Here is a 72089-nt window from a genome sequence, read left to right on the forward strand (position 1 = left end):
AGAAAAAATATAGACAAAAAAAAAAAAATGTGAGGAGCTTTGGTCATCTAAGAATAAATTTTGCTAATTACAAAGCAAGAGCTTCTTGGGGAAACTAAGGGATTCATGAAACTCTACCTGAGTGCCTATTATGTGCCAGCTACCCTACCAAGTGCTTCATAGGCATCATTTAATTTCTCACATGTGTCAGGGAGGGAAGTAGTAGTGATTTCTAGTACAGAAACTGCGGCTAATAGCTTTGGCCAAGTCTAGAAGTTTTCCTGTCTCAAATCCAAGGTTTGTTTTATTTTGTTTTTTGAGAAAGGATTTTCTCTATAGTGCTTTAAATCCAGTCCTGGAACTCACTCTGCAGACCAGGCTAGCCTCGAACTCACAGAGATCTGTCTGCCTCTGTCTCCCAAGTGCTGGGATTAAAGGCATGAGCCACCAACACCCTCAAATTCAAGTTTTTAACTACAATCTCTCCAACTTTAGTATTTTAACTTTCCATCTGGAATGTTGTCCTCCTTTACAAAAACAAACAAAAACTACCCCCCCCCCAATAATAGTGCTTTTAAAGTAGGGGAGAAAGACTGCATGGAATAAGAAAATAGCCATATTTGGGGTGACAGTGTCTGTGTCCTGCTTCATCCTCTTCCTCTTCTCTATGCCTGCTGGCCCTTGAGTGGGACCTGCCTTGTATTTCAGTCCTGAAACAAAAAGAACTAAAAGGTGACCACTATTATAATAGCATCTTGCCTTACCAGTGACTTGCAGTAGTGGCCACACCCCTTGCAGCATGGTTTCAGTTGCAAGTTCACAGGCAAGGCAAGATGCACTACAGGGCAGGGGTGCTTTCTGTCCACAGCGTGGTGGCTGACTGCTGAACTTGCACTTCTGGGTTACATACATCAATTTCAATTCTGTTGGAGGCAATCATAGTGGGTTTAAATACTGTGTCATATAGAACTTACAGTCCTGGGAATGTTGACTTATTTGAGCTGTGGCTTTGTGCTCAAACTGGGGACAACTTGGTTATGATTATGACAATGGAAGATCACATTGGTTAGCAATGAGCACAATCCCTGACTGTGCAGTAAGGCTGAGCAGTGGGGACACGGACACGGATACCACGCAAGGCTGCCAACTCTCGCAGGCCTGGGTTGTATCTTGCATTGACTTTGAATCTTCTGCTTTCCAGCATAGTAGGGGTGTTAAGGGAACTAACTGCTAAAGATTGAAAGGTTAATGGAAGGATCAGACAGGAGGCTGGGGACACTCCCTTAGGGAGCAAGCCAAAAGTTGGGAATAGGATAAAAAGCAGAAGCATTGAAAACTAGAATATTAAGAAGCAGGGCTGGAGAGATGGTTCAGGAGGTTAGGCAGAGGGCCTGGATTCAGTGCCCAGCACCCACATAGCAGTTCACACACTGCCTAAATCCCATTTCCAGGACCTAGTGCCCTCTTCTGGCCCCTGTTAGAACTGCATGCATGAGGTTCACAGGCATACAGGCAGGCACTCACACATACACAAAAAATAAAAATAAATCTTTTAAAAACCTAGTAAAGCGGAAATGGATTTAGGGTGAGAATGTTTGCGGTGCTAAAGCTACTGTGGGACATCTCTGAGGACGGCCTCTGCACAGGGTGGTAGGTATGTGGATGACTACTGATGCAGGTCTGCCTATCCCTGAGAGGCATGGTGTAGAGCTACAAGGATGTGGCTGAGTGGTGCAGGCAGCTGCCCACATAGGCTCCGTTACACTCCCCATACTCCTCCCAAATTCACTTCAGAATACATAGCCCAATTATCAGTCAGATGTCTGCCTACTATAAAAAATAGTAACAGAGATGCAGACTCCCAACACCATGCTTAAATTAAGGGTTGAGAGGACCTAGAGTTGGAGCTGTTCATATTTCCTTCTTCCTTACTGTAACGGGGAACCACAGTTCAGGGCTCCCCAGTTACACTCACATTACTAGCCAGGCAACTGTTCTCCTGCTGTAGTGGCTTACCAATCACCAAGTATTTTCAAAATGTAGGTCTCTGTGAGGCCTTGATTCCGAATTTCCTAACCCAGCATGATGCTATTCACCTGAGGACCACACTTTCAGACAATAGATGTACCAGTGACCATAAATGGCAAGTAACTGCATATCAAAATCACCTGATTGGCATGTTTTCTTTTGCCATTTGGAGGTGATGGGGTGCTAGAGATTGAGCCCAGGCCCTGAGCACAGTGTTCCGCTGATGAGTTACACTCCCAGCATGTGTGTTTCTGATTTTTTTTTGGCTATTTTTCCACTTTGCATTTCTTTTATCTTTTAAAAATATTTTATTGAATATTTATACATGCATATTTGTTTGGGTCAAGTCCATTTTCAAATCCCTTTTCTCCAATTCTTCCTCTCCTATACCTCCACTTACTTTTTCCTCCCAACTTCATGTACACTCTCTCTCTCTCTCTCTCTCTCTATATATATATATATATATATATATGCATATATGTATATACATGCACACATGCATGCATCCATACACATATACACACTGAGTACACACGGTGCTGCCTATATGTACATGGTGTAGGGCCATGTACTGGAGTATGGGTAACATTATCTCAGGGCTCCCCACACCCTGAAGAGGACTGACACACAACCCCCCCCCCACAAGTCTCAAGTGTGAACAGTACCTGGACTAGGGATGGGACTTTGTAGGCTCTCCCCCATTTTTGTCTCTGGAGCAGGGTCTTGTGTATCCACACTGGCCCAGAATTCAGAATGACTGTCTTGACTCAACCTCTTGAGTGCTGGGGTTTATACAACTGTATCACTGGGCTAAAATAAATAAATTCAATTAATTAAAATAATATTCACAGGCTCGAATGTGCAGCATTTATTAGGTGTGCCTTGGTAGCTTGGAAAAAACCATGCTGAACTTAGTCCTCTCCACAAATACTCACCTACTTTTTCCACCAACGTTTCCTTTGTTAAATGGGTAAAAATAGAAAGCTGAGGGGCCATCAGGGGGAATGATGGGTAATCTAGGAGAGCTGCCAAGAGAGCCCTGACAAGAGTGGCACCACGACCCGAAGGGATAAGCCCTGACAGAGGCCTCTTAAAAGACATCCAGTTCTAAAAGCGGGAAAGAAATGCCTGTTTGACAAATCTCAGAGGATGGCATCCTCTAACAGCTTCAAGAAACCAGACCCATCCTGCCCTCCAGCCTGAGGCGGTACCCCAACACACCCGGTGTGATGCCGGTGAGGGGAATTCCCCAGGAGGGTTACTTTTGGTCATTCATTCTTGCTCAACCTGTGAGCTGCTGCAAAGCAGCTCAACTTACTCCCTCCTTCCAGCATTTCCATAAGGACTGGAGGGAAAGGTGGAAATAAGAGCCAAATACCCTGTTGTGCCTGGAATAGATCTTCTGCCCACTTCAGAGCAGGATCAAGTGAAAGGCAGAACTGGGGGTTCTGAGGTGGGGGGCAGGGAGAGAGGGCTGCCTCACTGCAAGACACAAAGCCGGGAACAACCCTGTCTTTGCTTCATTGACAAAGGAGAATGAGGGACTAAAGCCAGGCTGGCTTGAACTGACCTTAGAAAAGCTACTTTTGTAATTCACAGCCCTCGGGGTGTACAATGGAAACGGGCAAAGCAGCTAAGCAGGCATGCACTCTCCAGGGAGCAAGAACATGAACTGTGAGATGAGTACAACCTCTGCGGTTGTGGACAGGTTGCCCAGAGCCTCAGGGACTTCCAGGATGTGGTAGAAATAAGAAGAGAGCCCTCCAACCTTTGGGGTCCCAGTGTCCATGGCATCCCTGTCAAGTATGCCTTCATCAAGCTTTCTGGCAGTGGAGGTAGTGTGGGCTTCAACAACTTCCTGGATTGGCTGTGGCCAGGCTAGCCATGACATGGTCCTCAGAAGATTCCAGAAGGTCTCAAGGGCCTCCAGGACATTGCTTTTGGCTGAGGAGAGACAGGATTTAGTGGGTGGTATGCTCACTGCTCAGCACAACTAATCCTTGGCCCCCATTGTCCTTTAACTGACACAGAATATTGAAGATCTGTCCCCACAGAAGCTGTGAGAACCTCAAAGCAAAGGTGGCATCTGTCTTGTTGGCTGATAATGGGTTTCTTATCAGCATTGGTAGGTGTGTCTCTTATATCCAAGTCATCAGAGAAAGGCCTTACTAACTAGCTAGCACCAGTCTGCTGAGGTCATGTGCTTAATTAGGTGTCAGAATACAGCTGTGCAGTATGGACACTAGGAGAACACAGGGAGAATGAGTCCTGAGAGAGGCATCATGTAGCTACCGGGAAGGTAGGATGCCTGGGCATTCCCCAGTAAGCCAAGACCATGAGGAAATACACAGATTAATAGGAATGGATTAATTATTAAGAGAGACCTAGACAGTAAGAAGCCGGAGCCATTGGCCAAACAGTTTATAATTAATATAAGCTCCTGTGTGTCTGCTTGAGACTAAAAGACTGCAGGACAGGGTGGGACAGAAACATCTGTCCACAGTGTAGACATGGAGAGATCTCTGGGGTCCATGAGTTAGCTGCTGGTATGTGGTAGGAGATGGATGAGCAGAGGAAGATGGGAATAGGTAATACAACCAGAGACTGGGGTGAGCACGGTGGTATTAGGGCTTTGGGGTGATCAGCCTGTTTGCAGCTCAGCAGGTGCTCTGGAGAGGTAACTGGGGGATAGCCTGCAGGAGGACACCATGGTGCTTGGGAGGAGGGCAAAGGTCATTGAGTCTTGAGGCTCATCCTAGGTCCTCTGAGGTTAAAAAGGTCTTCCTTCAGGGTTTCAAGTATTCTTTAGTGATTTTCAGTTATCATTCGCAGAGTCCCTATGGAATGGTACTATTGAAAACAAGAGCGACTCCTCCAAGGTACTAAAACTGTGATGCTGAGGAAACCTGTGCTCTACCCTTGCAAGAAATATGGGAATTACTCATCCCATGAGAAACATGAGTTCTGGGTCTCTTAGGCAAGAATGCAGGAGATGAAGCAGAAAGGCTTTGCCTTTGCTGGAAGTCTGCAAGATTCTCTCTGAAATGTAAGAATCCAAGATCTACTGAAAGGCAAAAGTGTTTGCTCTCACTGCCTCTGTTCCTCTTTATACAGATGTAAAAGGCAAGGAAGTCATCAAAGATGTGCAAATTAGAAGGGAAGAAGTAAAACTTTGTTTCCACATACCATGGTTTTATCTGGAGAAAAACCTAAGGAATCACCAAAAATCTACTAGAACCAGTAAGTAAGCCTAGAAGGGCACAGGATACCCCATTAATAAACAGTGGTACACCTTTAGTCCTAGCACTGGGGAGGCAGAGGCAAGCGGATCTCTGTGAGTTTGAGGCCAGCCTGCACTACATAGCAAGTTCCAGGACAGTCAGGGCTATAAAAGAGAGAGGCCCTATCTCAACAAAACTATATAATGATAATAAAAGGAAAATGAAATCAAGAAAGAAATTTCATTAATAGGAGCATAAAAGGAATAAAATAGGATCAATATTTATTTATCTGTTCTGGATGTACATGCACAGGTCAGAAGAGAGCATCAGATTTCCTAAAACTGGAGTTACAGATGGTTGTGATGTGGAAGCTGAGAACTAAACTTAAAATTTCAAAACACTGTTGCAGTGGGGGGAAAAAAGGTCTGAACAAATGGAATGAGCCACTGAGTTCATAGATTATAGGATGCAAAAATGTTAAGGTAGCAAATGTTGCCAGGCCTAGCAGAGCAGGCAAGTAATTCCAGGCTGAAGCAAGAAGACTTAAATTCAAGTCCAGGCCGACACCCTGTCTCAGGAAACAAAGTAACAACACAAAGAAAAGAGGGCTAAAGACACAGCTCAGTGGCAGAGCACCAGCTCAGTCCTCACTGATGAAGAGAGCGGTTCAAATGTTGACTAATTTGTAACTTGAATTTGTAACAACCCCCAGAAGGTGTCTGCTTGTTTGTTTGTTTTGATAAACTGGTCCTTTATGTGGATATGCAAAGGACCTAAGGGAAACAATTACAATCAAAAGTTTGGAAGATTTTTTAACAAAATTGCAGCTGTCAGAGAGGTGTGGTGTTGACCCTAATGACACTTAGATAAATGAAACACAGAACAGACTCCAGACACATTGACAGTCCACTGACTTGACAGCAATGCTAAGACAAACCATTTTAAGCCTATTTTAAAATATAACCTTATATATATATATTTTTAAATGGTCTTGTTAGTTAAGGATGCCAGGGTAACTGGATGCCAACATAAAAATACATAAATAAACTGGGTGTTGGTGGCACATGCCTTTAATCCCAGCAGAGGCAGGAGGATCTCTGTGAGTTCAAGGCCAGCCTGGTCTACAGAGCTAGTTCAATGACCACCTCCAAAGCAATATAGACAAACCCTGTCTCAAAAATAAATAAATAGGGCCAAAGAACGAGGTCTCAGCAGGAGAGCACCAGTTTCCAGTGAGATCCCACTACCCTGCAAAACCTTCTCAAGTTCCAGCCCAGCCCTCACCCTCTTCCACCGGCTATTGGCCAGAGGTGAGTCTGGGCCCAATTGGGGCTGCCTGTCCCCTACAACCTCTTTTCCCCCTCCCCCGCCTGAACTCCCTGGATTGGCCCCTGATCCTGCTGCTCCTGTCTCCGGTCCCCATCGAGAGCACCCTTGGAGCTCTGATACACCCCCACCCATCCCCACCTCCAGCCTACCCCCCCCACCCTGTGCCCTACCCCACCTACAGTCCTGCCACTCTGGTAGAGCACTGGGACAGAGGGTGGAGCCAACAGTCCACCCTACTTCGGAGACCTCTCAGAGCAACTCCGAACAAAGGAGACCTGACTATCCACGCGGGACCACCTGTAATTTCCACCGGCTTGGTCTCTGACCCCGCCTCCAGTCCTCTGCTGGAGTCCCAGGCCCCTCCCAGAGATCCGCCTATCTCTGTGGGTCCACTCGGAGTTCCTGCGGGCAAGATCCTTGACCCCCAAATCCGGGCCCCTGCCAAAGAACGAGGTCTCAGCGGGAGAGCGCCAGTTTTCAGTGAGATCCCACTACCCTGCAAAACCTTCTCAAGTTCAAGCTCAGCCCTCATCCTCTTCTGCCGGTTATTGGCCAGAGCTATTGGCCAGAGGACCACTGTGAGTACCTGTTGGCATCTTCTTCTGGATCCTCATCCTTGACCCCATCCCTGGATCCCTGTCTGCAGAGAAACCTCCTAGAGAGCTTGGACCACACAGAGCTACAGATATTGAATCTCAGATCCACATAAGCCCATCGGGGAAGGACCATAGAGAGAGGGAAGAGACACCACCAACACCTACTGGAAGAAACTATGGGAAGAAGGCAATACAAGAGAACACCTAAAAACAGAAAGACAAACATGACACCACCAGAATCTAGGGAATCTACACCAACTAGAATGGAACACAATGACAAAGCAGAGGAAACAGAAGGGTACGACTTAAAAATCACCATCATAAAAATGATAGAGGCCCTCAAAGAAGATGTGAGAAAATCCCTTAAAGAAATGGAGGAAAAAACAAACACAAAAGTGGAAGAAATGAACAAATTCCTTAAGGAAAGTTCAGAAAGCCAAGAAAAAACAATTAACCAGCTGAAGGAAACGGTTCAAGACTTGAAAACTGAAATTGAGAAAATAAAGGCAACACAAACAGAAGGAAGGCTGGAAATTGAAAAGCTGGGCAAAAAATCGGAAACCACGGACACAAGCATAACCAATAGAATTCAAGAGATGGAAGAGAGAATCTCAGGCGCAGAAGATAAACTAGAAGAAATAGATTCATCGACCAAAGAAAATCATAAATCCAACAAATCCTTAACACAAAACATCCAGGAAATGTGGGACACCATGAAAAGGCCAAACCTAAGAATAATAGGCATAGACGAAGGTGAGGAAGCCCAGCTCAAAGGTGCCGAAAACATATTCAACAAAATCATCGAGGAAAACTTTCCAAATCTGAAGAAGGACATGCCCATGAAAGTACAAGAAGCATACCGAACCCCAAATAGGCTGGACCAAAGAAAAAAGACCCCTCGACATATAATAATCAAAACACCTAGCATACAGAATAAAGAAAGAATATTAAGAGCAGCGAAGGAAAAAGGACAGGTAACATAAAAAGGCAGACCTATCAAAATTACACCTGACTTCTCCAAGGAAACCCTCAAGGCCAGAAGGTCCTGGATAGATGTTCTAAAAGTATTAAGAGAACACGGATGCCAGCCTAGGCTACTATATCCAGCAAAACTCTCAGTCAATATAGATGGAGAAAACCAGATTTTCCCAATATGTATCTACAAATCCAGCCCTACAGAAAGTATTGGAAGGAAAATTCCAACCCAAGGAAGGTAACTACGCCCACAAAAATGTAGGCAACAGATAATCCAACTACACCAGAAACCTAGGGTGAAGCAGAACAAATATATTCACAATACCACTGCCAACAACAAACCTAAATCAAACAAGCATCAACAATCAATGCTCCTTACTCACCCTCAACATTAATGGTCTTAACTCACCTATAAAAAGACACAGGCTAACAGAATGGATACGAAGACAGAATCCATCCTTCTGCTGCATACAAGAAACACATCTTAGCTCCAAAGATAGACATTACCTCAGGGTAAAGGGTTGGGAAAAGATTTTCCAATCAAATGGAAATAAGAAGCAAGCAGGTGTAGCTATCCTAATATCTAACAAGTTAGACTTCAAACCAAAACTAGTCAAAAGAGATGAAGACGGTCATTTCATATTCATCTCAGGAGAAATCCATCAACACAAAGTCTCAATTCTGAACATCTATGCCCCTAATACAAAGTCACCCACATTCGTAAAAGAAACACTACTAAAACTCAAAGCTCATATAAAACCTCACACACTTATAGTGGGAGACTTCAATACACCACTCTCAACACTAGACAGGACCACAAATCAGAAACTCAACAAAGAAACAAAAGAATTAACAGAAGTTTGTCTCAACTGGGGCTAACAGACATCTATAGAACATTCCATCCAAAGACAAAAGAATATACCTTCTTCTCTGCTCCACATGGAACCTTCTCTAAAATCGACCACATACTAGGAGACATAACAAACCTCAACAGATACAAGAGAATAGGAATAGTCCCCTGTATCTTATCGGACCACCATGCTTTAAAATTGGAATTCAACAACAACACAAATAGCAGAAAACCTGCAAACTCATGGAAACTGAACAATGTGCAATTGCACCACTCCTGGGTCAAAGAAGAAATAAAGAAAGAAATTAAAGACTTTCTAATGTTCAACGAGAATGAGGATACAACATACCCGAACTTATGGGACACCTTGAAAGCAGTGCTACGAGGGAAGTTCATTGCACTAAGTGCCCATATGAAGAAAACAGAGGATAGTCACATAAAAGAATTAAGAGCCCAACTGAAAACCTTAGAACAGAGAGAAGCGAATTCACCCCGCAGGAGTAGACGCCAGGAAATAATCAACTTGAGGGCTGAAATCAACAAAATAGAAACCAGGAAAACAATACAAAAAATCAATGCAACAAAGAGTTGGTTTTTTAAGAAAATCAACAAGATAGACAAACCTTTATCCAAATTAACGAAAAAGCAGAGACAGAACATGCAAATTAACAAAATCAGAAACGAAATGGGGAACATAACAACAGACACAGAGGAAATCCAGACAATTTTCAGGTCATACTTTGAAAATCTGTATTCCACAAAAATTGAAAATTCAAAGGAAATGGACAAGTTTCTGGATAACTATCACTTACCAAAATTAAATCAAGAACAGACAAACAACTTAAATAGACCTATAACCCGCAATGAAATAGAAGCAGTCATCAAAAGCCTTCCAACGAAAAAAAGTCCAGGGCCAGATGGCTTCAGTGCAGAATTCTACCAGAAATTCAAGGAAGAGCTGATACCAATACTCCTCAAATTGTTCCACACAATAGAAACAGAAGGTTCGTTACCAAACTCTTTCTACGAGGCCACAATAACTTTGGTACCCAAACCTCACAAAGACACAACTAAGAAAGAAAACTACAGACCAATATCCCTGATGAACATCGATGCAAAAATACTCAATAAAATACTGGCAAACCGAATTCAAGAATACATCAGAGAAATCATCCACCATGATCAAGTAGGCTTCATACCTGGATTGCAGGGATGGTTTAACATACGAAAATCTATCAACGTGATCCACCATATAAACAAACTGAAAAAGAAAAACCATATGATTATCTCCCTAGATGCGGAAAAAGCCTTCGACAAAATTCAACACCCTTTCATGATAAAGGTATTAGAGAGGTCAGGGATAACAGGAACATACCTAAACATAATAAGAGCAATATACAGCAAACCAACTGCCAACATCAAACTGAATGGAGAGAAACTTAAGCCAATTCCTCTAAAATCAGGAACAAGACAAGGATGTTCTCTCTCTCCATATCTCTTCAATATCGTACTAGAAGTTCTAGCTAATGCTATAAGACAACAAAAGGAGATCAAGGGCATCCAAATTGGAAAGGAAGAAGTCAAACTGTCTCTATTTGCAGATGATATGATAGTTTACATAAGCGACCCAATAAACTCTACCAGGGAACTCCTACAGCTGATAAACACCTTCAGCAAACTAGCAGGATACAAGATAAACTCAAAAAAATCAGTAGCCCTATTTTTTTTCAGACGACAAAGAGGCAGAGAAAGAAATCAGAGAAACATCACCCTTTACAATAGCCACAAGCAACATAAAGTATCTTGGTGTAACGCTTACCAAAGAAGTAAAACACCTATATAATAAGAACTTTGTGACTCTAAAGAAAGAAATTAAAGAAGATACCAGAAAATGGAAAGATCTCCCATTCTCTTGGTTAGGTAGGATAAACATAGTAAAAATGGCAATCTTACCAAAAGCAATCTACAGATTCAATGCAATCCCCATTAAAATCCCACCACAATTCTTCACCGACCTTGAAAGGATAATAATCAACTTTATATGGAAAAACAAAAGACCCAGGATAGCCAAAACAGCCCTATACAATAAAAGAACTTCAGGAGGCATCACCATTCCTGACTTTAAGCTCTACTACAGAGCTATAGTTCTGAAAACAGCCTGGTATTGGCATAAAAATAGACAGGTAGACCAATGGAATCGAATTGAAAATCCTGATATTAATCCACGCACCTATGAACACCTGATTTTAGACAAAACAGCTAAAATTATACAATGGGGCAAAGACAGCATCTTCAACAAATGGTGCTGGCACAATTGGATGAGGGTGTGTAGAAGACTGCAGATAGACCCATGTCTGTCGCCATGCACAAAACTCAAGTCCAAATGGATCAAAGACCTCAACATCGATCCAGCCACATTGAACCTCTTAGAAGAGAAAGTAGGAGGTACCCTTGAACAAATTGGTATAGGAGATCGCTTCTTGAACATAACTCCAGGGGCACAGACACTGAAAGAAACAATTAATAAATGGGACCTCTTCAAACTTAGAAGCTTCTGTAAGGCAGCTTACAGTTGACAAGACCAAACGGCAGCCCACTGACTGGGAAAAGATTTTCACTAATCCTATATCCGACAAAGGGCTGATCTCCAAAATATACAAAGAACTCAAGAAACTAGTCAACAAAACACCAAATAACCCTATTAAAAAATGGGGTACAGAACTGAAGAAAGAATTCTCAATGGAGGAAATCAAAAAGGCTGAAAGACACTTAAGAAAATGCTCCACATCCTTAGCTATCAGGGAAATGCAAATCAAAACAACTTTGAGATACCATCTTACCCCTGCCAGAATGGCTAAAATTAGAAACACCAGTGATGGCTTATGTTGGAGAGGATGTGGAGAAAGGGGAACACTCCTCCACTGCTGGTGGGAGTGCAAACTCATACAGCCATTTTGGAGATCAGTATGGCGGTTCCTCAGGAAAATGGGAATTAGTTTACCACAGGACCCAGCAATCCCCCTCTTAGGCATATACCCAAAGGATTCACATCAATGCAACAAAGACATCTGTTCAACTATGTTCATAGCAGCACTATTTGTAATAGCAAGAACCTGGAAGCAACCTAGATGCCCCTCAATTTAAGAATGGTTAATGAAGATGTGGCACATCTACACAATGGAATACTACTCTGCAGAAAAAAATAATGGTATCTTGAAATTCGCAGGCAAGTGGATGGCAATTGAAGAAACCATCCTGAATGAGGTAACCCAGTCACAAAAAGAGAAACACAGTTTGTACTCACTCATATATGGATTTTAGAACTAGATCAAATGATCAGCAGCCTATAATTCACATCACCAGAGGAACTAGGATACAAGTTGTATTCTAAGAGATTCATATAAAGTCCCTCACAGAACTGGGAAGGGACAAGTCCCCCAGAGCTCAGGTAAAGTGGGGGAGGACAGCGAATGGAGAGAGAAGTAGGAGAAAATGAGGGGGAGGAGAGGAAGGCATGTGCGACCAGGAGGATTGAGCCTGGTTAGGAATGGAAAATAGGAAAGAGAGAGAGAGAGACAGAGAGAGAGACAGAGACAGAGAGAGAGAACATAAAAGAGGGAGCCAATATTGGTTTGAAGATAAAGTTGAACACAAAGAAAGGTCGAGGGAACTACAAGACTGCTCCCAACTAACAATCTCAGCTTCAGTGGAAAGGCTATCATAAATGCCCTTCCCGGAGAGTGAGATCAACAACTAACTTCTCCATGGAGCCCTCAACTAATGCCTGTTGAAAATAGGAGCAAACACCCATACATAAACACTGAGTCGAACTAGAACCCAGAAGCAGATGGAAAGGACAAGACCATGCAGTAGAAGTACATATAGACAGCATACCTGAACAAGGAGGAGCTAAGGGCCACTAGACTGATAGCTGGGAAGCCAGCAGGGGACTGACTCGGACCCCCCTGAATATGGGTCTCAGCCAGAAGGTCTGAGCAGTCTAAGAGACCTCAGACAGTGGAGCCAGGATGTATCCCTGGTGCACAAAAGGACTTTGCAAACATATCCCCCATGGAGGGATAACTGCCTTAATCTAGAGACAGGAGAGAAGCCCTAGTCCCTACTTCACAGGACCTGTCAGATCTACATGACCCCAACTGGATGGCATTCCCCTACATATGGTATTGTGGTGGGGGGTTGGGAGGGAAGGGTGTTTAGAGTGCATGTGAAAGGGCAGAGAGGGTAAAAGGGAGGGAAGGAGGGAGGGAGGGTTGGAGGGGAGGGAGGGAGGTAGGGAGAGGAAACTGGGATCGACATGTAAAATAATAAATTAAAAAAAAAAAAAAAAAAAAAAAAAACGCTTTGACTCCAAAATTTAAGTTGAAGGACAAGTTACTGGGGAAAAGGATTTCTATTTTTGTTTCCACAGAAAATGAAAAGATGTAGATTCCTTCCAGACTAATGTGGTTTGATCACACCAGACTGCCTGAAACAGAGTACAAGCTGATCCTACATTCCAAACAGCTGGACAAAACAGCCCTACAGACTACAGCTAGGATATCTGAATCTTCTTCCAATCCCCCAAGACAGCGCCCCTTACCAGCAGGAAGTAGTTTGGAAAGTACGACGCCCAAATTCCCAAATATTGTGTATAAATGTTTGTTTTCATTTAATTGGACTTTGTTATATAAAATTAAATAAAAAATTATATAAAAAAAACAAGAAAAAAGAAAAGAAAAAGAAAATAGAAAAGGAAATAGCCACAATAACTCTTTAGTGCACACCAAGCTTTATTGTATAAGGGTAGCATTAAAAAGTGCCCCAGTGTCACAAACACAGAGAGAGAGACAAGGGTAGACCAGGGAGAAGCAGAAAAAATTGGAACCTGAATATACAGTGTGTGCTCTATAGGGCAGCAGAAGATGTGAGCATTTATTTTGTATAGAATTTGTCACAACCTGCTTATTTTTCTTTCATATTGAATAATTAGATTTGTTAATATTTTTGAATATAAATGTTTTTGTAAAAAAAAAGAAAATAAATAAATAGGATTTTTTTCCACCTCATATAAATCCAATGCAAGAATTAAAAGTGAATCATTGATCTAGATATATGAACTAAACCATAAAAATCTAGAAGAAAACACAGAAGAATATGTTTGTTAATCTTTGCCTAAAATTTTTTTAAACATGAGACCCAAAACCATGGTCCTTTAGAAAAAAATATTGGCAAATTCAATGTCATCAATGTTAAAAGCTTTGCTTTTTAGAAAGAGACCACTGGGGGGGGGGGGAAAGAAAGAAAAAGTAAGCCAAAATCTGAGAAAGTACATGAAGGTCATAGAGCTGGTAAAAGACTTATAACTACAATATATAACATGAAAAATGAAACTATAACATTTTGGGGAAAATGAATGTAACCGGAGATCATTATGTTAAATGAAAAAAAAAAAAAAAAAAAAGACTCAGAAAAAACAAATACTGGATGTTTTATCTCAATAGGAGAAACTAGATTTTAAATTTTGTGTGTGTGTGTGCATAAAAGGAAGTGTAAGAATTCAACTTGAGAAATTGATAAGAACAAAGATGACCAGCAGGATTTGAATGGCTACTGCAACAAAGCATATATGAAAAGATGATCAGCATTATTATTTACCTAGGAAGTGCAAATTAATACCACTACCATCCACTACTAGAATCCCAAGAGCCAGAGGTCGATGTTTTTGAATTTGGGCAAGAGTTTGAAAAAACTGGAACCATAAAATAATACAGTTAATCTAAGGAATACTTTGGCAACTTCTTAAGATGTTAAACATATTTGCCATATTACCCGGGAATTCCACTCCTAAGTATCTACATAGGTATATGAAGTCATATAATTACATAGAGGATTAATGTGCAAAAGTTCATAACTATACAATTGTTGGTGGAAGTTTCCTCAGCTGCTCTCAAAAAGCACACTGAGGTTTATATTAATTATAAATGCTCAGCCAATAGCTCAGGCTTACTACTAACTAGCTCTTATTTTTTAAAGTAATGCATATCCCTTATTTATTAACATGGGAAGTCCATCTCCTGCTCTCTCTGCAGATGCCAGTGACTCCTCTGACTCCACCCTTCCTCATCCCATCATTCTCAGTTTGGCTTTCACACCTAACTGTATCCTGTCCAGCCATTGGCCCGTCAGCTTGTTTACTAAACCAATTACAGAGACGCATATTCACACAGTGTGCAGAAGGATCACAATGTAATAGTTCACACTGTAAATTATTTAAATGATTTATCAATCTGTATATATACAGGGGTAGCCATTCACCAATAAAAGTGGAATGAACCACTGATACAGGCAACAACATGAATAAACTTCATGTCACAAGGTCAAGTTTTTATTTTATTGATTTGCCATCTCTGGAATGTCAAAAGGATAGAAGGATTATCAGCAGTGATTGACTGCATAGGGTAGGGGAATCTTTGTGGATGGTAAGTTTTCTAAACCTAAATATTACTATTATACTGACTGTACAACTGTATAAATTTACTTAAGTTCAAGTATATCCTTCCTTATATGGGTGAACTTGATAAATTAATTTGTAAGACCCTCAGAATGAAGAGTCTCCCAGTTTCAGTCGGTACCCCCAAGAACTCAATGTCCAGTCCAGTTGCTGCAACACACAAGAGGCTTTAATGAACAGGAAATGTTTGCACAAATGGGCTCCCTCAGCACACAGGCTAGAGAGAAGCCCCATCCCCCAGGCCCAGGTGTTTTTAAAGGCAAAACCCACAAGCTTAGGGTGGGAGTATGTGACCCTTTGAGGCTGGATGGTCTCGCTGTTAGGGTCAACAGACCTTAGGGCCTCAGGGTATACTAGTTAATCTTGTCTGGGCAAACTGAAGATGCAGCTATCGCTTTGTTTCCTAAGGACCCTATTTAGCACCTGTTGACTCGCAGAAAGGAGGGGCAATGTGAATTCTTGGTATCCTGCCATCTCAGGGCCTTGTGAGGGAAAGTTAGCAAATTCCAGGTCAGACTGTCCTTTATTTCAAGTGTGTGTGTGTGGGGGGGGGTTTCTTTAACTTTACTTTTTTGTCTTTCAAATTATACTTCAGTAAAGGTAATGAAACAGCAGAAAAATCCTAGAGGCCTTTGGGAGACACACACACACACACACACACACACACACACACACACACACTCCAAGGAGAGAAAACACAGGTGTGGGAGATGGGTTTGAACCTGAGTGTAGTGGGACAACATAGACAATTTGCTGGGTCTGAATTTGGTTCTACCATATGCTAACTGTATGAACTTGAGATAAATATCAGAACTTCTCAAGACTGTTTTGCCTTTTGTGTATACTCTATAATAGTAGTGAGCATTGATGGCAACATGTGTAAAATGCTAATCCCAGAGCCTGGTACCATAGAAGGTGCTTGCTAAGGAGAAATTCTGAACTCATTTCTTCTACAATAAACAAAACAGAACAAAAACACCAAAAACTCAAGGCTTTGTTGTAACCACAGACCTGTGAGCTCTTTGAGTACATTGTAGCTGATTTAGAAGTCTTATTAATAACAGTAGGCTGACACTACTGTCCATAGACCAAACCTTGGTTCCCAGTACTGGTTCTGCCAGGATGGCATGCATAGTTCCTTACCCTCCCTGGTTTCCCAAGATAGACCCTTCCTTCACAGTGAAGTTATTAAAAGAAGCCAGAAGTGTCCTTTGTAAGGTGACAATGGCACAGAACACAGGGTAGGGACTGGGGACCAGCACAAAAGGGACAAAATCTAGCTGAGTGCTGTGTTTGTGGGCTGGAATATATGAAGAATAGCTTAGCAGGAGGCCATGGAAATTTTCACAAACCAAAATTGGCATTTGGAGCTGAGCTGGAAAGTTGTGAGCACAGGATGTTGCTGAAAGGGTGCTGGGCAGGGCAAGGCTGCTACCTGAGGTGTTGGCAGGCTTCAACCCCTGCCAGTTGATTGCAGGAGGATGTTGGGTCATCGGGGAAATAGGGATTTGAAATAATCCCACAGGAAGGTGTGAGCAACAGAAGTGACTGGGGGGCAGGGACGCCCAGCAGGGATTCAAAGATGGCATTGTGGTGGGTTCTTCCACTAACACATCCTGGAATGTGGGGGGGGGTAGCTTTTGGGAGGGCAACGAATTCCTGGCTCAGGATACTGGTGGCCAGCCTTCTTGTAGTGGACACTTGCTATTTATTTTGGATCCCCAGCATACACTTGTACTTTGTAACCTCTCTTGAATTGTTTTGGGGGGATTTCCTCTTCCCCTATTACATACACAGTCTTACTCAATGCAGGAATGCTGCCCTCCTCTGGTCAACTAAATTCTCTCTTGGAACTCCGAATAAGGCTGAATCATGGGCAAGAACTGAAGAAAAGGCCTGACTTCACTTTATTTCTAATGTTCTTGTATCCCGCGGCCTCTTGACACTGGTCTATGAAGTTGTTCATCTAAAGGGGACTGTGCTTCATTCTGTTACAAGGAGCAGACGTGTAATGGAGCTGTGACATTGGCTTGGTGCAGTTTCCAGGGGTATGCAAAGGCAAAGAGCAGCTCTAGCTACCTGCCTTTGAGTTTGAGTTTCAGATTCCTAATGTGAATGCAGGCGAGTCACTAAATCCTTCTGAGTGTCAACTTCTCTTTTAAAATGGAAATCCTATTACTTTTCAGCATTGTCAAGATGAAATGTATTTTATGGGTCATGTATGTGCTACGGGCCCAGTGGCCTGGAAACCTGGGAAGAACCAAGAGTGAGACATGAACAGGATGGACCTCGTCTTCATGGATCATATGCTCTCTGAATTGAAGAGAGACAGTGGAAGTATGTTTATGGAGAAGTTCAAGGTACCCTGGAAGTCATTAACAAGAGGACTCCAGGTACCTGGGAGAAGAGGGTCCCGAGGCCCTTTTCCTCTTCTCTTTCTTTTGTCCTTTTTTCATCATGGAAATCTACATCTTGCAAGCATGTTTTTCCTTCATCAACCACTCATGCCCACATATTTGAGTCCATGAATCCCGGTTTGACTCTGGCAGATAAGCAGCTGCCTGCTTGCTATACTTGAATCCTAGAGTCAAACCCACTCCTTTTAACAGGTGAGCCAGTTGGTGGGAAGGGTGGCCCTTGATCTGAGCTGAAGGGGAAGCCAAGGTTCACAGAAGGGGAAAAGCACAGGAAGCACTAACATCTTTAGAACCGACTGCTTCTCATTAACATAGTCAAGATGGAGTTTTCCCTAGAATTGACATTGCCTGCAGCAGCCTTCCTTCTGGAACACTGACTGGCATTCTACTGAGAGCATTGGCTGTTGCCAATAGGCCTCCACCTGGGAAAATGAGTTTACATTTTCCTCTCCAACCTGCAGCTGAGGAATCATCGAGCTTGGCGGGAGGTGTGTGCTGTGAGATGTTCCCCTCTGTCAGAGAGCTGTAAGAAGAGACACCAACTCTGCCACATGGGGCTGAACTCTCCTTAGACTTCCTACCATGGTGAAAGCTCTTCTGACAAACTTGGCCCTGACGATCTGTCTCTGTGTCCTCTTAAGCCCTGTACCCTTTAAAACACAAGCATAGGTAACCACTTTGATCCAGTAGACCAGTGGTTCTCAACCTGTGGGTCTCAAGCCCTTTGTGGGTCAAACAAGCTTTTCATAGAGGTCACAAACCAGATAATCCTGCATATCAGATATTCATTAGAATTCTTTCTTTTTTCTTTTTTTCTTTTTCTTTCTTTCTTTTTTTTTTTTTTTTTCTTTTTATCCATGACAGGGTTTCTCTGTATAGCCCTGGCTGTCCTGAAACTACCTCTTGTAGACCAGGCTGGCCTCGAACTCACAGAGATCCACCTGCCTCTGCCTCTGGAGTTCTGGGATTAAAGGTGTGTGCCACCACTGCCTGGTTTATATTAGAATTCTTAACAGTAGCAAAATTACAGTTATGAAGTAGCAACAAAAAAATAATTGTATGGTTGGGGTCAGCACAATGTGAGGAACCATATTAAATGTCACAGCATTAGAAAGGTTGGAAATCACTGGTCTAGGTATTTCTCTAGCATCACATCTCAAAAGTGATTAACAAAATGTCAGCACACCAGTAAATGTTCTCTGATGATCCAGAAGACCCACTTTTTACCATGAGGCGATCATGGCTCACTGGAGTTGAGGCTCCAATCCGTGACCTGAATGTGTAATCTCAGGACACCTTTAGACCTCTGCAAAAACCAGACTATTCCTGTAATGGGATCCCAGGGAATGTGCCCCAGAACCACAAGAACCTCAAGAATGAAATTCTGTGCTAAGATATCTAGCACTAGAGAATTCCTGGGCCTTGGAGCAAGTTTTGCACCCATTTCTTCCTCTCTGCTCACCCTTTCTCATGCCCATCTCTTCTACTGTAATGTATCAGATTTAAGGTCCTGAAGGAAAACTGGATAGTGGGTGAAAGGATGAAGAAATACAGCCTAGCTCTCCCATGACCACAAAAAAACTAGCAGTCCAAAAAAAAAAAAAAAAAAGCTCTAAATACCAAACCCTGTCCCCTGGCGGCAACTAGGCAAAAGGTCACATTCTTTGCCATTTAGGACAGGACCTGTGAATATGTGAGCTTTGTCACCCCACCCAGCACCCAGGAGCTGTGAAAATGCAGACCTCCAGGGTTATAGAAAACTGATTGGTCTATAAAGCGCTGTCTTGGATGGTTTGAATTGATTGGTCTGCACCGCACAGGCTCTGGATGCTATGAGATGATTGGTTTAAGATGCGCGGGCTTTGTTGTAATCCTATAAAAGCTATCTTACTTCTGCTCTCGTGGTCTTCAGTCCTCTAGCCCTGTGTGGCGTATGACTGTGGACCCCAGTGCACTTGGAATATAAAAGGCTTCATGCTTTTACATCAAGACCGCTTCTCGTGAGTGATTTGGGGGGGCACCTTTCCTGAGTGGGAGCGTGAAGGTCCGTGCTCTGTGGGTCTTTCATTGGAAGCTTGCATAAAACAGCTCCAAAGCAAAGCAAGTTTTTCAGCAACAAATAGTCACTGAATGTCAGTTCTAGGGAAAAACAAACAAACAAACAAAAAACATGCTAGATGAGCAAAGGGAGGAACCTGAGATCTGAAAATTAACACTACCTGTCAATGGCTCAAGGATGACAGGCATGTGAACCATGTCATTGCTTCGAGGAAAGACAAAGAAAGCTATGTTTCTAAAGGGTACAAAGACCTGAGGCTTTCTAGCACACGAAAATGAAGCTGGGAATGGTGTAGCATGCCTGGAACCTCAGTGGGTAAAAGGCTGGGGAAATAGCTCAGTCAATAGCAGAGGCACGAGTCTAATCCCCAGAACCCACAGAAGAAAAGTTGAGTGCAAACCAGGAGTGGTAGCACAGACCTTTAATCCCAGCGTTTTAGGAGGAGACAGAAACACACAGATCTCTGTGAGTCTGAAGCCAGCTGGTCTACATAGTGAATTTTAGCCCAGAACTACACAGTAAAACCCTGTTCTCCTTCCCCCAAATCAATAAATATATTTGAACTTGCCAGGTGTGGTGGTGCATGTCATTACTCCCAGCACTTGGGGAACTGAGGCAGGTGGACCTCGGTGTTCAAGACCAGTCTGGTTTATAGAGTGAGTTCCAGGACAATTAACACTCCATTTCGAGACACTGTCTCCAAAGTAATAAATTAAGCAAAGAAAGTAGTGAATGCCTTGTAATCTTAGTTGCAGATTCTTGTCAATCACCCTAGCCTACTTATCCAGTTCCAGAACAATGAAAGACCATACTTCAAAGGTGGAGGTGGGGGGGTGGGTCACCTGAGACCCAACATTGTTCTGGCTTCTCCACACACATGTACACATGTACATGCACAAAGAAATAATGGGGGAAAGGAAATTCTCTAAAGTTTATACCCAGAGAAACTAAAAAGCTAAAGGCCATACTTTTCTCCTTATTTCAATTTCATCATAAGTGTGTGTGTGTGTGTGTGTGTGTGTGTATGCTTGCACATGGAAAGGAACATAGTGTTCTCATTTCTACCTACTGCAAGCTTCCCAGCTGCCAATTCTAACATCTGCCATCCCTTAAATGTGCAACAAAGCATCAGGCTTGAGGGCTCACACAGAATTACTAAGCCCCTACTTGGACTGACTGTATAAATACAGTCTCTGGGGAGAAAAATCACCCGAGGAGCCTTACATCACATATATTCTTATGAATATTACAGATGTCCATTAGATAGGATCTTCTGCAACTCTGTGTGCACGAGGAGAACGTACTCCAGATTTCTCAATGGCAGGGTTAAGGCTAGAGTTCGTGGTTGATAACATTGCTATACAAGGAGAGTTTGCTGCATCGTTTCATAACTCTAGAGTGCCGGCCTGAGGCCACGCTCTTACAACATAGTTGGATTCGTCTCATATTGTGGTGATGAGAGAGTGGGAGGAATTTAAACATTCTTAGCTTTGTTTGGATTATCAAAACAATTCCTCTTTATTGAGTGCACCAAGGTGTAGCTCATGATTTATTGAGGGTGAAAGACAGGTTAGGATCTGATGTGGAGGTAGAGAAATGCATGCAGTGTTTTCTTCCCTAACTATATGGAGGCTTGACAGAGGTAGGGGCAAAGATGCCCAGAAAGGGGGCAGGGGCTGAAAATGAAATCAGGAAGAAGGCAGCTGGGAAGAAGGGAAGACCCAGGGGTGCTTTGCATGTCCTTGCTGGAGTTTAGCATGCCCTGTGACCATGAGCAGAAAGGTGAGGGGAAAGTGAACCCACCAACTTTCCAGAGCAGCTTTCTTCTAGCTGTGAAGGTAGCACAGGGAAGCCACCAGCATTTGTGTTCATGCCCAAGGACTTAAAAAGATATGCCAGGCATCTCACACATGTAACAGCTTTGTGTCTAGATGTCAGCTTTCTTTTAGCTAGTGTTTGGACTTCACTGCTGGGTTAGAGAGCTTAGCACTCTATTTAGAGGCTTGCACACACACAGGCACACAGGAACACATGATGTCCTTCATCTTGAGGCTATTGCAGCACTGGAGTCAGGGTGGACTGTTGTGTAATATTTGTTTAACTAAGCAAAGATGTGTTGAGTTTGTTTATGTAAAGTTGTATCTGTTTATGTAAAGATGTGTTGCATTTGTTTAACTACATAAAGATGTGTTGCTGTTTTTACCTTGTCTGCCTAAGGCACCTGGTTCATCAAAAAGGTGAATGGCCAATAACAAGGGAGGAGTATAGGTGGGACTTGCAGGCAGGGAGAGTAAGTAGGAGGAGTAATTTAGGCTGGAAAAAGAAAGGGAGACACCAGGGGCCAGCCAGCCAGGAAGCAGGATGTAGGGCATACAGAATGAAAATAAGGTAAAAAGCCCTGAGGCAAAGTATAGATGAATAGAAACATATTGAAGTAAGTTAAAAGAGCTAGTGAGACAATAAGCTAAGGCCTAGCATTCATTATTATTATTATTTTTAATTTTACATATCGACCCCAGTTTCCTTTCCCTCCTTCTCTCCTATACCCCCCCCCCTCCACAGGGTGATGCCTTCCAGGAGGGATCAACAAAATCTGTCAAGTCATTTGGAATAGGGACTAGGCCCTCCCTCCTGCCTCTAGGTTAAGGGATCATCCCCCCCCCCCCATGGAAAATGTGCTCCTAAAGTCTAGTCTTTTCGTGCACCAGGAATACATCCTGGTTCCACTATCAGAGGTCCCTTAGACTGCCCAGGTCTTCTGAGACCCATGTTCAGGGGGTCTGAGTCGGTCCAATGCTGGTTTCCCAGCTGTCAGTCTGGGGGCCCATTAGCTCTCCTTTGTTCAGGTCAGCTGTCTCTATGTGTTTCTGTAGCCTGGTCTTGTCCTCCCTCTCTGCATCTGGATTCCAGTTCGGCTCAGTGTTTAGCTGTGAGTGTCTGCTTCTGTTTCCATCAGCTACTAGATGAGGGCTCTATGATGGCACATAATTTAGTTATCAGAGAAGGACATTTAAGGTAGCCTTTCCACTGTTGCTCAGCTTGTTAGTTTGGGTTATCCTTGTAGGTTTCTGGACATTTCTCTAGAGTCAGTTTTCTCTTCAAATTTATAACGGCTCCCTCTATTATGGTATCTCTCTTTTGCTCTCATCTATTCCTCCCCTGACTCACATGCTCTCTTCTCCTCCCCTTCTTTCTCCTAGCTCCCTCTCCACTCACTGCCCCACCCCACCCCCCAATATGCTCAGGAAATTTTGTTCCTTTCCCCTTCTCTGAGGTTCCTTGTATGAATCTTAGATTCCTCTTTGTATCCTAGTTTCTCTGGCAGTGTGAATTGTAGGCTGGTGATCCTTTGCTCTATGTCTAAAATCCATATCTCTTTTTGTGACTGGGTTACCTCATTCAGGATGGTTTCTTCAAGTTCCATCCATTTGCCTGCGAATTTCAAGATTCCATCCCTCCCCCCAACTTAGTATTTCATTGTGTAGATGTGCCACATCTTCTTTATCCATTCTTTAGTTGAGGGGCATCTACGTTGCTTTCAGGTTCTTACTATTACAAATAATGCTGCTATGAACATAGCAGAACAGATGTCTTTGCTGCATGGATGTGGATCATTTGGCTATAAGAGTGGGATTGCTGGGTCCTGTGGTAAACTGATTCCCATTTTCTTGAAGAACCACCTTACGGATCTCTAAAATGGCTGCACAAGTTTGCACTCCCACCAGCAGTGGAGGAGTGTTTCCCTTTCTCCACATCCTCTCCAGTGTAAGTTGTCATTGGAGTTTCTAATTTTAGCCATTCTGACAGGGTAAGATGGTATCTCAGAGTTGTTTTGATTCTGAGCATTCATTATTAATAATGTCTCTGTCTTTATTTGGGACCTGGTTGGTGGCCCAAAGAAAATGCCAACTACAGTGGACAGGGCTCACTTGGCCAGGTCTTTACCATCACTAAGAGCAGGGCACCAAATATACTTATGTTCATCTCTAAATGGACTGCATTGATTGAAGAGCTATTGGGAGCATTACTGGCTGCTTAAGATGTAGTTTTGAAGGGTTTTTCAGGGCCAAGTCTGTTTCTTTCTAAGTGTTGCACACAGCGTTATTTCTCATAGCTGTCTAGTTCAACATGCGTTCTAGTGCTTATTTTTATCTCACCCACAAACTGCTTTCAATGGCCTTCATAAATTCATGCTTTGCAAGCAATGTTTAACTTCCTACAAAATCTTGTGATGAATCCTTTGTTTAGTCACTGAAAATATAAGCCAGCATAAAAGCTATTTAGACAACTGCTATAGTATCTGACTGAGCATGAAGGCTGTGGTAGCTAAGAAAGGCTGCTGCAGGTTTCTGAATCATTTCTTCTCTGCTTCACTGACCTCAAAGAATAAACCACAAAACATACCTCATTGCAGCCATGCCATGTGCCGACATAGAACTACATAGCTTATGTGCGCTCATTCGTCAACAAGTATTTACTGAGGCCTGATTACTTCAAGCATTAGATACAGAGGTACATGAGTAAGATGACACAGCCTTGTTTTGGGGCCTGTCTCAGATCACAGGCCGAATGGACTGGTAGAACAGTCCTGTAAGTGTAGCTGGAGGCTACCCTGTACTGTGGGAACAAAGCCATTCCTTACCATGGGGTTCTGCTTACTTGTGCCAAAGGAGAGATGTTAAGTAAGTAAACCAAGATGTTTGAGAAGACAACATCTGAACAGGGCATTGAATGACCAGTAGTGTGTTCACAAGCAGGAAAGGAGTGGAGGACTGGGCAGGAAAAGGTCAAGAAAGTCTTCTGTCACTACGGGTGATGCCTGAAGGATGAGTCAGGGGCAGAGCTTGAAACTGGAACAAATGAGAAGCTGTGGACAGAAAGCAGTTAAACCATCACTAGTTGTTTGCCTGAAAACTTAGTTTTGTGTGACAGTCTGTGTTTCGTGTTTATGTCTTCAAAGTCTTACTGATAAATCTGTCCTAATGTCTGGATAGCTGCCTCACAGAACATGCCAAAGACATTCCTGCCATCTGGTGGACAGAGACAACGTCACAGCGTCCAGGATTACATTACTCAGTGAGTTGGATGCAGCTGGTTGCAGTGGCCCACAACTATAACCTCAGCGCCTGGGAGGCAGAGGATCAGGAGTTCAAGGACACCTTTGGTTACATGAGATCTTGTCTAAATGAAAAACAAACAAGAAGGGGGCAGAGAGAGGATGAGCAGTTCAGAACACTTGCAGAGGTCCCAGGTTTTATTCTCAGCAACTGCATGGCAGCTCAAGCACCCTTAATTCAAGTTCCAGGTAGGAACCAGGCACAACATGTGGCATACAAGCATACTGTCAAAAATATTTGTATACATAAAGTTTAAAAATCTAACAGGAAAATAGCCCAATGTTCTTTGTTCTCCTTATCCTTGTTGTTAAAACATTTATTTGTAATTGTGTGGGTGTGTGCATATGATTTTGGGTGTACACAGAGGTGCCCAACATGGGTGCTCAGAACAGAACTTGGGTCCTCTACAAAAGCAGTAATTTTGCTCCCAACTACCCCTCTACCCCTTCAGATATACTTACAATGTTAAGGAAAATGCTCTCCTGCGTGAAAGAAAGCATGAAGGAAGGAAAGGACAGGGACTCGCTACACAGTTATGCTAATGCTGTACACATCCTGTACTGCTCTGAATTATAGGCAGGTGACCCCCGCTGTGTACTCGATACTGACTTCAGCCTTGGCTGACTCACATTTCATGCTCCTCTTGTCAGGGTTTCTTTGCCAATCAATAAAGTATAAGCGAGGAGGCATCCTCAGTTGTGCTGCTTACACTTTTAAATGTGATTGTGAAATTAGAATACTCGAGGCCCCACTCTGAAGACACCCAGGGACACACATCCATCAATCCCCTGCACAGACAGCTCAGATGCCCATATTCTAAGGGGCATACTCTCAAAGTCACAAGGTTGAAATGCCATTTCTAACAACTTTTTATTACTCCCAGTTGAGGGAGACAGCAACTTGGACAAAGAAAATATTGGATTTCTCAGAACAAGTTTAGAATTGAAGCTACCTTAGAAAAATTCCAGAACAAGCAGGGTCCTGCATGTATGAATTATATTAGCAAGGCATAATCAAGTGTGGACATTATGCTTTCCCATGGTATTTTATACACACTTGATTTCTTTTTATTGTTGTGGCATTTGACACAGGCAAGACTTAAAAATGGGACTCTACCAGAGTTATGAAACTCTTGCTCAGTGGTCTCTAATATGAGGTTGTGAAGGGTTACTGTAGATAAAATGTCTACCAGCTGTTTCTCCTCCACTGAGGTCAATGTTCTGGGAACAAAGTACCAGCAACTTGGAGAGGGGAGGAATTAATATCAAGACGGATGGACCATGGGGGAGCTGGGAAGCCACAGGATAGACAGTTCATCACCAGAAAACAGTATAACCCTTTAGATGTCTAAGAATTAAAAAGGGGCCATCTTTAGACCGGGGTGTTCTATGATGGGGCTTCAAATACTCTCATGGGGTTAAGTTCCCAGGCAACCCTAAAGTTTAGACCGACCACTCGAGTCTCTCTAGCAGCAGGAAATATGAAGGAATGCTGAAAGTGGTTTCTACCTTCAAGGGGCTCGTGCTCACTACAGGTCTTCATGGAAACCGCTGTTTGGGCCGGAGTGGCCACAGTAGGCTTTATATGGAGACGGGTAGGCTGCTGATGGCTGATATGAACAAATGCATTTGGGACACACAGACTGGGACAGAAGGGAAGACATTTCAGGCAATGGCAACTACAAAGTCCAAAGTCCCCTTTGGTTTGTTCTTAACTGGAATACTGCCTTGATCATAGTCACACTTTCGTGAGGAAGTAGAAAAATAAGCAGGAGCAAGCTATTCCATTTTTCTCTCCTTCTAGTTTCTTGTCTATCTTAGTCATATGCCAATTTTCAGAAAAGCTACCAAGAGGATGCACACAAAGAATAAAGACATCCATTAAAAGCAGGCACTCTGAGTATGGTGGCACATGGCTACCACCAGCCCTTGGAAAGAGGAGGCAGATCAAGGGCATCCATGGTTACAAAGAAGACTACAGGACAACCTGGGCTACATGACACCTGTTTAAAAAAAAAAAAAAAATCCAAACAGGAAACATAGACACCCTTGTTGAGAGAGGCTTTGACAGACAAGAGCAGGCTATAGTTACGTATTTAGGAGAATATATGGACAGCTTAGAGGAAAAGGAAGGGGTAAATGATAAAATTATAATATAATCTCAAAAAGTAAAAGACATAAATTTAAAAAAAATAAAAAGATAAGTTCCTAGTCTGGAATTATGGCCAAGAAAGAAAATTAATTAACAAAAGGATTATTTCAAGTAGTGTCTGTCAAGAACCTAACTCTACATGCGGCTGTTTTCCGTGTCTGGGATGAATGACACAGAAGGAGGTGTACAATGCTAGAGCACTTTTGTTTTAATTTAAAGAAGCATTAGGTATGAATATTTACTGACAGGATTGTAAAGTAAATGGAGGTGAAAGGGGCTAGAGGGCCAGTGAAGTGTCTCAGGGGTTAAGGCTGCCAAGCCAGGTATACAATCCCCAAAACCCAGCTAACCAAGACAGTCCTCATGTATCATTTAAATAAATAAACAAAGTAATTATTTTTAAAGGTATGCATCAAAGAAACTGTTCAGCCAGTAAGAGCATGTATTGTTCTTCCAAAAGACTTGAGTTCAGTTCCCAGTGCCCATGTCAGGTGGGCTTATAACTTCTATGGTTCCAGATCCAGGAGTTCCAATGACCTCAACTCACCCAAACTCAGGACACATGGAGACATGGAGAGGTTGGTTATGATGGCACACACCTTAATTCCAGCTCCGAGGAGGAAGAGGAAGGGGAAAATCTCTGAGTTTGAGGCCAGTCGGGTAAAAATCTGTCTCAAACAGACATGCATATACATAACTTTTAAAATCTCTCTCTCTCACACACACACTCACACACACACTCACACACACACACACACACAAGACATTTACCTCACCACCTTAGAGAAAAGTGTATTTTAAGGAAACATTGGTAATACTTTCAAAAAGACACTCACAGGTTTTGGGTGTCCTGCCTTTTTTGGTTCCCTGTTGGTAGCACTACATTGTCTGAATCTAGCACTAGAGATGAAGTTATTAATTTTCAATCACTTTTTATGTGTTGGGATTAAGTTTTCTAATGTGAAACCTATTACTTCTCTTTAAAAATTTTTTTTTTTTTTTTTTTTTTTTTAGATTTATTTTCATGCTTGAGGGTTTGCCTGCCTGTATGTGCTTCTGATGTCCCCAAAGTCAGAGGAGGGTATTAGATCCCCTGGGACTGGAGTTAGGGATGGCTGTACACCATGTAGGTGTTGGGAACTGATCCTGGGTCCTCTGTAAGAACAAGAAATGTTTTTAACTGCTGAGCCACATCTCTCTAGTCCTATTTACTTTTTTTTTAAAAAGCATTGCTTCAGTTGGGTCCAAGGCAGAATTTTCTCACTGGTGTTACCTTCCAAAAGGGTTATTCTGCTCACGGGATATGCTTAAAAAGAAATGCAAAACCATTCACATGTCTCTTAGTCATCGCTCTTACCTTACAAAGGTTAGGAAAATACAATATTCTTCAAAAAGGTTTGAATGTTACTCACCCTTTTGAATTCTTTTCCATCAAGTGTCAATTTCTAAAGCACTAAAAACAAAGTTCAAGGACTATTTTATCTTTTTAGTTAATTTTCTTCCACTGAGAAAACCAGCTGGTCACACTGAGCTCATGCTCCACTCACAGGGCTTGCGGCTTCTGTCTCCACCTTCACTCTTGTATCGTTCTCACCCAATCTGCTGCTGCTCAGAGACCACGGTTTTTAACTTGAAATATCCAGAGCGCCATTGAAGGCGGAAGCCTTACCTTATCGGTGACTCTGGTTATTCTGTGAAAACCTCATGTGTAATGGGGGACATCAATTACTTCTGACTGCTTATCTGGAACTTGAGTGACAGGCTACCCTTCAAAGAAAGATGGCAGTTCAGACAGACAAAGACACACACAGACACACAGTCTCTCTCACAAAATTCAGGGAAGAGCAGCTTCAATTTTAAGAAGATGGGGAAAATTTTTGAAGCAAAATGACACGACCTTGGAGACAGCGTTCTCTAAAGACTGGATGACATGCACTCATGTGGGAGGAAACAGGACATCTGCAGACGCTGGCAGGCAGTATTACTTGACAAATATGGCCTTTTTTTTTTTTTTTTTTAAGATAAATAACTTTACAGTGACGTATTGGGCTGAAATTACATAAACAATAGAAAGCTCTAGGACCTAGGACTACACATTTTATGGGTTTCAAGACTTTATGCAATCAATATTCTAACATCTGTAACACAAATTTGTTCCTACAATGCTGATGCCAGAAACTAAGGGATTAACATTACTTGATGAGTTTTGTTCAGATTCTGAAACAAATTCAGTTGGATTCATTAGGGTCACAATCCTTGTTCCACTTTTTATTTATTTTTCTTAATTTGGGTCATTAAAGAAAGCAAAATCATCTCCTTATTAGGGAAAGTTTCTTTAAAAATGCTTGGGGTACAGCCTGTTTCAAAACCCAATACTTGTAGCTTATGTTAATAGTTCTAAATGTCTAAAGGCCTGCTAAACAAAAATAACCTTAACAACCTGAAGTTCAAGCAACAAGAATTTTTAAAAAGCTGGCCATGAAGAGTAGTAGTCAAATATTCCAGGAACTAGGAAAACATTTAGTCACTTTGAGACAGTCTTGCTTACCAAGCCGAGGCTAACCTTGAGCTCAGCCCTGTGCCACCATGCCTAACACAACCTTCTTAATCTTTCCTTAGAAATGACTATTTTAGGGAAGTATTTAGATGGCGTTAACCACAAAGGAGCTGGGGGGAGATGACTCAGTCAGTAAAGTGGTTTCCACTTAAGCACAAAGACCTGAGTTTGAATCCCCAGGACCCACATAGAAAGCTGGGGTCAATGGTGAGCACCTGTAATCCTAGCCCTGAAAGGGTAGAGGCAGGCAGGTCCCTGGGGCTTGCTGACCAGCTACTACCCTCACTGTATTGGTGAGCTCAAGATTCAATGAGAGCCCCTGTCTCTAAACATAAGGTGAAGCTGAGGAAGACACCTGACGGCAATCCCCTGCCCCCAACTCTCATTTACACACATCAACATACATACAGGTTCCTTACTAATTATGATTAACATAGTAGGGATGTTTCTTCAAAACTGATACATCTACCAGATTTCCTGAAAACTAATTTGTCATACTGGCTATCTTTGTGGTAATATATTATATATGACTTATTAAGGTTTGCCCGAAGATTCAGAAAAGCAAAGTCAGCCACAAGTCATAGAAACCAGGCACACACCTTTATTCCTAGGCCTCAGGATTAAGAGGGAGATGGATCTCTGTGAGTCCAAGGACACCCAGATCTACACAAGAATAAATCAATCTAAAAGAGAATCAGAGCTCACACCTTTGATCCCAGGACCACTGAGAGGTATTTAAAGAACAGATTCATTCTCCAGCCATGACGAGAGCTTGTGGATCAGCCCTTTCAGCCTGAGGTAGCAGTAAGAAGCTAGTTAGTGGCTGGCTACTTCATACTTCTGATATTCAGCTCAAAGTTTGAACTCCATTATTATTTGCTGGGTTATTTTTTTTTTTCTGAGTTACATATATTTATTAACGTATCTTGCATGCCAATCAAATCCTGTCCTAAAAGAAGTTAAAACAACAGCTCTGAGTTCTAAGTGTTCTGAGACAGTTGCTGCCTCTCTTGGTAAATTCTTTTACACTGAGAGTCACCTTGTGAATCAAAGTTGATTACTGAGACTGTGCTTTTGAAAAAGCTGGTAATTAGGTCAAAGAGAACATTGCTACAGACTCTTCCATCTTCTTTAGTTTCACTCAGCTAGGCCAGTATTTGTACATCTACTACCCTCTATATAGTGGAGAAGGATTGCGCATTAATCTCAGAAGGAATAAAAATAATTCTATTTTAATTTATTTTTTGACAGCCCTCATTGGCCTGGAATTCATTATCCAGACCAGGCTGGCTTGGAACTCAAGAGATCTGTCTGCCTTTGCCTGCTGAGTCCTGAGATTGAAGGTGTGCCCCATCATGTCTTGCTGGAAAGAAATATGTAAAAGTTGTTTTGTTTTTCTCCTCACCACTCTTGTTTAGCCCTCTCCATGGCTCAAGCAACCTGGGCAGACGATAGACACATACCATGTGTGCCTGAATAAGTTGCCATTCTTTAAAGGAGTAGTCTGACATAAGAATCTAAAAGGAAGCATTTATTATTAAATACATATCCCCACAACATTCAAGCTTTTAAAAAAAATATAGCATAAGACAAAGTGTTTATACACATTGATCTACCAGGGTTCAAAACAGCAAAATGAGTATACTGATGACCTATGATTATAGGAAGGGAACTCTTCAGCAAGTCTACCCTCCTGACCCCTGGGAAGCCTGGCATGCTATCATAGACACGGGGCAGTTTAGAATGTAAAAAATGCACATTTGTCTACATCATTATCTTTCCTCCCAATCCACCTAAGCAAGGTCAACTTAGGTCAGAAATGCAGGAGTCTGGATGCTCCTAGCAGACAAAACCCCGTAGTGTTCCCAGCTGTACTCTTACCTTTCCTTGTAGCAGTTACCTAATTAATAAACTAGATAGTGTGAAAAAACAGTTGTAGAGCAAAAGCAGCACGTTTGCCTCATCAACAATATGCACATTATTAGGTTTCCAATATAAATAAATGCACCTAATGAAGAACCAGAAACTGCAGTACACACTGTGTAACTTACAAGACATGACTGTATGAAGTGGTATCATTTCTCCTATATCCCGGCAGTAATTATTTGTTTATATGCACACTAATAGGAAAGATCACTGTCTCTCCTGTACACCACCAAGAGCCAGTTCCCCATGCACACACAGCGTAGACCATACACACTCCCTTATTTTCACTCCCTTATTATTCCCTGTCATATCTGTGAACTTTATGACCTGTTCCTTGAACCTGTGCATCAGGCTAAGGCTGCTCTGGAAGCAGAGAAAATCAGGGAACTAAAGATCTGACTCTACTTGGTGGTTTAATTCCAAGATCATGTAGAGGTTTCCCCCTGGATCTTGAAAAGGTCCCCATCTGCTTACAATATGACATCAGAGCAAGTACTGTAACTTTAAAATAAGTTATTCATGCTTCCCTGGACTTGGATGCAAACAAGAACCTGTGATCACCCCACCTCACAACACATGGCAGTGACAGTGAATGGAAAACTGCATCAGGAACTCATATCTTTAAAGAATGGATGCAATAAGGCCGCCTCTGCTGTTATCCTGGAAGCTGGGTTTAGATCCAGAAGTTTGTCAAGCAGGTCATAGGCTTCATCAGGTACTGCATCCCAGCCTTCCAAGTTGGTAGTACACTCCCTGGGACGACTCCCACAACCATCACTGTCCCCTTTACACAAGGAATCCTCTGAATGTTGTCCTGGAGGTGTCTGTCCTCGGGAAGAAGTTTTACGGGCATTGTTCTCTAGACAGACATACTCTGGTGGATCAACTGCTATCTTGGGAGTGGTGGGGTCTAGACTCCTTAGTCTCTCACAGAGTTTCCTCAAGTCTTGTGCTGGGACTTCTTTGCTACACAAAACTGATTTGCCTAAAAAAAAAAAAGAAAGAAAGAAAGAATTATCTGCATATATCAAAAGTAACCCTTGAAGAACATGTAAGTTTAGTCATGTGCCTCATGAATGTGTTCAACCTTCATAAAAGCCAGTCTACGAAGTAGGGGGCAGAAGGCAGAAAGCAGGGATTCCCTGAGCTATGCCAGGGATTCGCCTGACAGCCAACTTCTCTAAAGAGCCGGAGTTCCTACCTTTCTCTCCTTCCAAACCTCCATGTTTTGGGCATAGCTCCCTGTGTTAGGATATGCCTGTGTACATAACCTCTGCTTAGCTCAAGAATCATATTTGTGAGGTCTGTATTCAGAAAGTCCTTGTTACGTTTCTGTTAATCAGTGGAGGGCTAAATTATTACCTTTACTGTGACAACTAATGAAACTTGTCTGTGTCACCCACAGGACTGTGAGTGCCCTGAAGATTAAGATGTTTCTGAACTCCTCAAACCTGTTGATTCCTGGCACACACAGATGCTCAGTTTCTGTCTGTTTTACTAGAGACTGTATTTACTTGGATATTCTAGATCAACCTATCCTAAGAGTAGCCGAATCCTCTGCATACTCTTCCTTTCTCCTCAACTATCCATCTGTAATAGTAAATGCTTCCTGGGACCAGGACTTAAGCTCTATTACTGTCAGCTCACAATGGGTAGCACCAGATACCCAGGCCAGGCAAGGTCATGAACAAAATCAATCAATAAACTAGATTATCAGAATGGGCAAAAATAAGGACAGACACAGATAATCATGAACTATATACTTCTTCATTAAACAGAAATGCAGCTTTAAATAATGAGATGCACATGTAAATTCCTTGATAGAGTACGAAGCTTGCCAATAAAGCAATCCTGGTTATAAAAGCCTCCTTTTTATTTTCTAATATAGTTACTAGACAGGAAAAAGGATGAGAAGTTTAGGGATGGAGAAAGCTAAGAAAGCAAATTAACACAAACTAAGCTTAGTGAGAATACAACATGTGAGTCCATTTCTACTTTTAAAACTCACTTCTACTTTTGCTAGGAAATTCTAGCCAGAGGAAGACACCATTACAGTTTTATCCCTAAATTTATTAGCTTGCTCTGACATCCTAAGATAAAGTTCAGCAAATCCTATACTATATATGTACGCACAAATTTTAGCACACGTGTTAGTAGTGAGGGAAACAACCTAATGAACACATTCAGTCAGGATATATTGTGTCAGGCTTTTGTTTCAGCTCAAAGTTTTCTTTTAATTTACTCAATACAATTCAACAAGTATTTAACGACCACCTACAATACAACAGGCTCTGCACAACACTGGCAAGTCAGCACTCTGTACAAAACAGCAAGTCTGTGGGCACTGAGTCTTCCACACCCTGCTCAAGTTTGTAAGACCTGTTTGAAGTAATTCCATTACTGGCCCTCATTATAACTGAGGGAAAGAAATTCAAGCTTTTCAACAAGATGTTTTGGTACTGGCTGACAAACTCCAGATGCCCAACCTTCTGGTGAAGCCGTTTAATGGGAGGTGGATAGTTTTAAGTAGTTGAGAGCAAACGTAAGTATGTCCTGTTCTTTGTACTATAATCCTAATGTCAGGACAGTAGTGTCACTCCTCCCTTGTGTGCACTAGTTTAGCTTGCTAACGCTGAAAAATAACAGGTAGACAGGCACAAACTGCAGAGTAGGGGCTACTACTTTTTGGCAAGTCTATTTTGAGACTCTTCTTAAGACACAGTTTTTCTGGCACATTAGACCTTGGCAACTGGTGCTCCAAAGCAAAGGCAGCATTCTAAACAGAAGTAACCCTTCCCAATATAGTACTCCATTTTTCTAATTTGTATTTTCCATATAGGCAGGGTCGTGGCACAAGTATATAGTTCTCTACTGTCAGTCAGTTCTGACATGTCGTTCCACTTGAGAACCACTGGTTCTGGGGCTTAGTTACTCTTGAGGTAGGCCAACTGAGAGACTGACCTTATCACCCACTGACTGAAGCACACCCATGCTGGGAAGTAGCAACTGGAAGACTACTTGGAGAACAGACACAGGGTGCGATTTGCGTTTGGGCTACTAGAGCGAGGCTGAAGTAATTCTCAAGCACCCCATAGAATGCATTGTCTTAGTCTTGACTTGTGTCACTAATATTTAAGCTCATGAGCTGGATGTGGTATCACACTAACCCAAGCACTCAGGAGGCAAAGGCAGGAGGATCTCTGTGAGCTCCAAGCTGGTCTGGTATGCAGTCAGTTCCAGGCTAGCCAGAGGTATACAATGAGACCCCTGTCTCAAAAAGTAATTACATCATATACTAATTGTTTTACCTTTTTGCCACCCTAACCAAAGAAACTGAGGACTAGTAAGTAAACATTCCTATTACCTTCCCTTACTGTAGTCCTCACTTCAGTGCCAAGTACCCGATGTTCAATATACAGAAGATTAAAATTTACTATTACAAACATTTATATAATAAAAGTCAAATTACAATGGAAGAGTTAAGATTACAAAGCCGATTTCTTCTAGCTAGTTGACAAAGAAATGTAAAGTTCTGCTTTTAATACTAGAGTCACTAGTACTCTGTGTATGATAATGGCAAATGATTTTTATATTTTAAAGAAAATGACTTTTTTCAAGCAAATGAATAATTTCTGAAGACTAGATGACTTTATGAATATAGAACAAGTTTATTTACAAGGAGAATTTTGTAACAAATTATTTAGGAATTTATAGGTGATAATCAAAAGCATCTGTGTTTTTCTAGGATATAAAACTTACCAAAAGCTTTAGCAGCCTGGATAGTTTCCCTGGATCCTCGAATTGTCATGATTTGAGCCAGAGCAGTTAAATCATCGCTGGCCTTGTAAAATGGGTACCGCCCACTGAGCAGGGAGAGGAGTATGACACCTGCAGACCACATGTCAATGGCTGTGACAGAAAAAAAAAAAAAAAAAACTGTGAATGTATGACCGTCTAAACTGGTAGCTGTGGACCTTTACTTCAAACATTATCTTAGAAGCCTTAAAAGTCAGGAAACACAGGCTTGACTTAACAGAATTCCCATCAAGTAGTTCTGGAATAGACATTTAAGTTTCTTGGGAGATTTTAATGTAAAACCACAACTCTAATTCAACATTCTTTCTGCGAAACAGCTTTCTCTCTTGAACACACCGGTGAATCAGAAGGTTGTAAGTAATTGCACATTTTATAGGACCAAAGGAAATTCAACGGCAGCTACATGGGAAGACTCCGGATGCCTTTCAAGATGGTAGGTTGGTACTGTTGGTGTTCTTTTGAGTGAGAGAGCACCACAACAAAACCAGAATCAGCCTGACTTGAGTTCTTCCTAACCGATTGCTCTGTTCCCCTGGCCACTCACCACTGTTCTTCCTTAGTTTCATTTTACCACTGTCTGCTCCTTCAATGTCCTCTCCTCTACCCTGTGCTGAGTTCCTCAGAATTCCCATTTCTTCCCTGCATATTTTCCCTCATAGTTCCATCTACTTTCCAGCTGCAACTATCATTTATATACTGATGCTCAACCAAGTCTCAATTCCAGCTCCTTCCCCAAGATTCAGACATAACTTTTACTCTGCAAGACATTCTATTTGGATGAGCCATAAATCTCAACCAGCTATGCTCAGTCCAATTTTACCTTCCCAGGCTCTTCTTCGTTCTCTATCTTGTTTCTGGGTCCACATCCATGTCCCTCAGGCTAGTGATTTAAACACCCTGGATGCCTTTATCCCTCAGTACCCCATGCACATTTTGATAACACCTACTAAGCCATGCTTGCCAGTTCCTTAGTTGTTTCTCTTTTCATTCCCGTCAGCACTGCGATCACTCATATATTCCTTACCTTTCACCTGGACTACCTGGGTACTGACCTAAAGAATCTGCTCTTTGCACACCTGCAATGACCTCGAATACAACCCTTACTGTCTATCCCTGCATGGCATCTATGGTCCATAGTCCAAGCGGTTGAACAAGTGTAACCTGTATCTTCCCAGCATACTTTCAATCTTCTCTTGATCTCCATTTACATTAAGCAACACTAAACTTATGGTTTCCTCTACAGCTAGATTATGCTGTTTCCTGAGTTTCTTAGGTTGTGATCAATGCCAATCTCCAACTCTATAATATTTCCTTAAGGCCATCTTCTTTATGAACTTCCTTTCATAACCCCTTTGGGTAAGAACAGATGTCCCTGGATACCCTATAAAGTTTTATCACCATATTCACAAGTCATTTTGTAATGAAGATCATGTGTATCTTAACTATGATGGGAACAGGTAGTCGTACTTCTTGTGCTACGTACCTGTGGTTTGGTTAGGACACTTTGTCAGGACCTCTGGTGCTCTGAATCCTGGTGTGCCTGCCCGAGGGGCAACCTGCTGCCGCCTTATGAGGAAGACATAAGACATCTAGTTACATTAAAACTGAACTATTGGCGGGGTATGGTGGTGTATGCCTTTAACCCATCCTAGCTTGGGAGATAGAAGCTAGAGTGGTCTACACAGAGAGCTCCAGGACAGCAAGGGCTACCTAGAGAGACACTGTCTCAACAACTAACCAAAAACAAAGCAAAAAAAAAAAAAAAAAAAAAAAACCCCAAACCAAAACAGAACAAAAAAATAACCCACAAAAATGTTGAACTATGTTAAGTCCAAAAAAAATAAGCAATCAATTTAGTTCACATAAAAATCTGTCCTGGTGTCAATATAAATAAATTTGTTATAGGTACTGAAAACTGATTGTGATATTTTCTATTTACTTTCATTTTTCCCCACTAACCCCAACACCCTGGCCTTATCCCAGACAGATTTTTAACACAATTTCCAAGTATAAAAACAGATGGCAGATAATAAAAATTGTAATAGAAAAACAGAACACAACAGGAATTTATACAAAAATTCTTTTAGTTGGGGATCTTGAGTTACTGATATACTCACTTGTGTAGATTTAAGTTAATCAGGAAGAATCTATAAAAACCAAATCTAAAGGAAAAACTTCCAAGGTAGAGAAGAGTAGGAAGCATTATTTGGCCCTTGTTATTCAACACAGGCAGAAGTAGAAGAAACAATGGCTTGTACAAGAAATGTCTCCAAGGGTTCCCTCCACCCACCCTTAGTTGCATGAGAGAGCAAATGTGTTTTTCAGAGAAAGTTTCATCAAAGGAATATATGACAACTGTTAATTGGCCAATGTGTCGCTGTGTGCCTGGCCTATGTTTACTTCCTTTCACTCACAAAACCAATATTCCACCAGTTGCTTCCTATTCTAATCATGTCTGGTGGCATGCGGTGACTCTTGGAAACACCTCACCTTGACAGGCAAATGCTGCAGACTCTATCTGTTCCATAACAGTCGCAGGTCAGAACAACCGGGCAGGGACTGGTGGTTTTCCTCATCACACTAGCCACAGCTTTTGTAGATACAGTTGTCTTTTTTGTTGCTGGCTTTCTTGAGATTATGTCCACAGTCCTTGATTGCTTTATGAGCTACAAAAAAAGAAAAAAAAAAGTTGTACTTTCTATTTTTGTGTCATTTACCATAATGCCTTCAAATGCTGGCAAAAGCAGTTTCAGAATTAGAAACTTCATTCAAAACTGCTGAAGGAGATACTACAGACTACAATTCAATAGTTGTCTAGTAAAATGTTTTAAGGGTACTAGGCACAGTCAGACATGTTAGTAATTGCTGAACTAGGGGAGGTTGAGGCAGGAGGATTCCAAGTTCGATGCCAACCTGTCTCCACAAAAAAGTTTGGCTTTCTGTCTAATACCATTAAAATTTACTAATTAGCTTGGCAGATATTTGACTTTATCAGGATTTCCCTGACACTAGAGAAGCACTCTAACAGTACTAAGCATTACTGATTACTAAAGCCTAACTCCATTTCACAACTGTAACCCTCAGTTATACTAGGTCAGTCTGTAATTCGAGCCCTTGCTGGCACAATTTAAAACCATCTAACCTGAAGGAACTTTACAGGTATATTTACTCTACCATGTGGGGAGAATTTAGGAGAAATCTAGCCCTGTTCTGAACGGTCCAGAAAAGCAACAACTAATCAGAATTAAAAACTCCACAAAAAAAGTTCAGGAAAAAAAAAAATATATAGATGATTGAATATTGAGTAAAACTACCTTCTGCCAAAGCTAAACTCTACCCCATGCTCTAGCACTAATTCCAGAGGATTCCCTGAGCTTGTCAGCATGAGGCTGATGGACGGGTGAGCTACAAAGCTACATTACTTACTTTCTCTGCAGGGCTCTCATGTGAAATGGAGCTGTGTATATTGAAATTTCTTTCTCCAAAAACAGAGCGCTGGACAGAAAGGCCTACAGATCCCTCCTACAATACCAACAAAAACAAGGAAAATAAGGGTTACATCTGTAACACTTTCTGCCAGCTGTACTCTGCTATAGTTTTGAAAGAGTTAAGTGACATAAAACAAAAACAGCTGCACCCAAGACATTCTCAGGAACCAAAACACTATGTGAAAGGAGAAAATAGTCTAGGCAACTTGTAACATTGCAACACCCACACAGTCCACACAGTGTGACCATAATCCGGTGTGACCACCATCCACACGCAGTGTCACAACTGCCCAGTGTGACCACAGTTCATACAGTGTGACCACTGTCCACAGTGACCACAGTCTATAGTGTGACCACTGTCCACACGCAGTGTGACCACAGTTCAGTGTGACCATAGTCCACACAGTGTCATCAGTCCACACAATGTTACCACAGTCCAGTGTCACCACAGTCCACACAATGTTACCACAGTCCACAGTGTGACCACCGTCCACACAATGTTACCACAGTCCAGTGTCACCAGTCTACAGTGTTATCACCGTCCACACGCAGTGTGACTACAGTTCAGTGTGACCATAGTCCAGTGTCACCACAATCCATACAGTGTCACCACAGTCCACACAATGTTACCACAATCCACACAGTGTCACCAGTCCAGTGTCACCACAGTCCACACAGTGTTACCAAAGTCCAGTGTCACCATAGTCCAGTGTTACCACAGTCCATCCATGCACAGTGTTACCACAGTCCACACAATGTTCCCGCAGTCCACAGTATGACCACAGTTCACACAATGTTACCACAGTTCAGTGTCACCACAGTCCATCCATGCAGTGTTACCACAGTCCACACAATGTTACCGCAGTCCACAGTATGACCACAGTTCAGTGTCACCACAGTCCACACAATGTTACCACAGTCCACAGTATGACCACAGTTCATACAATGTTACCACAGTTCAGTGTCACCAGTCCATCCATGCACAGCGTTACCACAGTCCATGCATAACGGTTGCCACAATCCATATAGTATCACCAGTCCATACAATGTTGCCACAGTTCACACACACACACACACACACACACACACACACACAACACCCAAGTCTCTAAAGCCTATGCAGCTAAAATGGAGACAAACACTTCAGAATTTTCCCTATAATGCTTTTTAAATAGAAGGACATCTTAATTTTGTAATATATAGGGAATTTTCCTGTTTTGTCATACAATACTATTATCACATAATAATTTATCAAGTCTTTTAGGCACAAGTACTACCCTAGCATTCTATTTCCCCCTGTTGGTTGATGGAAAACATGCCTAAACGTTTGAAACTGAAAATATATAAGGCAGAACCTTTCCATCTTTTCCTTGCTTAATGTGAACTTGTGCATTGGCGTAGGATCTTTTGACAGACGTTTTTGCAGCATACTGCTGATCCAGTGTTTTGGGTGCTGGGCGACTTAGTGAGCCTTTTTGTCCAGTGACTCCGTGGTGCTTGCTTCGTGGGCAATCTTCCTGATGAGCCTCAGACTGGACAAACTTGAGAAGTTCTATTTTTGTGTCAGGGGTTCCCTGGGCCAAACCAAAGTCCACCAAGGCATACCTAAGAAGCAAGATTAAGTACTATCAGGCTCCTATAACACTTAAATCTGAGTAATGGTGTAATGCTCTCAAACCACACTCAGAAACTGTAATTCATTCCAGAATAATTAAGAATTTATAATGGAAGCCAGGTCGTTGGTGGTGCACACCTTTAACCCCAGTACTTGGGAGGCAGAGGCAGGTGGATCTCTCTGTGAGTTCAAGGCCAGCCTGGTCTACAGAGCTAGTTCTAGGACATACAGAGAAACTCTGTCTGGAGGAAAAAACAAAACAAACAAACAAACAAAAAAACCAAAGAATTTATAATGGGCTAGAAAGATGGCTCAGCAGTTAGGAGCACTGGCTGCTCTTTCAGAAGACCTGGGTTCAATTCCCAGCACCCACATAGCAGTTCACAACTGTCTAATTCCAGTTCCAGAGGATATGACACATTCACACCAATGTACATAAAATAAAGGTGAATAAATAATTCTTAAAAGATTTATAAAACCTAGAAAAAAAGGGAGAAAGAAAAGAACTTAATAACTAAGACTGAAAATCAGAGAAAGATGAATCCTTAAACTGATGGGTCAATTAGGCACTCTCTTTCTACTTATGGCCTGTGTAGAGACAAGGAAGAAGGGGGATGAAGAGAAACAGAATGCAAAATCCTTGGCCATTCAGTAGTGGGAAGGGGACATCACAATAGCTAATTTCTAATGAAACAAGTATAAAGAAACCAAAGAAAAACAAGGGCTACAGAATTAGTCTTAATTTTCTTATACTAAGTATGATATATAATTTTCAGCTTGTAACATCTCTTCATCGTGTAACTTTGGTGTTAAAAAAGAAAGCTATGTTGTCCAGTGTTCCTGCTTACTAAGATGAAAATATGAAGCACAGAAACAAGGGCTTTATGGTCAAAATGGGCTAGATTCTAAGTTTCTTTCATCTAAGTGCACAGCTCATGATGTACATTGTGCATTTTCCTCATCTCTCCCCAGTCACTATAAAAACTTGAATAGAAACCATGTGAACATCGTGGTTTACAATGCAAATTCAACTGTAAATGTTTTCTGGGATTCTTCCTACTTACTTTTTCAGGCGTCTGTTGTATAAAAAATTGCTGGGCTTCACATCACGGTGAACAATACCAAACTGATGAATCCGTTTCAAAGCTATGAAGAGATTAAACATATACTCCCGTACTTCTTGGAAGGAAAGAGAATTCAAAATGTCCTAAAATAAAGTTATGAATGAAGTCACAAAGCTATTTCAACTAAACATTCAGCTAAAGCTATAAAACTATTTAAAAACCTACCAAAAACGACTCATGTTCCAGATATGGCATGGCAATAACCACATGATCATTCTTCCGGAAGCAGTACTTAACTCCCATGACATTGTCTTGGCCCCTGGTGGGAAATACACAGTGAACTAACTTTAGAGGGAAGGTCAGATGCACTGTCACTTTATGCCTTTAAGAAATGAATTATTGCTAAGAGGTGGTGGCACATGCCTTTAGTCCCAGCACTTGGGAGGCAGAGACAGGAGGATCTCTGTGATTTTGAGGCCAGCCTGGTCTACAAGAGCTAGTTCCAGGACAGTCTTCAAAGCTAAGGAAGCCCTGTCTTGAAAAACAAACAAACAAACAAACAAAAATAATTATTATTTGGCAAAACATATGTACTAGAACATTAGTGAATATAAGTATTTAACTGACATTAAAAAAAAGATAAAATTTTCAAACAAAAATCAGTGTCAGTTACAGAAGGTTACAATCTAAACCTGATATATCTACAGTTTTAACTGGGTTAGTGGCAAATGACAGATTATTAGCAGATATTACTAGCAATAGGTTTTAAAAATAAGTAACATTCATTGACTCCAAAGCTCTGACCTATAATAAACTCAGTCTTAAGAGATTCTGAAACGCTCAGTCCCAGTGGGATGCCTTCATCAAACCTTTCCTGCCAGGGCCCAGGGAACCAGACACAAGAGGAAGCAAAAAGACCTCAAGAGCCAGAGGGGATGGATGACCCCAAGGCAGTGTCTTCCAGACACAACAGACTGAAGCATGTGTAAACTCACAGAACTGGCTGCACACACAAGGCCTGCACAGGTTCAAGCCAGACGGGTCCCAGAGCTGTGGGGGACAAGGAGGTAAGACACAGGTTCTCACCCCAACCAAGAAGCTATCTGCAATTGATAACCCCTTTGCAAGGAAAACTTAACCATGCTTAAAGGAAGGTTCCATGCCCAGCAGATGGCCAACAGAAAAGAAAAAATACATTTTTGTAGATGTTTTGTCTCATGTTGTTTTGTTTGGGCCTTTTCTTTTGGGGAGTCTTACTGGTCTTTTGCCTATATATTATGGTTTCTGAGTTTGTGTTTTTGTGGTTTTGTTGGGTTATGCGTGTTTCTTGTGTTTTTTCTTTTCTTTCTCATTTCATTTCATCCATTCATTCAGAGATCCTCCTGCCTCTGCCTCCCACCTTCTGAATTAAAGGTGTACACCACCACACCTGGCCTTAGTCTATTCTTTGTTTATTTGCTTTCTGTAGAGAGAAAGGGTGTGGAGTTGGGTAGATGGGGAGGTTCTAGAAGGAATTGGGGGAAGAGGAAACATGCTCAGAATACACTGTATGAAAAATTTTGAGTTAAAAAACAAAACACCAAACCTCAGCCTCACAATACCCTCATGGAAAAGGTTATCCTCCCTTTTTACAAACGAGGGAACGAGGTAAGGAGAACATCCCCAAAGTCACAAAAGGAGTTAAATCATTTTCTCCAGATATATACTCCTATTCACTATGCTAGACTTCTTTGTACAAGATGGGGCTTTAGAGGGAAGGTGAGAACAGTTATTGATGAAGCAGGAAAACTGAAGGAGGTAGCATCTAAAACCAATGACCACACACTAACCACCCCATCTTTCACAGCGGGAAGCCAAACAAGGGACCGAGGAACACACTTGCAGAAGAGACTTTTTTGGGGGCCCCAGATCTCACATTGTAGTTTGGTCTGGCTAGAAACTCAGAGATCCTCTGCCTTGGCACTGTTGGAAATATAGGCACACCAGATTTGGATGACATTAGTTAGGAGTAACAAGAAGATGAGGATGGTATCTACATGTCTGGCTTGAACAACTGAGAAGATGAGCAACTGAGGCAGTTGAGAATATTTGTTAAGACTGATTATTTTCTGGCTAGGCAAGACAGGTTAAAATTTAGGGGTATATGTGCATATCTAGGTATGGGTGCAACACACAGGAAGACATATTATCACATTATCTTATTCATATATGGAAGCCAATAAAGTGGATCTCATAGAGTAGGAAATAAAATAGGATCACTAGAGGGTAAGGTTAGTGGGCAGGCATACAACGAGGTTGGATAACGGTTACCAAAATACATCTGGCTAACAGTAATAGGCCTAGTGTTCTGCTGTACAGTAGGGTCACTATAGTTTAGAGCAATTTACACATTTCATCTGAAGGCTTGAAACACACACACAAAAAAGATAAATCTTTAAGGAAATAGACATATTATTGGGCCTGATTTGATCATTATACATTATTTGCATGTATACACCATTACATCATATTCTATAGATGTGCAATTATTTTACGTCTATTAAAAAAGGCAATTATGTTCAACAAAGAGAGCAACAACTAAGTGTGTAGTCAAAGAGAAGTGTGCAGTTAAAAATGGCACATGTAATTAAGAACAAGCCCACTAAGAACAAGCCCAGACCATAAGCAAAGGCTGACTAGGTTACAAATAGATAAGAAATAAGAACAGAAGCCATGCTGTACCTCAAGAGAAATCTCCTCTGAAGGGATTAATGGAAATTTAACCATCGCAAGGTATGGGACAAAGCACTAGCCAAGAGCAAGCAGGTGACTGCAAACTTTTAATTCAGGTATAACTTCATCATTCCTATTAGACTACTGCATAAATTATAAACCACACGTAGCCAGTTCAGCTGCAAGCTGCTTACCCCGCAACTGTCAGGCACTGGAGCTCTGCTGCGATTCTTACAGGGTGGCTTGCTGGGATTAAGTGTTTCAGTGCAATCTTCTCTTCATGTCCTACTTGTAGCTGTGCCGTGGCCAAATAAACAGAGCTGAAGGTGCCTAAGAAGCAATTTAGTACACTTTTCAGTATAGGCTTTAAAAGCGTCAGATAAACAGTGCTTTAAGACATTAGTAAATGTCTTAATGGGATATTAGGTTAAGTTATGACTGTTGGTTTTATTCTAAATATTTATTACTTTTCATTCTTCCCAAGAGGGGCAAAAAAAAAAATCTGTTACCATAGTTACTAACATTACCATCAGTTTAACAATAGTAAAACATACCCTTAAATTACCTTCTCCAATTTTGTCCTTAATTTTGAACACATTGACAAGCTGAGGTACAGCTTCACAAAGCTTCTCAATGTCTCTTTTAATGCCTATGAAAGAATTAAGAATTTACAGTTAGAATCAAAGAGAGGTACTTAAGGTTTTTGTTGTTATTCACATTTGTTTGGGACAGGGCAGTCCCCCTTAATCCCCAAGACAGGGTTTCTCTGTGTAACAACTCTAGCTGGCCTGGAACTTAGAGTACTGGGATTAAAGGCATGCACCACCACCACCAGGCTTGGACAGGGTTTTATTACAGCCCAAGCTCTGGCCAAGGCTTGTGTTTTCCCACCACTGTCTCTCAGGTACCATTACGGGAATTTCCCATCATTGCTCAGCTTATAATTTCTTAGGTTAAAAGATAAATCACTGTGTCCAGAACCCCCCACACACAAACAGATAAATCAGTGAAATACATTTTAAACCAAGAAATTCACAACAAAATGATAAACATTGAAACCCCACAGAGTTTCCAAAAAGTTGCAAGTTGTAAAATGTTAACTAGCAGGAAAAATAAAAAGATAGTCCCAAAATTAAAGCAAAGCAAAGTTCTACTGTATTGGGGCTACACACTAGGAGACACGCTGCCAGTATGAAAATGCTAAGTTTACAGCAAAATAAGACCTGAAGCTGGGCAAGAGATGAACACAGTAGTCCAGCTACTAAGGACACTAAGGCAGGAAGATCACCTGAGCCCCAGGAGAGGGGTGTGCTAGTACATGCTGTTACTTCCAGAGCCTAGGGCATGGAAAAAGAGGGTTAAGATTTCAAGGACAGACTGTCTCAAAACTAAAAAATCAATACACGATATGTGATGTGATCACTAGATGGCATAACAGGGGCACAATGCAATAATCTAGAAAACGATTTCCTTTATCAGACACAAAATCTTACAGGCTGGGAAAGTGTTAAGACACAGAAGGATTTGTTGGTCCTTAGAAAGACAGTCTTCTAAGGGTCTCTAATAGGGGAGTGGGGTGGAGGATGAACTCATTTAATGTGTACCCGAAGTTAACAGCATCCTGTTTTTGACCCCAGAAAAACTGCTAATTTTAACTAAATACAACAGTATACACAGCTAAAGCAGGTAGAAGCAGTGACATAATCTAATAAACTACTGACACAAAAGAGATACAAGTAAGAATCTAAAATTATATTCTGTTGTAGAATTGAAGCCAAGCACGGGCTGGTTTCTCATAATTATGCTCCAAGAGCTCTCACGTGCACTACTTTCGAGGATGGTTTTCTCCCTGCAGTGGTGTGGCCAGAACTCAGGGCTCACACAAGCAAGTGGTGCTGTCCTGTAGCACTTGGTTTCTGACAGTCTTGCTATGCATGCAGGTTAGGCTGGTCTCAAGCCTGCAATCCTCCTCCTTTTTTCCTGAATGCTGGTACTCCAGGCACATGCCATTGCTTGGCCCTCAAATCTACGTAAAAGCCCTATGATGCTGGCACAATAAGAACGAATATCATGCCAGGCATGGTGGCATACATCATTAATCCCAGCACTCGGGAGGCAGAGGAGAGACAGGCATCTCCATGAGTTCAAGGGCAGTCTGGTCTACATAGCAAGTTTGAGGCAGCTGGCTAGGCTGTAAAGAGTGAGACCCTGTGTAAAATCAAATATAGAAACCTAGTCAGCTAGGTTATATCACTTTCTCAGCGTCAGAGATTACCACCGATGCTTACAAAGACTCACTCATAATCACACCCTTTAAAAATGTTTGGCAATGAGTAAACTTTTAAAACGAACAAACTGGTACAGCTGGGCACCTCCAAGAATTTTAGTCTTGTAGAAGAGACAGCATTATTATTCTTTTTTTGTGCCCCGACCTGCGGGGCGAAGGGTAAGGGACAAGAAGAATGACAGCAAGTCCATATTCTGATCAAGCTGTCAAACTTTATTTTCTCAGGGGAGGCTTATAATAGGACCATGGGAAGGACGTGAGTGGGGGTTTGCAAGTGGGCAGGATGAAAGGGTCAGTAGAAGGAATGCCCTGAACTACTGTTTAACTGGTTGTAAAACAACAAGCCTGTATCTAGGAATGCTCTGCTAAACATTCTGCTTACTTCTTAAGAGGCAGTAATTTTCTATCTCAGAGGCCTGAGGTAGTGAGGATAGGGATGGTCCCCAACATCTTTGTTTGTTTCCCAAGACCGGGTTTCTCTGTGTAGCCCTGACTGTCCTGGAACTCGCTCTGTAGACCAGGCTGGCCTCGAACTCACAGAGATCCACCTGCCCTTGCCTCCTGAGTGCTGGGATCAAAGGCATGTGCCACCACTGCCTGGCCTAGATAGGTTGTGTTCTAATGTGGAAAAATGAGAAAGGATGTTTTAGGAAGAAGGAATTATGTGGTCGGAAATGCTATAGAAAGTTAAAGAAAAAAAATGAAAGTAGAAGACAGATCAGAAGAGGAGGGGTGCCAAGAGTCAGAGATGAAAGAGTCCAAGAAGACCCAGTGCAGTGCTTTCTCCTACAATGAGCCACTTAAAAGCAACAACTTACTTAAGCTGCCCTCACTTTCTCCTCTGTATCGCAAGCGTGGAGATCCCACACAATTTCAATACAAGAGGCGACATAACATGACATTGGAGATGGGGAACCTAGAGTGGGACCTTGGATCCACTGAATACCATCCTGTCATGTCTGTCTGGAGCAGAGTTCATCTCCATCTACATCTCTATTATCATCATTATAACTGCAGTGTTTAGGACCAAACCTTTTGCACACTAGTAAAGTGCTCTACCACTGAACTACATCATCAGCTGTTGTTTTATCATCTACAGAAGAAAATCAAGGTTGTAATAGTGTTCATGTCATTTGGGTATTTAGAGGATTAAAATAAATGCGTATACACACTTCATACAAAGCTTGTCACACAGTAAATGCTCAATGCATGACTATGATCATTCTTACTATTATAGTTACATTGCGGGGAGGGAGTGTTGACACAGGGTCTCTGCGGTTCTGACTGTTCCAGAGTTTGTTATGTAGACAAGGCTGGCCTCAAACACAGACATCCTCCTGACTCTGCATCCCAAGTACATGAAAGGCTGCACCCACACTTCTAGCTATAGTTAGCTTGAGAACATTAATTAGTGTTTTAATCACTGACTTATCTCTAACATCTACAAAAGTGCCTGCATATAACGGATACTGAGTAAGCATCCATCACTCAGGTATGTTTTCAATCTTACCATGGAGTAACAGTATAGAGTATGTCATTTGGGATTTTGTATACTGACTTAACTTCCCATATTAGGGGATCATATAATTTCATACAAGCTGGAAATCTTTGAAGAATAAAAAGAAGACATTAGTAATGATTTTGTGACAAGAAATGTCAACTGTGTCACGGTAACTGTAACCATTGTAAAAGCATGCACTTCGGTGTCCTGTACCCACTGTAGAGCATGGAAACATTGTACTTTGGTTTTCTAATTTCCCTAAATTTTCTTTAATAAGCAAGAATAATTTGTTGTATTACAAAAATTCAAAAATACTACTAAACAAAGTGCTGTTCATTTGCTGCACTGAATACTTAGCTATTTCATACTATCAAGCCCCTCCTGTGTGCTGGATCCTTTGGTTCTCCATATGCAAAGACAGACAAGAAGGTCCTAAAACCCCCACCAAACAAAAAGGAGTTAAAGTAAGGCCCAGGCACATGACTTCATCAACTTATATCTGGACCCCATCAGTATTTACTAAAATGGTTTTTCTGATAGTTTGGCTTTTATTAAAGAACCCCATGAATAAATGTTTTATAAGTTATCAAGGGTATTACTTGTAATGTCCTATGTTGGGGTACATAACAGCTACAACTTTTGAGTCAGGAAATAAAAATCACCCCCGCTTAATTCATCAGATTTTCAAGATATTAGCAATGGAACATTCCTCGGAAAATAATTCCAGAACCAGATGAATGAACAATGTGGACGAAAGGTCACACTGAATACTGAGTGCTAAATTATACAAGAATATGACTATGTTGCTGCATTGTATCTGTACTTATTAATTAAAAAAAACAAAACAAAAAAAAAAACAGACTGAAAAACAGGTTATTTTGAAAATAAATACAGGACAGGGGAAACTAGGTAACAGTGTTTTAAGATTAATGTAAAGCCTATAAAATGGATGGGAAATCTAAAGAGAAAGCAGACAGCTTAGTTTAAGGAAGTTCATGGTACTTCAACAGGAATGGAAGATGCATCTCAAATTTTGCCATAAAGAGGAACACTGAGGAAGGTACTCATTGTGACAATAAAGAAGTTTACTTTTAGTCAAGAAACCAAAAATATGTGATGTTAAAGCTTCTGGGAATATACAAATTGTAGAGGAAAAATTAGTAGAGTCACTGTATCTGGGATAAACGGCAGAATGAACTGTACTTAGACCTTGAAGAAATCATTATGGGAAACAGTTGATTGTTTTCTGTTATCCATAGAGTGTTTTTCTGAGGGAACTTTTACGGTCTTTTCATGACTTTGGTCACAGTGTGGTCCCAGTACACCAGGAGCATCCTGTATTGTTGAGTACTATGAACAGTACAAAGCAAGGACTAAAGTTGCAAGGGTGTGATGTTTTCCTTCAGAAAACATATAGATTAGATCAGGTTTTTGGTGTGAGTCACTTGCCCCCTCCCCCCAACAACGAAAAAACCTTTTCCCTAACAATCAGTAAATATGACTTTGTGCCTTTGCAAAGCTGTTCAGGGGTTCAGTTCATAGAAACTGTTCCTGCTTTGACAGAGCCTGAAATTCATCTGGAGTGACCTTCTTTCTTTGATCATTCCAAAACAAACAAACAAACAAAAAAACCAGAACACTTAGACAACAAATAAAGTGCACCTCACAAATTAAAATCAAAATTAGTATCTTTTTGGACAAGCCTAAATTTTCTCAAGACAAAGATGATGGCTAGCTTTTAGGAAAGAATAGGCAACTTTTGTTTAAAAACACATATGTTAAATGAACACTAACACACTGGCACTGGGCACAAAGTTTCTGGGGGAGGGGTTGAGACAGGGTCTCAAGTAGGCCAGGCAGGCTTGATCTGTAGGAGCCCACCTCCACCTGAGTTTATGGATGTGAACCACCACACCCAGCTGAAGGGGCACATTTTAGTTTGTAAGATCCCATATTTTCAATCTGCATTTTGAATAGTGGGAAGTGGTTGTTACAATACCAGCGCTACAAATCATCCCATTCATTTCTGTCTGTGCTCTGCTTCTGAACACTTAAGATCCCTCCCTACCCTGTCAATTTCTAAGACCTAGCTTTCTGAGGGAAGAAAACAGCGGGGTTTGTACAGTTTAGGCATCAACAAACATGTTTCCCACGGGCGGTGGTGGTACATGCCTTTAATCCCAGCACTCAGGAAGCATCTCTGTGAGTTCGAGGTCAGTCTGTTCTACTGAGCTAGTTCTAGGACAGCCTCCAAAGCTACAAAGAAACTGTTCAGAAAAACAAAAAACATGTTTTCCTAGAAAGCCACTAATATCTGGACCTAATCAACTTCATCTAAAAGGACAAAGTTGGATCCCAATCCTCTTAAAATGTAACCCAATACTGTCTAGATTTTATGGCTCTACATGGTCACGCGAAATCCAACGTAAACATACAACTCAGGATGAGTCAGGTGTCTGTGGGTTTTCTTTCTTTCTTTTATTCCTGAGATTGTAATTTAATCACAGTTCTCCCTTCTCTTTCATCCTACTTTTTTGCGGTGTAGCAGCAGGCTGCCCGGGCATCTTCGCAACTGTAGGAGTGGGGTATCAGACACACACACATACCTGAAAGTTTAACACTCTGCTCATATTTTTTTAACGAGTCGTCGGCGGGACCCCTGTCACCGCCACGCAGGGGGGAAAGTTCCATTGGCTCCTCCATGTGAGCACCCAGTGAGGCTACGGAGTCATGTCCACAGGGGAGGGCTGCACTGTGAAGACCAGAACAGTGAGAAAAGGAGAAGCCACTCAGTGACCACCACCTGCCCTCGCGGGAACCAGCATTAAAAACCACACGTAGGTGCAAACACCAGCCAAGGAGCATGCCTAGCAGGGGGCTGAGCGGGGACTCCTGCGCGCTGGGGTGCGAGCTTGGGGACCCGCCCGCCCGTGGCTGTGGGGGAGGGATGGCGGTTTGACCCCAGAAGACCCGGGAGGAAACCGCTCACCGGGAGGCTGGCCCACGGCCCCGCACAAACCGACGGGCGAAGGGCGGCTGCGAGCCAACCGAGCAGGCCCGGCGGAGCGCATCCGCCCCCAGCGAGCGCCGAGGGCGAGCAGCCCACACCAACGGGAAGCTCAGTGCGCAAGCGCACCCCTTCCCGCCGCGGGGCCCCCACGTTAAAGCCCAGACGCGGGATGCTCGCAGGGCCACCACGCTCCCGACCCCTCACAGGCCAGAGCTGTGCAGGAGCAAACTGTCAGAAACTCACGGTTGACGAAGGTTAGGGCCCCCACACAGGCAGCCGCAGGGAGGGAGCGCCCGCCCAGCCAAGACACCAATCGCGCCTGCGCGAGGCTTCCCGCGCTGCTTTGAATTGCTCATGCGCACGGCCCGGCCGAGGGCCTCTGGCGGAAGAGGTGTGGTCTGTGCCCACGGCAGGCGGTTCTGCAGGGCGGCCTCCCTTAGTCCCTTTGCACTTTTCTCCGCTTGTGGCTTTGGTAGTGGTCATTGTGCGTCGAGCTATTTAGCAGTGACGGAAGCCACAGTCTTTTTAGGGTGCTGAGCTGATAACAGCGGCGAGCACGCCGGGCAGAAAAAAAAAGAAAGAAGCCACCCCAGTTTGGCCTCTTTTTAAAAAATAACCAAGTGTGTACGTGCATGGGCGTGGGACGAGCATGCGTGAGACTGCTACTACTGGTCGCATCTGCAGGGGTTGTTCCTGACCACCGCCTAGAGCTCGGCAAGGGGTGGGGCCTAGAAAGCACCCACCCACTCCAGGCTGGTACATGCTGGACCAACTCCCACTGAATCCTATCCCCATCCTGATACGGGTTTTACACTTTGATACTTGGCCTTGTTAAATTACCCAGACTGCTACTGAGCCTCACAAGCAGCAGAGTTTGCCAGGCTCTTGTGTGCACAGCCATAATGTTTACAATTTTCAAGGAGTTTGTGACTTTTGTTGTTGTTGCTGACTGCCTGTGTTTCTGGTGTGCAGGAAATCATGGCCGTGTGTGTGTGTGTGTGTGTGTGTGTGTGTGTGTGTGTGTGTGTGTTCTGCCAGAACTTCATACTTTTAGCTCGCATGTGTAGTTCTTTAGTCCATTTTGAGTAATGTTTAAAGGTGTGGGGGGGTGCACAAGCAAATTAATTATTTTTTTTTATTGCCATGAAGAGACCATGACACTGGCGATGGCAGCCCTTATAAGGAAAACATTTAATTGGGCCTGGCTTACAGGTTCAGAGGTTCAGTCCATTATCATCATGGCTGGAATCATGGCGGCATGCAGGTAGACGGGCTGGAGAAGGAGCTGAGAGTTCTACATGCAGATCATTAGGAAACAAGAAAAAAGAAGAGACACTGTACCTGACTTGAGCATTTGAAACCTCAAAACCCACTCCCAGTGACATACTCTGTCCAGCAAGGCCACACCTCCTAATAGTGTCACTCCCTGCAGACTAAGCATTCAGACACCCGAGTCTATGGAAATCATTGTTCCTATTCAGACCACCACAGTTTGTATGTACACTGCTTTCAGGACACACAGGCCCAGATGAGGTGGTCCCTTCTGCCTCCACCCTGATCATCACAGGCCACCAAGAGACCAAAACAGAAAGACATTAAACACAGTGGAAATAGCACTTTTAATAAGAATTTCAGCATTGCCCAACAGATGCAGCACTGGTTTTCAGCCAGAGAACTTTCCAGAACTATGAAGGAGATACTGGGTACTCCTGCACAGTTTTCAGGCAATGGTGTGGTGGCCACCACCCTCATGAAATCCCATATGACAACAACAGTGTTACAGTGGGTTGTCCATCTAGTTTAGAAGAAACAAAAAAGCTCAATTAAAAAAAAAAATCATCTCACAGCAGAAATGACTTACTTTTTAGTTTATATGTGAGGGTTTGCATGAGTGTGTGTGTGTGTGTGTGTGTGTATATACACACACATCATGTGCATAGAAGTGCCCAGGGTGGTCAGAAAGGGCCTCTGATCCCTACAGCCAGAGTTAGAAGCAGCTGTGAGCCTCTGTGTAGGTGCTGGGGACCAAACTTTAGTCCTTTGCAAGAGCAGCAAATATTAACAACTGAGCCATTCCACAGCTCCTGAGTAAATTTTTACAAGTGGTGTTAGATAAAGATCTCATCCTGTTCTTTAAAAAAAAAAAATGCTATTTTTATATTTGTACATATTCAGTCTTACTAGGACACTCACCATTATTTTTAAGTTTTTAAAAATATAGTTAGGTATCTAAGAAAAAGCTTAGCTTAAATTCCATTTAAGTATACCAGTAACTTCATCCTCTGTGGTTAAAAGATATTCATTTTTGTCTTATTATTTTATAGCATAGTTGAAAGAGATACAAATCTCAGGATTAAGTTTAAAACAACTTCTTAGAGGGAAGTCTGCTTATAATAAAAATTATCTGTCTGTGTTGTTTGTTTATCTGTCCTTTTATATGACATCTATGGGTAAATGTGACCCAGTTTCAAAAATTAAAAACATGAAGACTGTGAAGTTCTGAGAGGAGCATCTAGAAATCTAGAAATGCAGAGAAAAAGAAAAAGAAGAAAACAATACTGTGACTGCATTGAAGGTGAGGGTAGTTCACAAACTAAAAATAGAACACTCACCCCCAAAACAAATAAATACCTCAAACACTGGAAAAATGATGTTATCATTTCTAAAGTTTAGAGATGTGATCGGATTCATATTTAAATACTCAAATGTAACCTTGAAGATGGAGGCTGGGCTCCAGAATGTTCATAGGGCTGAGAGGTCAAGCATTACGAGCTGGAATGGCAGGCCTGGTTCCCACGGATTAAAGCTGTTCCTCTGGCCAGTTCCGACAAAGGCTGATAGTTTCAGTTCATTAGTGTGTGAAGACAAATACCCACTGCAGCAGTGAAGTATGATGGCGTCCCTTCCGAAGCGCCTGTCGCCTTTAAAGGGATTGTTTAAAGTTTTGAAATGTGCCTAAAAGCTCCAAGGTGAGGTGCCCCTTCTGCCGGAAGAAATATGCTTTAAGGTCACATCTTTTTTTAAACGTATCAAATATTGTATTAAACTTTTAATATTCTTACATGTTTTCAAATTCTAGCTAACTTTAACTTATAAATAGGATACTTATTTATTAAGGCAACTTACTGAAACACTGCTTTATACAACAATATTAACTGAGGTGTATAGCTAGTGTTTCCCAGAAATAGGTTTTGGCTTTTAAAAATGAAAATTTCCCCCAAAGAAATGAGTCTGTACTTTATTAGCCATGCTGTTTCCCCAGTCCTACTGTCTGGCCTTTCATAGAAAATATTTGCTAGCTCCTGGAATATCACAATTGCAGTTTCATGCTACAGTCCATGTGTACGTGATGTGTAGGTGTGTATGTGTATGTAAAGCCAATAAACGACACCAATAGAAATGATTATAAACCTTAACTATTCAAATCCTACATTGTTGCTTTTCTTTCCTGAATGTTTACTTAATGTGAGTGTTTTACCTGAATGTATGTGTCTTTGTCCCACATGATCAGTGCCCATGGGGCCAGAAGAGGGAGTCAAAACCCCTGAAACTGGAGTTGCAGATGTTTGTGGGGATCAAACCTAGGTCCTCTGTAAGAACAGATGCTATTAACCATTGAGCTGTCTCTCTAGCCCTGTCACTGAAACCTTTTAATACATCCTAATCCCCTTGGAATTTCATATGACCTGAAAATTGGAGCTAAATTGTGGTACCCCTTTACAAAACCAGAAGCTGTTTTGTATACCGCAGAGCTACAATTATACTTTCACTGCTAGAAATGCCTCCAAAACAGTGACTTTGAGCTCAGAGAAATGGCTATATATAAGGGAGCCAGTAGGGATCAAGATCTCTTCAAAGATCTTGACTTATGTACTTTGCATGTGAGTGTCTGCATATATGTGTGTGGGAGGGTGCACAATGTGGGCATATGGGTGGAGGCTAGAGGACATCCTTGGGTTTCGTCCTTTCACTGGGGCAATCTACACTTTGTTTTGGTCAGACACAGCCTTTCACTGGCCTCAAACTCACCAACTAGGCCAGGCTGGCAGGATCCATCTATCTGTGCTTCCTAGTAACGGGATTACAAACTCATGACACAAGCGCCCAATTTTTAAATATGGGTTCTTGGGATCCAGTTCAGATTCTCCCTCTTGTGGGACAAGGACTTTACCAATTGAGCCATCTCTCCAGCCCAAGCCACACACTTCAAGAATACAGAGCTACTACCTTGTGTAGTCATTACATGGCTAAGAAAGTAGATTCATGTGGGGACCAAAGTCAGAGGAGGAAATAGCCCCACAAGTGAGAGTTATTACTGCTTCCTTAGAGAGAGTGTATAAAGCAGGACACCTCAAATATCGGCCTTAAAATTAAAATTAGAAACCAAAATACATTCTGGTTTTCAGTCTAGAAAGAAGATGATCGTCTAAGCACTCTCTGCTCTTGCAGATCACATCTCTGGGACGGTGTTGGGCTTCACGGTCTCAGAATTTCTGGTCTTGTGCATCACATCTGGAACTTGTCAAAGCAAGTTAACTTTACAAGATAGCTCCTTGTAGCAGCACCTCTGGCCAGGGTCCCCCTTCTGTCACATTTCCACTGTTACTTCCCCTTGAATAGTCACCATGAATATTAAAAATGAAGGCCAAGTTTCTTTAAACCTCAGGTTGTGCTTGGAAAAGAAGTGGGGAATAAGATTCTGACAATCATCATCACACATTTTTGTCTTTGTTTCTTTTAGCAAATGTGTCCTCTTCCATGCCGTTTTTTTTTTTTTTTTCTGGTTATCATTTTATATTTGCTCTTTTACTGTATGAGATTAGGAAATCCTTTGAACAAAAGTAATAGAAGGGACTATTCAGCTGTAGAAGGCCTGCAAAACTTGCATTCTATAAGAATACAGAATCCCTTAAACAAGCTTGTTAAAAAAAAAAAAAAAAAAAAAAAAAAAAGAATCCAGAATCCCAGACTGTTTTCACTAGACCCCTAAGTCCCAGTATGGATGCATCCATAACTCAGAATGTTAACTCTGCCTGCCATGAGTCAAGCAGTGTGCTTTAGTTCACTCTTGTTCCTGCAATACTGTAGCAAGCAGACAGGACAGTGAAGTGTAGGGCAAGGATCTGTGAGGTAGGTCTGGTAAGATAGGAGGGTCCACCCCATGCATCCCAAGAAACCACTTTGCAACGTGAGAGGGGAACAAAGTATAACCAGAGACCTCCATCTGTTCTGTTCATGTCTATTCGCTAGTACCAAAGACCTCAAGACGATATGGATCCTAATTTGACATGGAGGCCCTGAGGTAAAGGGGTAGGTAGGTGATCCTGCATGGAATCCCTTTTCTCCTAATCCCTGTAGTCTTTCAACAAGTGCTATTGGTGATAATAGAGCCAAGAAATAGGATGCCCTGGACTTGTGGCATCCAAGGAGGTAAACTTAGTCCTCGTTATGTAATTTAATCATCATTTAGCATCTTGCTCTTTTTTAAACAGATGTTTTTATTTATTTTATGAATGTGAGCACCCTATCTGCATGCATGCCTTTATGCCAGATGAGGGTATCAGGTCCCACTTTAGATGGTTGTGAGCCACTATGTGTGTTGCTACTGGGAACTGAACTCAGGACCTCTGGAAGAACAGCCAGTGCTCCTAACTTCTGAGCAGTCTCTCAAGCTCTTAATTGGTTTCTTAAGATCTCTGGGCCTCAACTTCATTAGTCTTCAAAATTAAGGGTCAGCTTGATCAATGATTTATAAACATAGGACCTTGCCATTTAATATTTTTGACCCCTCCCTCCCACCCTATCCATGTTGCACCCACTGTTCCAAAGGTAAATCTAAGCTACAGGGCAATAGCCTACTTGTAAAGATGCTCCTTTGTGTGTAGATGCACATGTGGTAACATCTGGCCTTGGCTTCTATGTGCATATGGACACTGAAAGACCCAGCCTCCCATCCCACCCTTGGACAGCAGCCCATGTAAGAGCCAGATGAGCCATTATTCTTCATGGTTCAAGACAGGAACCCCAACAAAGGCCTCTGTAGGCCTCCTTTGCTCCCCATGACTATTTTGTTATATTTTTAGTCAGACTCCTCTGACACCTCAAAGAGCAGGCATACCCAGCAATCTTATTAGTTTAAACACTATTCAGCCAATTCTGCTCCTCCCATGCCCCAGAGGTATTTTGGGGAAGCCATAACATACCTCACTACTGATTTGTGAACCAGTTTGCATCTGGTTTTTCTTGCTGCCTCCCACCTTCCTGTTTCTAGGCTTAAGAGAAACGATTGTTGGAACCCCTTTCCAAATTTATTTTGCATTTATAACTGTTTTGATATCCCTTCCCCTCTTCCTGACCCCAGAGCAATCTTTCTCCCTAGTCACCCTTCTTAATTTCTTGATTCTTGCATCAGAGGCATACAATTAGTGGACAAGCACCCAGGGTCTGGACACCTGTACCTGGCCTCTGTGTAACTAGGTGTCTGACCCCAGGAAACATAGACAGTCACTTGTGCTTCAGCTTTACTTTATGTAAAATAACATGATAAACAGTCCACACACACTGGTTTTCTACTACTGTGAGACTAACATATCATAAACAGTGATTTAAACAAATCAGATCTATTACCTTACAGTCCTAGAAGTCAGAGTCCTAAGAGGGTGATAGAATCTGCTCCCCCCCCCCAATAGTCTACACTTACTCTTAGCTAAGGGGCTAAGAAATTATACCTTTTTTCTTTTCTAGAGACTGCCTGCATTCAGTAGGAACTCTGCTCTTCATCCAAGGGCATGCGGCCTTCTGTGTGTCCACGTGCTGTGCTTCTCTATTCGTTTACATGTCTCCCTCTCTACCCTGCCACTCTCAGTGGATTCTAACCTCGATAATCTAGGCTGATTTCCTCATTTAAAACTTCTCAGCTCAATCATATCTTCGTGCTTTCTTTGTGATCCACAAGATCAGAAACGTATCTGCTACAGTTTGGGGTGGATCATGAGATGGACATATTGGTGTGAGGCATTACTCTGTCTCCTCTACCATTTAACGTGATACTATGAGGAATGAGGTAAAAGAACACATGCTAGCTCTCTCTTAATTATTAACCCATAACTATAGTCTATGTATTTCTACATGGCCTCGTCTTACCAGAGAACTCTGTGCATCCTATCTTCCCGGTCACTACATGGTGTCTCCCTGGTGGCTTTTCTTCTCTCTTCCCTCTCCCAAGAATTCCCCTCAGCTGGTTGCTCATCTATACTTCCTGCCTGGCTACTAGCCAATCAGTGTTTTATTCATCAACCAGTAAGCGAAACATGCAAACAGAAGGACATCCCCATCAATTGTTATTTACATCAGTAGCAAAATTGCAGTTATGAGGTAGCATGGAAATAATTTTATGGTGGGGGGTTACCACAACACAAGGAATTATACTAAAGGGTTACAGCATTGGGAAGGTTAAGAGCCATCGCTCTATACCTGGTTTTCCAAGAATTGGCTTGTCTGGGGTCTAGCTAAGTATGGTGGGGAGTGGCATCCCACCAAGAGAGGGTTGCTTTAGATGCCCCCACCTTAGAGAGCATAAGGAGTTAGGCGGCGCTGAGAGAGGCTAGCACTTGACATCAAGCTGAGGGAGAGAATCTTGCTTGGTTCATCTGAAAAGCACCACCTGGTCTTCCATAGTCCCCAAGAGCTGTGCTAGCTTGACCTGGTTAAGGCAAGTTGGCAAACCATCAACTCCCAAAGGACAAAAAGTGGGCATGGATGTCTGAAGGCTAGAAGGAAATTCCTTTCAAATGATGGGGGAAATGTAAGAATGCATATTTTCTCAAATAGGATCAGGAAGTCCCCAGAGGGAAGCTCTGTCTTGTTTTGTGAAAAGTCCTCTAGGAGTTAGAGGCATGGACTTCAAGGGAGCCCAGAAGTTGCTGCAAGGGTTAGAGTGAACACGAAATGAAGGAACTGTGATTGCTGGGGAGAAAGAAAATCCATTCATGTACACCTCAGAGCAGCTGCAAGTGTGTGTATCTGGGCTGCCAGAGATGTCTGGCAGGAGACACCAGTAACCCCCAGCATGAGCCACTGGCCACTAAAGATCACCAGTTACTGGAACTAAATCCAGGTCCTCTGCAATGCCAATGAATGCTTCTAACTGCTGATCAACTTTTCCAGTCCCTAGGTTTTTATTTTAGTTATTTAAGACAAAGTCTCAGATTTGAACTTCAGTTGTAGCCAGGAAGCCTTGTATCACAGGAAGGCCGTGTGATCTTTCTACCTCAGGTTCTCCAATAGTGGAAGTTATAAGCATGTGCCACCAGGCCTGGTTCACCATTCCCTTTAAAGAAAAGAAGGGAAGGGAAGGGAGGGAAAGGAGAGGAGGGAAAAAGGAAGGAATGAGGGAGATTAAGGAAGATATTTGTAGAAGTCGGCTAACCTTTTCAGTATAAACAAATAAAGGTATGACATTGTCATTGCCATTCAGCTCTTTCTCTTTTACATAACATGATTTTTTTTTTTTGAAGCAGGGTCCCTGGCTGACCTAGAACTTTCTACATAGTAGAAACTGATCTCAAACTCCCAAAGATCTTCCTGCCTCTGTCCTCTGTCCTCTGCCTCCTGAGTGTGGTTTTAAAAGTGTGTGCTGCGAACCCCAGCCATTATTCACATTTTGTGTTTTTGCTGTGGTTTAAAAATCCTTCATTTACTGCTCTAGCTTGACAGTGAGTGGAGAGGGAGCTAGGAGAAAGAGAAGGGGAGGAGAGGAAAGCACGTGAGACTAGGAAGATTGAGTCAGGGGAGGAATAGATGAGAGAGAGAGAGAGAGAGAGAGAGAGAGAGAGAGAGAGAGAGAGAGAGAGAGAGAGAGAGAGCACAGAAAAGAGGGAGCCATTATAGGTTTGAAGAGAAAACTGACTCTAGAGAAATGTTCAGAGACCTACAAGACTGACCCCAACTAACAATTTGAGCAACAGTGGAAAGGCCACCATAAATGCCCTTCCCTGATAATGAGATTGATGACTAAGTTATCCACCATCATAGAGCCCTCATCTGGTAGCTGATGGAAACAGAAGCAGACACCCACAGCTAAACACTAAGCCGAACTGGAATCAGATGCAGAGAGGGAAGACAAGACCGGGCTATAGAAACCCACAAAGACAGCTAACCTGAACAAGAAGGAGCTAATGGGCCCCAGACTGATAGCTGGGAATCCAGCATTGGACTGGCTCAGACCCTCTGAACATGGGTCTAAGTTAGAAGGCCTGGGCAGTCTAAGGGACCTCAGACAGTGGAACCAGGATGTATTCCTGGTGCACAAAAGAACTTTGGGAGCACATTCCCCATGGAGGGATACTCCCTTAGCCTAGAGGCAGGAGGGAGGGCCTAGTCCCTACTCCAGATGACCCCTCCTGGAAGGCATCACCCTACATGTGGAGGGGGGAATGGGAGGGGAGGGTGGCCAGGGGGTATGGGAGGGTGGGAAAGAGGGAAGGAGGGAGGGAGAGGGAACTGGAATCGATATGTAAAATAAGAAAAATAAATAAAAAAAATCATTCATTATTGCTCTAGCTTTTAGTGATAATGATAATCTCAGTTGTCTCCTGCTACATGTTTCATTCTTTCATTTTGGAATTCTTACCATCTGTGGTAAAGTGAAAACACACACTTCCTTGATAACAATTGCCCCTTTCCACCATTGATGTGATCTTTCACTAACATAGTTTCTAGCAACATGATCAAATTTATATATGGCCAGTCTTAGGTTTGTATATGTACATGCATGTACACTGCAAGTTCTGTGTCTGTAGGTCCAACTCCCTGACTCTGAAACATACCTTATGGCTGTATTTGGTGGGGGGGGGGGACGACATAAGATGAATGCTGTATCCTCACAGATGATAAGGATCTTAGTCTCATCCCTGAGAGAGGGTCCCTCATGATTTAATCTTCTAAAGGCACCAGCTCTTAATGTTGTTACATTTGAGATTAAGTTTCAGCATTAATTTTGGCAGATTCTATTGGCTGATCTTGTTTAAAAAAAAAATCATTGGTTTTTGTATAGAAAATGTTGTTTTTAGTGGTATTGTTAGGATGTGATTCTTTTTCTCTTTTAAACATTCTATTACAGAATTGAGTCATTACACTCTGCATGCTAGAGAGTGGATGGGGCCAGGCTTGCTCCTCTTATCACAGCCCTTTCCCAGAAGCATCAAAGGTGTCACCTGAGAATTGCCTAACTCCCCCATTCCCATGGTCTGAACTCTTAAAGGTGCTGCCACCTTCAACAGTGCCATCACCAGAACCAAGTCTTCAGCCACAGTGGACCTTGAGGGCCCAGCCTGTATTCACGTCAGTCCATCAGATGAGAGAAGCCTGGCCTTTTGCTTGGGAAATTGAGAGAAATTTCGTGAAGACAATGAAAGGGTAAGACTTATGAAGGCATCCTGGAAGCAGGTTCTGCTTCCTTGGGCATTGAGTAGCTGAGTCTGCCTCTTTTGGAACATATACTCCAAATTCTCTGTCAGATTGATTTTCTGTTTTTTAAGTTTATTTTTATTGATTGATTGATTGATTGACTTTTGCATGGTTGCATGTGGCCCACACCAGCTTTGAACTCCCGACATAGCTGAGGCCTCTGATCTTGCATCACCATGACTGACTATGATCATTCTTTTGCTTTCACCAGCTCCATCTTTCTTTACAATGTGTGCTCACTCCTATTTCTAAATTAACGTCTCCAGTGGTCTCTTAACAAATGTTTATTGTGTTCTTATTATATGCAGACACGATGTTAAGTAATGGAAGTAAAAATCTATCCAATTGTGTGCAGGACCTGTGAAAGAGTAGGCTCAGAGTGGGCTGGGCCAAAAACATCAAAATATAAAAGTGTGTGTGTGTGTGTGTGTGCGCGCGCACGCGCGCATGTGTTTAAAATATCAGCTTGGAAACTAAGATGTTTAGAGAAGGAGATCTTGAACTGAATTCTTCAAAGAAGGCTGGGGTGAGATAAAAGAAGGAAGGACTGGACACTCACTGAGGCTCTACTGCCATTTGCTGAACCTTAGTTCACTCAGTTTGGGTGTGTTGGGAGTAGTACCGGGAGCTTGTGCAAGGGGATTCACAGGCCGCAAACAAAACTGTGTATAGAGACTATGCAGATAAGGCCAGCAGCCAAAGCAGTCTGAATTCATTACAATAGAGCACAGACTGACAAACCAGAGACACATCCGCAGTCCAAATGGGCAAATGCTTCTCATTCCAGCTCAGAGCTGCCACTACCTTCAACACAGTCAGACCCCTTTTTGTCATTTTCCAAGGGAGGGCTAAGACTGCAGATTTTTATATGAGAATTTCCTCAAGTGTAAAGACTCATGGAACCAGACAGAATACATCTGCTTGGAAGGCCCAAGTCAATAATGACTTGTATGTGTAGATAAAGACATCTCTTAAACACAGCAGCAGGGCATTGCTGGACATTTGGATGTGGGGACTGATACCTCAGACTTATGTTTTGCAGAGATGATGGTGTGCTTGTACAGGATAGGAGGGAGAGAATCTAGAGAGTGGCTACTTACTACAAACTTATGTTAGGTGTCCAAATACAGCAATAAGAGAAGAGACTGTGGTGTGGGGAGAAGGTGGATGCAAGGTCAGTGTGGGATCTACAGTGGGCAGTGACCTATTAAATAGGAAAGATAAAAAGAGAGAGGCAATCCAGATTAAATCCTTTGCTCTGTGTACAAAAATAGTGTGTAGAAGCCCATGGGCAGTTCTTTCTGAAGAAGAATTTTGTGCAGCTGAGATAGGAAATAGCAAAATAATACAGAAAGTTGAGTCAGGGTTTGTTTGGTTAAATACCCAACAAGACCCATCAAGAGTATTTGTGAGTGTTTTGTGAGCCCAGTGGCAGGATTCTGCTGGACAGTGTCCATTCTGCATGAGCTCTGCTGGACATGGTGTCCATTCTGCATGGGCTCTGCTAGGCATGGTATCCATTTTGCACAGACTGTGATGGGCATGGTGTCACCATTCTGCATGGGAACTGGTTACACCCACAGAGTCAGTTAACTTCCACTACACAGTTTTCCTTTCAGAATGGCTGTGTTCTAGTTTCACTTCTGTTGCTGTGACACATGATTACAGTCTTTCATTGACAGGAAAGTTAAGGTAGAAACTCAAGCCAGTTAGTCACATGATATCCACAGTCAAAAGCAGAGAGAAACAGGTGTACTCCTGCTGACTGCTTACTTTCCACTCAGCTAGCTTTCTCAACTGTAATACAGTACAGGACCCCTGCCTAGGGAATGGTACTGTCCACAGTGAGCTCAGTCTTCCTACATAAATTAACAATCAAGTCAGTCCCCCACAGATAGGCCAACCTGATATAGATAATTCCTCATTAAGACTGTCTTCCAGGATGACAATCAAGACATGCCCACAGGTCAACTTGATCTAGGTCATTCCTCATTAAGAATCTCTTCCCCGGGTCACTCTTGGTCATACCAGGTAAAAGTAAACAATATAATGTCTTTCAATACTTTTGCTTAATTACTTATTTTAGTTGTGCTAGGTGTAGAGCCCAAAGGCTCACACGTGTTAGACAAACACTCTCCCACTGAGCTCCATCTGTAGCTAGAATGTCTCTTCCATACAGCAACCAATTTAGTACACATCCCCAGGCCCTGATTATGACAAAGGCGACCTCATTAAATCTTCCTGATTTCTAGTCTCCATTCTTTCACTGGTCTTCAATACACAACTTCTTTCTGACCATGTCACAATGAAACTCCTTTTTCTGGTTTACAAGGCCCTCCAAACATCCATCACTGACCCTTCCTATGCATTGGTTTTCTAACTTTTCCTTTAAACTGTTTTCCTATCTGTGGCCCATTCTATACTTCATGCTCTCTGTACGTTAGTCTCAGCACAGCCTGTTTTTGTCTTCATGACCTAACTTTTTGGTCTATTCTCCCCTTGTATTCAAAGTTTTCTCCTTCTTCCTGGAAATTCTCTGCTTGCTTTCTTCTTATTACTCCTGTTGTTAAATAAGGGCAGGTTGTGGCCTCTGAAGCATTAACATGCCTGCCCCATGTGGGGATGGGCCAGCTTCTTTTTCTTTCAGTGTTCCCTGCAGTCATTTTAGTAGGAGGAATTCTGTGAACCCAATTCAGTGTCCTAGACATAGCTGGATGGAGCAGATGTATTGACTAAGCCACCTCAGAGATGGTTTGTCATGAACCTGGTCCCATTGTGGCCAGTTTTCTTTTAGGAAAGGATAACATGTTAGGAGAATGGCTTATTTGCCTTTGACTTAACATGGCAAATACATTCTTGATTTTTCGTGGCAGCCACTACATCCACCAGTACACAAGGAACACAGAATCCAGGTTCTCCAAATGGCCTGGGAAACAATTCCCCCTGCTACTCCACAGTCCTACATATTTTTGTTAATAACCCCATTCAACTGTAGTAAGCCTGTACATGTCTTTTATTTAAGTCAAGAAGTTTCTTTCCCTCAGAAATATTTCAGATGGAAAGCACATGGGTGACTCCAGGCAAGATCAATTGGCTGCTTTCCAAGAGCCTCCATGAGATGAATTATCTTGGTGGATTTATCACAGACCATGCTCTGGTTCTCAGCCTATAGATTTAGATTCTAGAGACTGGATTTTATCAACACAACAGATCTATTTGTCATTACTGGTACACATTAATCAGTTCACAAAGACTGATAGAAAAAGCCAGTATGCCTATATATTAGGCTGGAATGCTCAATGGAGAAACACATTCAGCAAAGATTAGAGTGAAAAGAATCTGTGTTATGGCCTCCATGGAGGGAGGTGGGTAAGTTAATCCCAGGGACTGCACATAACCTTCAGCTGATATTATTGCTGGAAAAGCTGGCAGAAAACTACCCTCTCTGGCAGGTTCACTGAAGAAGTGATGGTCATTCTTCAGTTCAGTATTTGGTAATGGATCATCTGTAATGGAGATTTATCCATTCCAGGGACAAGGCTCTTGCATCTATGTCCAAGGGTACTCTCTCTTTTGGATGGTGACAATACTAAATCATATCTAAGAGTTGACTCAATAATCAGGTCTGGGGGATTGAGAGAGAAGTAGGAATTAAAGATGCCTCCTCCCAGTTACTTGAAGACTCAAATATTTGGATGCATAATAGAGCCATTTTATTTATGTCGAGATAAGATTGTGGGTTCGATTTTGGACATAGAGTGATATAGGGATGCCTTTGATATTTCCAAATTGATCTGTAGTGGAGGCAGTTCTCTGTGCAGACCTGTTACTCAAAATTGGGAGCTATGCCAGAAACAAACATTTTGGGATTTGTCAACATATATATGACTGAAGTTATAAGAGTTGATATAGGAGTCTATGGTGTTTTCCTCAGGGGACTGAACAGAGAACAAAGAGTAGAAGTTCTAGGACAGGATTGTGAGCTCGCCACTGTTTAAATGTTGGGTAGGAAATGAGAAGCAGACATAAAAGATTAGGAAAGAATAGCCAGTAAATCTGCTTACATGGACACCAAGGTCTGAGACTACTTACAGAAATTGTGTAGGTGCTTTGAATGGAGGCAAGTTCTGACTGCAAAACAACAATAAAGTTTCTTGGATTTTCACATCACTGTTATAGACCAGACAAGGAACTCCCAAGTCCCTGAACTCACAAACCGCCTATTAAGGACTTCAAGGAGACCTTGATGAATCTGCCCTCCATGATAGAGGCCATTTCATTTATTTGCTACATTCATAAGATGAGGAACTTAACAGGATTAGTAACAAAATAACAAGAGATGTTGCTGTTGGTGACCTCCCAAGAAGTATTATCAGCACAATTGATGGGTGAATGAGGGTGAGATGTGAGTAAGCTGAGAAGTCCAAGGCTTGCCTAGAAGAAAGGTATGCGTGTGTGTGTGTGTGTGTGTGTGTGTGTGTGTGTGTGTGAGAGAGAGAGAGAGAGAGAGAGAGAGAGGAACAAATATATATTAATAAAGAGTGTGTTTGGGGGAACTAAATCAAGAATACTGTAAAATACCTTTTTGAGAGGTGAAAATTGGTGTGAGAACCTTGGCATGTAGTCTAGGGTGGCCTGGCTCACTATGTAGAGCAGGCTGCCCCTAAACTCACAAGCTTTCCTGTCTTTACATCCTTGGTGATGGGTTTACAGGTGTGCACCACCAAGACTGACTCAAAATACTCTTTATATATTATTATCCAATCATTATTTAAATTTCTTGTGTGTGTGTGTGTGTGTGTGTGTGTGTGTGTGTGTGTGTGTGTGTTGGTTGTGTATGCAGGGGTGTGTGCATGTGTTAATGGTGCATGCAGGTGAGTGTATGTGTGTGTGTGTGTGTGTATTGGTTGTGTACACAGGTGAATATGCTTGAGTGTGCCTGCAGAAGCTGGTATCTTTCTGAATCACTCTCCACCCTGTATTTTGAGACAAGGTCTCTCACTGAACCCAGAACTCACCAACTGGCTAGACTGGCCTGCTAACTAATTCCAGAGGCCCTCATGTTTCTTGCCCAGCCCTGAGAGATCCCTATGAGATTATGGGGACCAATTACATTCAAACTACCACATTCCCTGGCCCCTATAATTTGTAACCATATCACAATTTTAATAGTCCCCATAGTCTATAACTTACTTAAAAATCTAAAGTTCAAAGTCTTTTCTGAAATTCATACAATCTCTTAACTGTAATCCCCTGTAAAATCAAAATAAAAAAATCAGATCACATACTTCCAACATATAATGGCACAGAATATACATTATCTTTCCAAAATATAAGGAAGGGGGCATAGTGAGGACATACCGGATCAAAGCAAGACTGAAAACCAGCTGGGGAAACCCCAGATTCTTCATCTCTATGTCTGATGTCAAAGTGTCAGATCTCCGACTCCTTTCAGCTTTGTTGACTGCAACACACTTCTTTCTCTTGGGCTGGTTCTGCTCCCTGTTAGCCTTTCTCCTCAGCAGGTATTGTGACTCTGGCATCTCCAGTATCTTTGGGTCCCCAAGGTAACCCAGGCTTCACCTTCACAGCTTCATGAAATGGCCTCTTTAGGCCTCTGACACATGCCTGACCTTAATGGCTTTTCTTAGTCTTAGAGGAAGGTTTCATAATTTCTTTCTTCTATCTTTGAAGCCAGAACCATGTGGCTGAAGCTGCCAAGATCTGCTTGCTGGAAATGGATAGCCCCATTGTTCAATTACATCTTCACCAGCTTTCTGTTTTTGATGCTTTCCTTCACTGCCTAAGTTTGGCTGTCCCAAAACTTGCTCTGTAGACCAGGCTGGCCTCGAACTCAGATCTGCCAGCCTCTGCCTTCTGAGTGCTGGGATTAAAGGCATGCACCACCACCACCCTGCCTAAACTTTTCTTTGATTCCTGTTCACTTTAATTCCTCTTCACAAATTGGGAACTTTGCTGGGTGAGGTCTTGCCCTAAGGTTGACACTCCCTCCCTTCCTTCCATTTCTTAATCTGTTCATCTCCTTGAACACAGGAACTCCATTCCACTTTCTGGTGCTTCTTTTCTCCAAAAATATTTTTCCTTGTTCTGCTTGTTCCTTTTCATTATAGATCTTCATTAGAGTTAACACTAGTAACCACACAACAGTGTCTACACAGGTTGTTTTGAGATTTCCTTTGCCAACAAAATCAATCCAATAAAATGAAGTGTCTACACTAGTGCTCAACAGTGGAGTGCTTGGTTGCTATGTATAAGGCCCTGGGTTACATCTCCAGCAACACACACACACACACACACACCAGCTTTATATAGTAGACTATATTAGTTTCTTTGGTCAAACTAAATGTGAAAGCATGTTAGTCTCCATATAATAGTTTAGTTTTAGTGTAACAGATTTTAAATTTTGATTTAAACATATCAACTGAAAAATATAATGTAGTGAGATATCCACCCCACCCGCACCTGTTTCACTAACCATGCATGTCGGGGGAAGCTAGGTCTGGGTCCCGGACTCAACTCTCTTACTTCATGGTTGGGTTGCAGAGAACATCTGGGTGGCATCCTTGGAGCGGGAACCCTGGGCAGTCATCTATTTCAGGTGTAAGTGATTTCTCCCTGAATAAACATCATTCAACCTATACTGAGTCCCAGTGAATCTTATTTCCCTCTCGATAATATAATTCCAAATAACAAAGATTTATTAATTGAATATTAGTCAAATACTGTTCAACACTGGTTACTCAGAAATATAAGCACTTAGCAAAGAGTCTAAACTCACTGGGTGTTAGACATGCAGTGGTTTTATTCACCTTCTGCCCTTGCTTTTGCAGGAACATTTATGACAGAGGCATTTGGCCTAGTCATCTTAAACACCAGCCTTACTTTTTTGCTTACAAAGCCTCAGTTTGCTCTTCACTCAAGAACAAGGTCAGAGAAGCAAGGGCTTCATTATCTTCGCTTATCCTCTGCCAGGTTTCTGGGCTTGAGGGCAGGGAGGGGAAATGAAGTGGAAAAGGCATAATTCTTTGACTTGGTTGAACTCATTGCTGAAAATCCTGTGCATGACTGCTTCTCTCAGAAATGTTTCCTGAGCATCTGTGCCCACTCTGCAGCAGGTTTCTAATGCCTGGTGTCTGCGGGGATACCTGTGGAGTTCTTTAAAGAAATTACGTCCTTGAAACGTTATAGTATACCACCTCTTACTGCTGGCATCCCTTCATACCCCATCTAGCAGGGATACCCCAGTATCATGCTAGTCCTCTGCACTCTTAAATTTCATCCATGGGAAACATGTATTCTTTTTTTTTTTTTTAAGACAAGTTGTCTCTGTATAACAACAGCCCAGGTTATTCTGGAACTCACTCTGTAGACCAGGTTAGCCTTGAACTCACAGAGATCTGTATGTCTCTGCCTCTTGAGTGCTGGGACTAAAGGTGTGCATTACCACTGCCCAGCGAAACAGGAATCCTTGTTATGCCTATGTGAGCAACTTCTCTCTGTGCCCATCAGCTGACTCATGTAGTTGCAGTGGGCTAATGAGACCACTGCCTAGGAAAGCATACACCTGAAGAAGGAGATTCTAGTTTGCTTGCATCGTGAGCACTTTGAGTGCTAAAGCTCTTTTCTTGGTACCCCATGTCTTGGGTGGTGTGTACACCATGAGAGTTTATGGATCCCAGCACAGTGAGGCAAGAGTTAGATAGAATCTGGTTGAATCTCTGAGTTGGCAACTGAGAGTATAAGTTAAGCTTCACTTAAAGGAGTTTCAGAGAGAAATGACATGGTGGAGGCAGGGGATGGGGGTTGGGAGAGAGAAGGGGGAGGGAGAGAGAGGGGGAGAGAGAACAAAAGAGCTCGCCTCAACACTGATAAGCACAGCTATGTTTGCCAGGGTTTGATTGAGAGACCTTGGCTCAATGAATAAGATGATTGAGGATGATTTCCTCACATTGATGCCAGGCCTCCAAGTGCATGTGTGCACACTCATGCTCCTAAACACATGCAAAACACACATGCACACATATGACTGACACACTCATAAAAATGGAAAAAGGAGATATGTTTTCTCATGTTCATATCACATGTAGAAAGGAAGAACTCCTTTATTATACATACATGAATAGAGATATACCTTCATAAATATAGTAAAGCTTAAGTTTTCACTTTTAACATCTAATACTTCAAATATTTGATAATAATGAAACGAATAACATAATAGCCTTCACAATGTAATCTACTGTGCTAGGCTCTAGTTCATCCACACCATTTGAGGTGGGGATTGCTTCTTCTGTTTCATAGGTGAAGCGCTAATCTCCAACACCATCCAGGTATTGGCAGCACCCACACCCTTAGTCACAGCCTGTTTCTCCTCACAGTCCCTCTCCAATAACAAACTCAGTGATAAGTTAAAGCAAATCATTTGCTCCTTAAGTGTTACTCTAAGTCCAAGAGTTTCCAGGGTAACCTAAGACAGTGATGTTTCTGTGAGAAAGGACTTCCTTATGATCTCAGAGGAGGTCTGTTAATATTAATTTGTTTTTTGTTTTTCTCAAGACAGAATTTTTCTGGAGACAGGATTTTTCTGTATTGCTTTGAAGCCTGTCCTGGAACTCATTCTGTAGACCAGGCTGGCCTTGAACTCACAAAGATCTGCCTGCCTCTTTGCCTCTGCCTCTGCCTCTGCCTCCCAAGTGCTCGGATTGAAGGCATGTACCACCAACGCCCGGCCATTATCATGGATTTGTTAAGCACCTACCATGTGCACATTTTGGTTAACTTCATTTCAGATTAACCAAAATTGTAAGTCTTCCATAGTAGAATTTGGTTAACTTAACTTTCTTTTATAGGAAATCAAAATCTGCAAACTTCTCAGTCATAAATGGTATGGATTTCAGAAGATCTATTACATTGCTTAGGTCAAAAGTGAAGTAAGGTTTCTACTTATTTTCAACCCTTCCAATAACAAAAAATGGTCTGAGGACTTATAAGAAAATTATTTTAAACCCCGAGAGGAGACAAGGAAGCACACTGAGCCTGACAGAAGTGTACATAGATCCCAGCAGCGAGTATGAGCTGTTCCTGTGAATCCTGCAGATGGTGAGCTGAGACCCCAGGACCTAAAGCAACCCATCAAAGAAGGAGTCCAGAGGGAGCGGACTAACTCACCCATCTCCTAAGGTGCCAAGCTTAAAATATTAAAGATGAGGCAGTGCGTTAGAAAGGCCTCTGTAGCTGCTGTGAAGACGGGCTTTGCTCCAGGACTGTGGTTCAGAGCACCAAAGCTGGTTCCCTGCAGCGGTTTACCATATCCCGTTCCTCTGTTCTGGGAACACCATGATTAAAGGGCTACAGAATCACAGAAAACTCAGGCGCTGTTGATTCCCCCTCAAATATCACTCAGAGTTGGGCAAGACATACTTTAGAAATTAAAAAAAAAAAAAGATTTGTTGAGGTCACAAGTTTTAAAAAGACTATATATGTAAATGACTGCCTCTTTGTGACCTTATGGCTCAGATCATGTGTAGAAGTTATAAATACAGTACAGTGACATTAGTCATATTGCAAATGTACTTTTTTTTTTAAATGTTATGACTCTCTTATACAAAAGTTGTATGTTATGTTCTTCTGTTTATATAGATTATAGAAGCAATGGCCAACTGAACATTCATTGACTCTTTGTGCTGGAGACTGTATTGTGCCGTTAGGGCTCCATCCACCTCTCAGATTTAGGAAGCTTTCTGTCCTCTGTGGTCCTGTGGAGACTGAGCTTGATCCTGTCCTGGCTTCGACTACCCATGCTGTTGTACTGTTATTGTCTGGTTGTATATCCATCCCTAACAGGCACTGCTGCCCTCTGCACAGGCACTCATGGTTACTGCAGGATCTAGCTGGTAGAAACTGGTGCATCTCATTGTCTGAGTCAGATGTGGTACATCCCACTTGTCTCAGTGGCAGGAGTTCAGGCACATTGAAGCTCCTCATCCCATTCCTAGCACAGTGGGCCCAGCCTTAACTTCATTTGTACGGAGGATGAAAAAATGGATTTCAGTGAATTTCTGGCAATATTAGCCTGGGAAGAGTAGAGGGAGTAAACAGAATTGTTAAGATTACTTTATATATCTTGTTAATACAATTTATAGCCACTGGGGGTACCATGTAGAACGATCTTCAAAGTCCTGGGTTCGATCCCCAGTACTACACATGTGAACTAAATAAAAGTGAACTTTATTTATACTGAAGGTCTGGAACTGTATACATCATTTGCTATAAAACAGTCTAAAAACTTGAAAACTAAAATCTGAAACTAGTAATATACTTTACAAATTCAGAAAAATCTTTATTCCCAATTCCCATTATCTTTAAATAGCCAGGATTTCTAAATCTATGACTTTA

The 72089-nt window shown here is 42.2% G+C and overlaps 1 protein-coding gene across 3 annotated transcripts; it reads right to left on the reverse strand.

The window, feature by feature from the left end:
• Nucleotides 1-31306: 31306 nt before the first annotated feature.
• Nucleotides 31307-50945, reverse strand: Cdc7 (cell division cycle 7). Of its 3 annotated transcripts, none has more exons than XM_051198203.1 (11): nt 50806-50945; nt 44977-45060; nt 44606-44741; nt 41925-42018; nt 41700-41842; nt 40376-40625; nt 38959-39054; nt 38023-38198; nt 37016-37098; nt 35476-35625; nt 31307-32701 (listed from the first exon to the last, which is right to left on the reverse strand). In XM_051198203.1, the coding sequence occupies exons 1-11, from the start codon at nt 50900-50902 to the stop codon at nt 32322-32324; spliced, it is 1689 nt and encodes a 562-aa protein (XP_051054160.1). In that variant the 5' UTR covers nt 50903-50945; the 3' UTR covers nt 31307-32321. The 3 variants fall into 3 exon arrangements, with proteins under 3 accessions (XP_051054160.1, XP_051054162.1, XP_051054161.1); XM_051198205.1 differs by having other exon boundaries at nt 44647-44741; nt 44966-45060; nt 50806-50844; XM_051198204.1 differs by having other exon boundaries at nt 44966-45060; nt 50806-50843.
• Between the last annotated feature and the right edge of the window lie 21144 nt (nt 50946-72089).

The sequence above is a fragment of the Phodopus roborovskii genome, unplaced genomic scaffold (assembly GCF_943737965.1).
Source record: "Phodopus roborovskii unplaced genomic scaffold, PHOROB, whole genome shotgun sequence".
NCBI lineage: Eukaryota > Metazoa > Chordata > Mammalia > Rodentia > Cricetidae > Phodopus > Phodopus roborovskii.

Bases quoted from the DNA above. Each gene is read 5' to 3' on its own strand.
- Cdc7 (XM_051198203.1), bottom strand. From the start codon at position 50,902: ATGGAGGAGCCAATGGAACTTTCCCCCCTGCGTGGCGGTGACAGGGGT. The intron at 39,055-40,375 runs GTTCTGCCTTAT...TTGGTATTGTAG, and splicing joins AGCAAGGAAAAGATGGAAAG to GAGGGATCTGTAGGCCTTTC. The intron at 37,099-38,022 runs GTGAGGTGTTTC...CTTCCTCATAAG, and splicing joins TGCAGCATTTGCCTGTCAAG to GCGGCAGCAGGTTGCCCCTC.